The sequence below is a fragment of the Talpa europaea genome (assembly GCF_964194135.1).
Source record: "Talpa europaea genome assembly, chromosome: 3".
In the NCBI taxonomy this organism is placed as follows: domain Eukaryota; kingdom Metazoa; phylum Chordata; class Mammalia; order Eulipotyphla; family Talpidae; genus Talpa; species Talpa europaea.
Genome location: NC_140069.1, coordinates 81630014 through 81702102, shown reverse-complemented (window position 1 = coordinate 81702102; position 72089 = coordinate 81630014). Strand labels below are relative to the sequence as shown.

At 37.9% G+C, this 72089-nt stretch overlaps 1 protein-coding gene across 1 annotated transcript; it reads right to left on the bottom strand.

Annotated features, from left to right (window-relative positions):
- Window positions 1-20356: 20356 nt before the first annotated feature.
- On the bottom strand, window positions 20357-55685 carry COL1A2 (collagen type I alpha 2 chain; the record flags this gene model as incomplete). The annotated part of the gene is made up of 50 exons (XM_084230254.1): window positions 20357-20900; window positions 21609-21851; window positions 22526-22710; window positions 23113-23371; window positions 23697-23804; window positions 23930-23983; window positions 24458-24565; window positions 24937-24990; window positions 25163-25270; window positions 25356-25409; window positions 25781-25888; window positions 26538-26645; window positions 27354-27515; window positions 28765-28818; window positions 29533-29586; window positions 29950-30057; window positions 30154-30207; window positions 30310-30363; window positions 31057-31110; window positions 32024-32077; window positions 32772-32879; window positions 33923-34021; window positions 35475-35519; window positions 36460-36513; window positions 36769-36822; window positions 36969-37022; window positions 37501-37554; window positions 37937-38035; window positions 38492-38545; window positions 39457-39555; window positions 39647-39700; window positions 40064-40171; window positions 40282-40335; window positions 40763-40861; window positions 40966-41010; window positions 41122-41220; window positions 41736-41789; window positions 42139-42183; window positions 42284-42337; window positions 42617-42661; window positions 44184-44237; window positions 44733-44786; window positions 45200-45253; window positions 45567-45620; window positions 45712-45765; window positions 45854-45898; window positions 49021-49074; window positions 50630-50722; window positions 51742-51777; window positions 55599-55685. 50 exons carry the CDS (start codon window positions 55683-55685, stop codon window positions 20754-20756), a joined length of 4092 nt encoding a protein of 1363 aa, XP_084086380.1. The 3' UTR covers window positions 20357-20753.
- Window positions 55686-72089: the final 16404 nt, after the last annotated feature.

Below are 72089 nucleotides of genomic sequence, written 5' to 3'. Positions count from 1 at the left end.
AACTTACATAATGTTATCATGCAATATTACTTCAATAAAAAAGAGCCCTGAGAAGCAGTAGCATAATTGTGGGAAGAGAGGTTCTTTGGCAGGGAGATGCTGTATCCCCAAATTTCAGTGAGGCAGCTAACATAAACCAGCTGTTTCTTCACTGTGTTTCTGCTTATAGATTTAACCTAGCTGCCTCAAAGTGCATTCACTTCTGGGCTTGTGTGCACGAGTGACCTAAAGATACTAGAATACTTCCCTCTTCCAGTTCGTGAGAGAGTGAATAAATAAAGACTTGGCAGCCATCTCACAGAGGCTGCTGACACCTGCTCCGGACAAATCCCAGGGCAATGTGCTTTCTATCTTCATTGCATGTTCTGCACGAAGGACTAAACTTTGTTTATCCTCCATCCAGCTAAAGAGATTATATTTCATGGCCAGCTGGTTCCCTTTGAGGCAGAATTTGGCTCCTTAAATATAGTACTTGTCTAGATAAATGTTTAACGAATGACATAAAATCACTTTTTCTTGGTAGTTTTTTTTTCGCTTTTCATTAGTCTAATATGGATTATTTATATGCTTGTTGGCATTTTTTTTTTTTTTTTGTTTTGCTCTCCCTCCCTTGCAACAAGAATAATATAAAGAGGCCAGATATTTCATTTCTGTGGAAGAAATTCTTTCTATTTTATTATTTCATGGCAGTATCTTCTTGAGGCTGTGAATATGATCATAATAGATCTAATACATTTCCCTTTGGTGCTAGGTAATAATTTGCATACTCCACTCTCTCATTGTGGACTTTTGTGCTTAGAATTCAAAACTTAAGTCACACTGAAAAATCTTAAGCAATGTATCTGCTTCTAAAGATCCATAAATATCTCTCAAAGCTCTGCAGTGAATAATACCCTTAGTATCTATTACAGTGCCTTCCACACAATATGCATTCTGTCTTTCTTGTTATTTGCGTGAAAAAGATGTAAATACTTTTGAGTTATCGGTGTTAATATTCCCAAATAAAAATGGATCATAATACCAATTCCTTTCATAAATCTTCTGTTAAGGGTGACTTTGATGTTTACCATGCTCATTTTCATGGAGACCTAACCTGCCAACATGGACTGGGTTCTTGTGAATATAGTGGACTCAGATGTGACAAAGCTTCAGACTGTTTCATTATAGTCAGTTTGCCTGGTTTCACGTAAAAAAAGGGAGCCTGGAAGTGCCAGTCCCTGCAGATCAGAAAGCAGCCACCACGAGCTAAGTTAAATGAGACACCTCTGATTTTCTGGATATGACTGAGAAATTGATGGTACCACAGCTGTGTAGGGAGAATGTATAGCTGAGTGGAGTCAGACTGTCTAGGCTCAAGAATCAGGTCTGTACAATTACTAATATATTCTTTTGGATAAATTATTTAACATCTCTAAGTCTCAGTTTCCTTGCTTGCTAAATGGAGATAATAATAGTATCTAACTCAGAGGGTTGATATGAGGATTAAATGAGATCATGCTGCTAAAGGGAACACGGGACAAAATCTGGCACCAAATAAACACTCAATGAATGTTAGCTGTTAAGTCCTGTCTGCCATAACTACTCCTTGACTCGAAGCACTAAAGCTCTTGGAATCTGCAATCCTCATTTTGGCACTTGATCGTGCATTAATCCATTCATCACCATCTATTGAGGTGACTTTAACCCCCCTTAGATTGCTGAATATGGCTACTGTACTGTTTAAATAAGCAAGCAAGCAAGCAAACAATAATAACAAAAACAACAAAACTGAAGGAATGCTGTATTCTCATCATGGAGAAAAACCATCCCAATTGATAGAAGAAGCTCTGCTTTGTCCTCATTGCTAGAATATTGATTGGGTTGAATTGTGTGAATCTATACTGACCCTGAATGACAATGCTAACAAGAGGCAAGCAGAGGAGGGTAATTATGACCGGAGGGTCTAGAAACCTTTTGTTATTTGAAAAGGTTGAAAAGATGACGCGGTGCATGAGAATGTCTTTTTCTTTGGTGTTTGGTGGTGTTGGGGAGGTTTGCAGTTTTTAGATGTTGGTTTAGTCAGGCTTTATTGTGAGTCCCTGAGGATGGATCGTGATAGTTACCATTAAGAGTAACCATACTTCAAATGCCCTTACTCTTGCAATCTCTGTGACTTTGTTTCTAGGCCAGTTTTCTTGTCCTTGGAATTCCCACCCCCACCCCCTCCCCTTCCCCCTTGTGTTCGCCTTAGAGGCCTAAGTCTTTATGCAAATACGCTTCTTGAGGGAGTGCCTACGAGTTAACTGGAGGGCCTGGGCGCTGTGAAACCCAGAGTCAAACTCACATTATGACTGCTTTTTGGGCTCAGTAGTTTGTAGAGAAATGGGGTAAAACCAGGTGGAAACCTGGAGCTAAAAACTGTACACAGCCAGGGAGTCAGGATTCATGGAGAGAGAGAGAAAGAGAGAGAAAGAGAGAGAGAGAGAGATGGTTGAGACAAAGTAGATTCAAAGCTCTAGCTGTCTCAGTGAGGACAACTGGTTTCAAGACAAATTGCTGCTAACCCTATCCTCACTTTTAGACTCTGCATTCTGGGAATCTCTCACTCAATTTTTGCTATTCGGCTTATTTTAAATTACCAGCGCAAAAAATATGGTTTATGTATAAAATAAACAGTCGCCTTATTCTATATTTGGTTTGGAGACTGAGTAGATAAATATGTAGATCAGAACTGTCAGTGAAAACACCAAGAACTGCTCTCCTTCACTTTCCAATGTTTGGGATTATTGAATTTGCACTTGGAAAGCAATTACTTTGATTTGGTGTTCATTTTTCTTTTAAATCAGAGGCAAGCGCAATTTCAGACTGCATTTGCAACTACCTCCCCATGTGGACTGCCCTGCTCTTGGAAACCTTCTACTATCTCAACTGCCTCTAGCTATAATGGTGGCTCAGCTCTGGGTTTTGGATATTTTGCTAACAATTCAAATCTGCTGTTTTCCCATCACAATTATATTCTCCATTACTTTTTTTTTTTTTAAACTATAGTTGTAATTCATGTAATTGTGGGACATTTGTTTGATGTAGGTTCTTAGTCCCGTCTGGAACTATTTAAAACACTGTTTTCTGGGAGCACATGAGGAATAATATTTTAACACATAACATTTATTTTCACCGAGTTTATATTAAGCCAAGGTAATTTTGTTTCATGTTGTGTAATGTTCTCACTTGTGATTATTCCTGCAGGTTTCCCTTTTTCTTTTTATAATCACAACAACTGAGGGGCAACAACAGCTGCTGGAGTTACGGCTGTCAGACATTTTAGATAGTTTTCCCCTTGGCGTCAAACAGTTCTGTAGAAAATACCTGGCTGAGTATATGTGGAGATTGCCACCCGCTGGTGAACTAAAGAATTTCCATTTTAATGAGTCATTCAAAGAGTGTGTCCCCCCACCCCACCCAGTATAGATTTATATGTCTAGTCTCTAAAAATATATTTCAAACTCTGTTAAAAGAATAGAGAATTTCATTATTATGAAACAATTTAAAGTTCTCCTGGAAGTATAAAAATGTCATATGCAGCCACTTAGAGACCTTTATTTATATCTCTTGTAACCTTTATAAATAAGGGAGAAAGTGAAAAAAAAAAATCTTGGAATTAAATAGACCAAAGTGTTATCCGTGGTTGCTGTTGAGTACTAAAATGAAGAGAAATTAAAATAATTTTTGTTGTTTTTTTACACTATTTTTTTCTTCTTCAGAAGGCTTGTGTGCTTTAAAAGATAAATCTGAAGAGGAAAAATAATTATATGTGTGTACATAAATCGAAATGTAAGTCTTCAATAACGGCACTTTATGGAGTGTTAAAAAAAAAAGCACCACCCTAAATCAATGCCACATTTAACTAAACAGATATAAAAGGAACAAAAGCCCGGAGATTGAACTGCAGCTTTCATCACTCCACCAGCACAAATTTTAAATTCAAATGCATACATAAGAATTTATTATGTGATAAAGATGCCATTTCAAATTCACGTGTAAGGATGCTTGGTTACCTCACTCATTTTACCATATCAAATCCAGATGTGAAAAATTAAAAATACAGATACAGATTAAAATATATAAATATTTAGGTTAAGTAACAATTCAAAGGAAAAATTACAAATGAAAATATTGACAACTTCTGTGTATGATTATCATTATAAGAACAAATGATAAACTGAGAAAATATTTAGAGGATATAGAACTGAAAAAATAGTAAGACATTTTTTAAGACATCTATGAGCAAGTGAAAAAGAAGCTTAACATTAGTACTCATCAAAGGATTGAATTTTTTTCAAAATGAAAAATTTAGCTATAAAATTGGCCAAGATTTAAAAAAATTATTACAAAATGTGTTAAAAATATATGCTAGAGCTATTCTGTTAGTTACAATTATGTCTTAAAATGACATATAATAGCATAGAAAAATGCTCATCTCTAATTTAGATTACATAGGGTTTAAATAATGCAGTTTTATTTACACATAACATTTTATTTAACACATAGCATTTATTTTCTCCAGATGAATATCATTCCAAAGTTTCAATAGTGATAATCTTTGTTATTAGAGTTATTGTTGAAAATTTCCCCTTCATTCATTTCTGTATTTAAAGTATTTTTTAAAAAAATAACAATAATTGCAAATACATAAAGCACACATTAAAACTTCTTTAAAATTAGGGTACAAAAACAGATGTAGTTTGATTACTATTTTAATAAAAATAAAAGCATATGTATGTAGTAATCTGTATTTGCTGTTTAAAGATGTAGATAAAAAATTATTTTAGAGATTTAACTAGTTATTATTTGCTAAGTTATTTCAGTGCTATATTTCTATAGTTGTAAATGGTTATTTTCTTCAATGATTGTTTTGTAATTAGTTTACTACTGATGAATACAAATGTGTGTAATATATATAAAATCATCTTTAGTAAGATATTTAATAATGTGGAAAAATGTTCATCAAAACCTTAAAAAGAGGAAAAATACATGCAGTGTATGCGGTTTGTTCACAATGTAATAGAAATAGAAATAAATATCTATTTTATTCCTACATGTATATGACTAGATTGTTAAAAACAGTTATGATTATTAATTGTGATTAATAATTAATTGTGATTATTAATTGTGATCATCTATAGCTCTGTTGATTAGTTGATAGTTATCATCATTATTCATTTTTTAACTTTTCAACTAGCAAAAATAAAGTCCATATATATAAAATATGTGCATTGAATTATATACTTTAAATATGTTTAGTTTATTATATATTGATGACACCTCACTAAAGCTGTTTAAAGATATGGTATAAAGCTCTGTTATCCAGTAAAAAATAAAACAATTTATTTTTTCTTTCAAAAAAGAAAAATGAATATTAAAAATTTCAAAGTGTTCACTCTTTACCAGCTCTACATTCATGTCATCCTTTCTGTAGGGGTGTAAACTATCCAAGACATTTAGAAATATTTCTTCACAGCATTTGGTACAGTAATGAGTTAGCAGTTTGAATCATTTTACACAAATTTGGATCTACAGACTTTTCCAGGGTGGTAGAATGGGGAGAATAAGGTAGAATATTGCCACTTAGCAAGATATCTTCATCCTACAAGGAAATTAACATCATCTGCAAGGAGCTGACTACCTTGTGAAAACATTCAGCTGTTTCTCTTTATCCATCAAAAGAAGGTGATTTCTTATGATTAACAAACTTAAACAAGCAGGCAAACATTTTGACTTTTCACAAGGGAACCACTTACTCAGATATTAGATTCTCTCATTAACACATCTTGTACTTCAGCAGTAATTTTATTGATTATGTGAACTGTTAAATAGTCCATCTGCAATGCAAATGTTACTTTAAAATGAAAAACCTGACATCAATTTATTTTCTTTAAGCAACTTCAGAACTAAATTAAATAAAATCCTTGATTTGAAGCAGCCAGCCTTTTCTGATAAAGCTTTCAAATATCCGGCAGGTTAAAAATGTGTTGCTAGGTAGATGAAAGATGATACTAGCAAAGAATGACACTGTGTCAATCATTTTTTTAATAAAGGAAAATATTCAGTTCTCCTGTGTAGCTGCACACTGCCTGACAGCCAAGTAATACTAATATGTGTCCAGAGATCTGATGATGTATCCGCTAGTCTCTCTGAGCTGTATGGAGACTTCTTGCATAGACGCTCCTTTGTGACAGCTGGATGTGAGTCTGTTCTGCCTTACTTGCAAGGCTCACACTCCAAATCCAAGCAGTTAAATTTAAAATAGTAATGCATGGTGCAGGTCTAAGGAATGAATGAAAATACTCCCCTCCCCCAGGCATGTCAAGCTGATTATAATGAAAAGTGCTTAATTATTTATTGCTAGTTGCTTTATAAATTACTCACTCTGGTTTTGCTGAAGGGTATAAATCGTGAGACAGGAGAGATGAGCTAGAGAGGTGAAATTGCCAGGGGACACCGTGGTTAAGGGTTTCATATACCACACAGATGCCTTTTGACTTTATCCTGTAAGTGTGTTGGAAACAGAAATCTCTTAACAGGGGATTGAAAGGTCAAATTTGTGTTTTCTCTGTGTGATGGAAGATGGATTTGAGAGCGATGGCAAAAAGAGGCAGGTAGTAAGTAGTTCAGGTCAAAATCCATGAAAACCTGAAGTGAAAAGTTGTAGTACAGATAAAAAGGGGAGAGGAAGCACAAAAATATTTAAAGGGTAATGTATGTAGGAAAACTGGTTAGAAGAACTGGGAAGTTGAGTGAATAAGGGGGCCAGAGGGAAAGGAAAGGAAAGACTTGAGTATAACTGGTTAGTGTAACTGAGTGGCTAGTAACACATTTAACTGATATTGAAATCACAGGTGCTGATGTTGAATAGAAGGGGAAACATAAGTGGCAGGATACAAATTTTCCTGATGGACATAGGCAGTCTCTCAGAAATTTTACAGGAGCAAAATGTATGGACATACAATAAACAATGAATAAAATCATAGACAAAGCCCTCCAACTAAATCACAAAGGGTCAGTAAAACCTAAGAGCCTTTATATGAAATTGATGTCAGGGACAATTAGATGAGATGAGATGAGACAATTAGATTGTATTAATTGTATTTGTTATGTTGCAGTGGTGATGACTTTACTCGCTACAATAATGAACTCTGTTATAATGGGCATTTGCCTTGCATCTCACCTCTTCATTCATTAGAATGAGGTTTTATTTTTTCCCTTTTGCAAAGTAAATACACAATAAGATCAAATAAATTTTGATGATTGCCAACAGATGGTGAAGGGCTCAACCTCAGACCATCTGATCTTTCGCTTTTCAGTTCTTTCCGGCTGTTCTTTCTACTTAATTATCTTCCCCTCACTTCCTAATCCCTTCCATGTAATTCTACACCAAGATTGGGTCTAGCACTGTCTATTAATTTTCCACAGCCTACACTGTTTTCTGATAAGATGTTCTTTCTTTGTAGCTGTGTTGCTAATGGATCTAAACAGTCTGATTTTAGCAGAACCTTTCAATCCTACTTGAACCATGTCTTTGCTCAATTTATTAATTCAGTTTAATGCTGAGAATTTAAAACTTACTCTTACAGTTTAATCTCATTTCACATCTGACACAATGGATCAACCACCAGTAATTTTACATAATCAAAGAACTATTCTAACTGACCTGTCTTTTAAATCCTTCTCATATGAGACATTAATTTTTTTCTATTGCTAAAACAGACTTACTAGAGTGATATATGTGTTTCAGTGAGAAATTTCCTTTATTACATGAATGCATCTATGCATCTTTTATGAATGAATGAAGCAGAGTAAGTATTGCTGTAATAGGTCTTTTAATGATATTTTGGTGAAGCACATAAAGGGTTTTAATTCATGGGAGCTCAGGAGGCACTTCTTAAGGTAATTTATTATAGATTCTATGTATATTTATATAATCCTTTTCTTTTGAAAAGTATCTTTTAATGTCCAGTTCAATATAAGGAAGCTGTTTCTATGTCCTCTTCAATAGACCCTAATAGCACTGCTTTACCGAGGTGTACTAATAGATTTCTGCTGATTAAATTTTCCTTCATATAGGAGTAATCATATATTTCTGTCATATTTACCAGTAGTTTTAATAAGTGCCTGTCCTTTTGACATAGAAATGGGAGACCTAAGGCTATATATTGTTAAGCATTTATAAATCAATACACATCTGTTTTGTGGGTGCCATTTAAATATAATCACTGTTTTTAAACTAATAGTGAAAGTAATACATGCTCACTTAAATTTTTAAAAAATAATCCAGAAAAGTAAAAACCCTAACAATACCCATCATCTCATTAGATGATAGCTAATATAATTTTCCATATATCCTTTCTGAATTTTTAGGCATATCTGTATAAAATGAAAATTTAAAAATAAACTTGTACTTACACATGATATATAAAGATAATCACTAATATGTATTTTTTTTTTGCTCTGTGAATTTTGCTCTCCATACAACTATTTAAATAAGATTTTTAAATACCCCCTTCTTTTTGTTCGTGAGTGTGCCGTACATCCTGGATAGAGGAGACAGGGCATAGTAATTGATATGTTCTCATTAGTCTCAGTTTCTTATCTTTCACAGTAAGTGCACCTACATATACCATGATTCTAATCATAAAAATATGTTTTTCCCACAACATGGTCTAAAGCTGTGCTCATTCCTTTGTTGCTCAATCACACAAGCAATTATCTATTCTAATACTTAAAAGAAAAATTGTTGAAGCTATAGTATTAAGGTGTCCAACCTGGAAATTATTAAGAGTAATGTTAACTATATGAGATTTTTTTTTTCATCATGAGATGATTTTGAGCCCTATATCCTATGGGAGATCAAATTTCATTGTAATCTATCGTTTATTTTCGTACCTTTTCTCATATTATGAAGTATCATTCAAGAAACATTTTAAATAACTGATTGCAATCTATCCTCTGAATGTGCCAAATCTATTTTAACCAATTCTCTATTATTAGACATTTGGTTAATTTCCAATGTTTTGCTATAAACATTGCTGTGACAACTGTTGTGTCCAAGATATGATGAGAGGGTTAGCCATTACTTCTGCATATTTACTTTCTGCTGTTATAGTGTCTTTCCTTCAGGTGTTTTTCATATTTTCATAGTGATAAGCTAAAGGAAGGAGGTTAACATGACTTCACCATAACCATTGGGTGATTGTCTTCAGTGGAAGAGGAAGCAATAAAACGTGAATTTTTAATACAACCTTTTGGCATTTTCTGTAGATGTCTTGCCATGAAACCTCCTGTTCAGAGGACTGGACTGGCACTGAGTCATGTAGGGCAGTTCAAAGAGTGTATTTGCTGTAGCTTTTTTGAGCCCTGCAGTGCCCGGGATTTTTTTCTGTTGACTTCATGCTGCAAATAGCCATGGCATTTCTCAAAGTTAGAAGACTTCTGTGATTCATGTGCTCGTCCTTCAGACTGGCATAGCTCTCCCACCAGGCTTGGGTTGCTTTGGACAGCTGCATGGGACGATATCTATGTGTTGTTCTGACAAGCAGTGCAAGGAAAACCAGGATCTCACAGTTTTATGGGAAACTCTTCATATGGTCTCTGTTCACAAAATTTTAGAAAAATCAAGAATTCTTAGACTCCTAGGGGTGAAAAAACAACCAAAGTATAAACATCTTTAAAGCTTTTGCTACATCCTGATAAATTGCTTTCCAGAAATTTCGTACCAATTATAAAAAATGACAACTATATAAAAGTGATCTTTTGGCTAAAACATTATTATTTCTATAGCATAACTATAGACAAAATTTTACTGTCTATTTCTTTCATTACTGGAGGAGTTGAGTGTTTTGTATGTGTAATGATCTTTTGTCTTTTTTTTATCTTCTTTGTTCCTCCCTCCCCTCACCACCCCAGTCCAAATATTTTTGGTGCAAACTTTTCTTTTAGAAAAAATTGACTTAAATACTTCGTAATATAGCCTTATCTGAAGACCAAATACTCAAACCACATGAAATAAGAAATATTTCTTAGGAGAAAAACATGGTAGGAGGGGGGTATATAGGAGATACGGGCAGCAGACATTCAAATAGAGCTGTTACTTAATGACTTTTCACACCCTCATCCCCTTTAAAAATTGCCCTGCAAAAAAACTGGAAAAAATAAATAAATAAATAAAAATTGCCCTGCATAACTTCCAAGCTTAGGTGGCCACGTGTTACACCACGTGACTTTAATGATGGCGTTGATGGGCTGTCTACTCAAAGGTCATCAGTTAATAGGCTGCCAAGGGACTTATGAAGGGTACCGACTGAAATCTCTCCCTAAGGAATTAGGATAGTGGGTAAAAAAAGAAAGAGATTGTCAATTAATAGCAGATCTGAAAGGACAAACATACAGAATATGGATGTACCAGATTGGTGGTGGAGCTGTAGGGGCAAGTGTCACAGTTCCTGCCCCTGAAATCTCTAAAGTCACCTTAAATAAAGAGCCACATTGTAGCTCTGGTTTTAGCGAGGTTGTTTATCGTTCCCACTCATATTTTTCTATGCCTCTGTCACTGAGAAGATCTCTATTATTTGCCAGTAAGGGAATCTGAAGAAACAGAATGATTGTGAGGGGATGATACAGGTTTAAAATATCTTAGTTACATACCAAACTCTATATCTCTGCAGTCATTTTTTTTAAATTAATTCTTCAGCTCAACAGCTTGTTCAACATAAAGTTATTGAGCGTATAGTCTATATTAGGCAGTGGATTAGGTGTTGAAAAAGATACAGAGATGACGCAGACAATCCCTGTCGTCTAGAAACACACAGTTCAGTCACACTTTTCTACATAGTGTGGTCTTTCATTACGGCAGATTGTCAGATCAATGGTGACCAACTAGTTGCTAGGCAACTTAAAAGACAGGAACACAGAAGTGATGCAGCTTCATTCTGATATGAATTCTTCTTGAAAATGTTTGTCAAGAACTGTGAAGGGCCAGAAATTTTCTCTGCAAAGTGAAGATGTTAGCCTGCCACAGTTTAATAGATGCTGGCAGAAGACATGTGACTTCTGGGTCAGAGACAAAGGACTTTATTACTTAGAGCGAGCAACAGAAAGCTTGATGTTTGCTTCAAATCCCCTTTCCCCAAGTCCCTGTGGGGGGTGAGTGGGCGGAGAATGGGGGGGCACGATGCAGAGCAACCATAGTGAATGTGTCACAATTAAGGAACATCAAGTATGGGAATCCTCATTTTCCACAATGAATTGTAAACAAATCTGCCTGTCACTTGCCCTGTGGGGAAAAATTATCTTTATGATACTGGACTGTCACCCACCTTCCATTCTGGAGGGGGACACTCTCTTCCCTGGCTGTTCACTCTCCCTCTATAAACATTCTTGAAAAAAATAGTCCAGAACAAAGGCCATCTGTGCCTTTGCTTGCAAGACATTTTGCAGAAATGTCAAAGAGCCACGGAGAATTGTCTACCAGCAATGCCTTTTCTCTGGGTAGTTTTTTAAGCCAGTCAAATTTTGGTTTCTTATTTCTACTCTGTCTAAGTGTTACTAACTTTAAAACTGTTTTGTATTCCTGTTTTTCGTTTTGTTTTTGTTGTTGCCATATCCTGTTTACTAAATGTATTAGTTGAAATCTGTTTTTGTTTCATGTAACGGAAACCATCTTTCTCTAGGTTAAGTAAAATAGAAAGCTAGTGGAAGGATGCTGCACTATCTCAGAGCTCAAGGAACAACCAGAAACCTAGGGCCTCATCAGCCGAAGTTCACAGCCATCTCTGGAGTGCTATCACCGGTACGCCTTGACTTCCGTGGTTCCCTCTCTGTCATTCTCTGTTCCAAGTCTTACATTCTCAGAGGACAGGAGTCAGTGGACTGGCTTGGCCAAGACTCTGCCCTTGTCTTTTCAGTTATGCTCAAGAGGGCAGAGCCACAAAAGCACAGACCTACTAAATCTTGACTGTTCTCAAGGAAGGAGAGAGAGTTTCTTGGGAGCACTGGAAGCCTTCCCAGTTGCTTTCTAGTAGATCTGCATTTGTTTTGATTGATAGTCCATTGCTCATAGGGGGAAGGCAATTATTGTTTTGAGTATTATTTCATTTTTTTAATTAAATAGTTTCGCTTTGTGTATAATTTTTGGCCATCCTTTGCCATTTCTCAGCTTTCTGGAGTCATTTTGTGAACTGATTTTAAGCCAATTTGGCCATTCAAGAGCTTTGAGTAAGTAGATATCGCCTCTGGTGGTTTGAGGTAGGTTGAACTAAATGTCTTTTCTTGTCAGTCTTGCTTCACGTAGTGAGTATGTGACATGCAGAGCAAGCCTTAGGTCAAATTTTGTTAACATGAAATATTTATTAGCTAGTCATCGATCTTTAAGAACATTATTTCAACAATGAAAAATTAATTTTATCAATTTTTATGTTAGTTAATACAGCCTCTGGTGTAGTTTTTAATATGCTACTAGAATACCATAGCAGATACCTCTCAAGCGGCAGATTGCCCTAATTAGGGATTCCCAAAGTTACCTAATCAGTCCTGGAGAGTGAACTAATATTACTTTACTGCCAACGTGAACATATATGTGAGATCTCTTTGGGAAGTATTTTTAAAGTAAATTACCAGACAGACAATATAATAGGTCAGAATTTAGGCATTTAGTCATGCACTCATGCTAATTTCCATACTCCTTTGTAATTAACATTCCTCCTGACTGGATTAATTGGGTTTGCAATAAGTAATCACATTTATAATACGGCTGTTCTCAAATTAATTGCTCACGTGTTCAATGAGCCATTACATGTTCCCATTTAAAGCAGCTTAAAGAGCCCATGATTTCAGAGCTGTGGTCCTAAACATTTTGGGGGAGAGGCTCTTCTCCTCCAAGAATATGATAGCAATAAACAAGTGGTTCCCAAACTCTGATGAGAGCACCTGAGAATAACCTCAGTGTATTCAGTGAAAATGTAGTTATCTTGGCTTCATCCCCAATAATTCTGGTTAGGTAACTATTAAATGGGATCTGAAAAAAATTTGAGAAGTAATGTACATTGTCTTTCCAGAAAAAGTCATGTATGTATGTATGTACATATTTCTAAACTTACCAGTGATTTTAAAGGTGGGTTTCAGAACCTTGTAGATTTAGTCTAGCACAATTTTTTCAAGACTAGCAGCATATTATAATCACCAAGGGAGTTTTAAAAAACTCTGCAGCCAATTAAATCATAAGATGAGTGGGATAGGATGCCTTTACCATCTGTATGTTTTTTTTTTCCCCAATACAGAATGGAGACTAGCGATGTCCCCCAAATATCAATCTGTTACTGAGTTGGACTCACTTGACAAATACCTAGCAAAAGTGATAATAAAAAGAAGCCCAGGTACCCTATAAATCTTACAAAATACACAGTTTAATTTGTGTATTGGTGAGAAGGCACATCATTTTTGGCATTGATTTGTTTTTCTCTCTTCAAAAGTTCAAAGGATTTAGTGGACTTTGTACTGTGTTTGATAGATAGCCCTCCCAAGCTTGAGAGAAGAAAAGCAAGACTGCTTTATAATTTAAGGCGGCAAGGTGAGTACTTATTGTGATGTTTTAGTTGAAAAAAGGCTAAAAAAGATGTGGAGCTTCCAATTGACCATAAGTTCACTAATTTTAAGAGCATGCCCAGTAATATCTAAAAATAAATATTCATTATGAATAACCCAGATAAATGCTTAAATGGGCAATTTTCTAGATGTTATCTGAGGAAGGTCCTTTTTTATTTTTTTGATTAGGAATAGATCTTATCATGATGAGCAAAGTAGTAGATGGAAACTTTAATTTAGTTACATTGATAAGGTTTTAAAAATTATTTTAGATTTCAGTACTACAAATGAAAGGAGACGTATAATCAGATAGAAAAACCATGTTGAAAATAACTATAATCAAAGCTTCTTCTATATTTCTTTGAAGTGGATCCACTTATAATATTATTCATATAGACATTCAGAGCATTGGCAATAATAGGTGATTTAATGATGTTTAAAGCCCTTGAGTAAATTCACATAGGCCATGAAATTTCCCTGAGGACACGAATTTAATAATTATAATCATTTCTTGTGCTGATAACTCTTGAGTTAGGATTTCCACTGCCAGAGACAAAGTTTCAGAAAATCGTGAAAATTAAGTGGCAGAAATTTGGCTAATTCACATGTACGAGTTATAGTCTATTTGTGTAGAAGAACTGGCTTCCAAGTAAGCAAACGACCTTTTCTAAGCTCAGAAAGCTTCCTCTCCAGAATTGAATGTACTTAATGGCATAAGGCACAGACCAGTTGAAATCAAATTTGTCTTTTCTGTCAGAATTGCTACCTTTTTCTACTTTTAAGGTGGAATTGTTGGTTTTCTTTTGTAAAAATTTAAAAAGATTTTCAAACTATTAATAAAAGCTGGGCTTATTTATTTTTTTTAACGGACTACAGAGAAAGACTTAGCAAAATTGTAAGAGCTTGGAAGTTTACTTGTGTTAGGAGAATCTCTTTGTGATGGGAGAATTTGAAGTATAATTGAATTATAGCTGTTCTATCATTTTACACCAGTGTTGTCAAAGAAACAGGACTTGTGGAAATGTGGTTACTTTTGCCAGTGATGGAGGTGAAGACTGTTAGGGAAGAGCCAACTCTGGGGATAATGACAACAATGACTACTCTTCACCAACCTTACAAGTTGCTGTGCAGGCCTGTTTGTGATCTTAACAAGCCTGTGGGTGGCGTCATCATTTCCCTTAGGGTATAGGTGAGGAAATGGTGGAGACAGGGTTCAAATTTAAATAGCTCTGCTTCCTAAGCCCCTATTCATCTTGTCACCTCCTCTTTTCATGGTCTCATATAATTCCCCAAACCCCGTGCTTAAACCCTGAATAGTTATTCATTGCATTCGGGGTGACATTTGTAGCACTGGACAGCTCTACACAAAAGGCCGTAAGTTTCATTTGAACTTCTGTTTGCCTCCTTGTGACTTCCATTTACTAGCTCCGTGGGAGAGATATTAAGGACAGGTTACAGAGGGTAAGGGAAAAAAAGGGAGCATTGAGGACTGAAGGTAGACTGCTGTGGAAGCTGGAGAGAAAGCTGTGTTTCTGGGGCAGACAGGAAATAAGCACAGGAAGCTGTTCTATTATCTTCTCTGAAATTTGAGTTTTCATTCTCTGTGCATGTGGCAGTGTTAAAAGACTGGGGTGTTCTATTATCCAGTCAGCAGGGGGAGCAGTGAACTTGAAGTGACACCCCGTAGGGAGAGAAAGGCCATCCACTCAGCACAGTGGTTTAAGAGTAGATGTTCTTATCCTGCCTATCATTAATAGATTCCATTAAAAATTTTTTTTCTGTTTTTTTTTTTCCCTCATGTGGTTTATGGTTAATTAAGTAATTGGACACCAAGAGCAGTACTCCACTAGGAAAAATAGTCACTTTAGTGGTAAAGAGCATTTTGTTTATGAATTTTTAAAAATATGAAGTAAATTGTAATTTTAAGGATAGTTTTCTAGAATCCATTATGATTGTTAATTCTTGACCAAATTACACTTATACCTGGGCTCAGAATAATAGCTCTGCTTGGGAGAAGCCAGATGAGGAGTAGACAATTGGTTCTATGAGGTGATTCAAGGGTCTCTGAGGGACATGCTCCAATTACTGTCTTACAACCTTTTATGGTGCTAGAATTGCAACCCCTTTTAGGTTGACATCAATTTTTACACACATACACACACACACACACACTCACACGTATATGGCAAACATGCTTATTTGATCTAAAAGAATTAACTCATCCATCTCCAATGCTGAGTTTATTTCTTCTTATTTGAAAAGGTCTTGTGGACAGGTGCATTTTGATGTTGCAAAGCACAAGGCTGGGTCATAAAGCATCTGCCAAACCTTGTTGAAGCTCAGGACAAAAGGTTGATGGCAAGGAAATAGAGGAATGAAAGACAAATCTCTTATTTTGACTTCTTGTCATTGTTGGTTGGTTCTTTTAGGTCTTAGGATAAGAAAAGCAGCATGCTCTGAGGAAGAGGCCCAAGATGAGATATGAAAGTCATAGTTCAGGAAAGCCCAGGAGTAATGAAGTGAGTTATATATATATATTTTTGTGCAGTGTTTCATAACATCTCTTTTTGGTCATGGATCCCTTAGAGTATCTAAAAAATGTTGTTTAGCTTTCTCTAAGAAAAATGCACATACACACAAAATGGAACATGTTATGTCAGAAGTTCATTGATGTTTTACCAACCCCCAGAGCCCATCAGAATCTTTGATTAGAGCAATAGTTTCTAAAATGGGTGTGTTGGTGGGGAGGCAGGGGAGGGTGGCTGTTTCCCAGTGCATAATGATCTACTGGAATATGGAATTTTCCATTTGTATTTATTTTCTGTCTTTTGAAGTTCTTTTCCCCTGTGGGTAGGTTTTATATTGCATTTATTATTGGTACCTTAGCATACATTTAGCATTTATATATAAGTGTGTGTATACAGTCAGTTGTAGGAACTCACATTTTTACTGATAGGGAAGCATGGCTCAAAGATTGGTAGACTACCCATTTAGAGAGTGGTGTTAATTAAACTTAAATTCTAGACTCTTTCCTTCCAAAATTGGAAGGCCAGTGATGGAAGATTTTGAACCTCATCATGATTAGTGACCTTTGCCCACACTTCACGAATCACTTTCACATCTGCTCCACTTGGTCCTCTCCAGAGGATCTGGCTCTGGTTCTAGGAGATAGCGCAGCAATGCTAAGGAAAACTCTGAGAGCAGGTATGTTAACCAAATCTCAGACAACTAAGAGACTTTCCCAAGAGTCCTTGGCTAGTCAGTAGTGGAGCTGCTGCTCATAACCTTGGCTGCTGACCACAAATTATGTGCTTGTTTTACTGAACCACGGGGAGAAGTCAATCATTATGGGCTATTTGTGGCCCCCTAGCTGCAGTTACTGGTGCTCCCCCAGGATACTGAGCTGTTGTTGAATCCCTGCCTGATTCAGCCACAGAGATAGAAAACATATTTTATCTACTTGATCAGAAGGCCAGGACGCTGGGCTAACAATTCAGCATTAGCTTTCTCTTGTTGGTACTGAGATACCAACATATTTCAAATGAGATAGAGGGCTCTGGAAGGGTTTAGGTACATCTGTGTACAAAAAAAAAGATTTACGGTGGGTTATTAAGTGGGAGTTTTGAGGCTGGTTTTGTGGGAAGTGCCAACCTCTCCTCCCAAATTTCCCCTGGTGCCACTGTCAAAGACAAAGTACTCATCTAGATGGATTGTTGTTCTGACCCAAAAGGACATCTCCAACTTTTCTTATATATAATCCAATTTCTGAACTTCCTTTTCAGTGATATTAAGTGGAATAGCATAAAAAAGTCTTTTGGCATTAAAGATAATAAATGTGTTCAGCATTGCTCAGGTGTCTGTGCTCTTTGCCAGTGCATTAGCTGTATTGATTTTAGAATTTTAAATGACCCTCTTTACCAGACTTGATTAATATCTCCTCTCCTCATCTTGGCTACCTGCTCCTTCTCTCTTTCATGTACCCAAGTGAGAGGCGCTGACCTTCACACGACCAAGAGTCAGGAAATGTGAAAAGGAGGGTCCTTTGGGCCTGGGAATTAGCCTCTAAAGAGGGGGTTGCATGTGCCAGGGTCAGCACCTTGCCCAAGCCCTGGGAACTCAGCGGACCTCCGGGCTTGGTAAGTACCAGACTGTCCTAATACGTGGCTTCCAGAGAAGACTTTTGGAACGAGATCTCTGACAAGAGCTGGCCAGCTCAATCTAAACGTCACTGCTACTGCACGAGACTGAGGTTAATTTCCTGAGATTCCCTCTCATTAATTAATAGTGTCTTCTGCTATCCTCAGAGGACGCTTTGTTTAAAACTGTGTTCACACATTATTTTATTCCTTCTCCACAACTGAACTGCAAGATCCCAGAGGACGCTGCTGCCTGGTACTGCTTTGGACACCTTTCCCCAGAGTCCCCCGGAGTGACCGAGACGTGGGGTGATTACTCTTAAGCTAGGCTTTTCCTTCTCTTTCAGAAAACAGGTGGGCGGGAGGTTCAGCTACTCCTTAACCAGTATTGTTTTCACTTGTTGCCTGCTTATTTCTTTTCATAAAATTTAAAGAGTAAAGTTATTGTTAAGAATAAAAATAATGCAAACATTGCAGCAAATTTGGAAAATCGAAGCATAAAAGTCATTCCTATTCAGCACTTTTTAATATGTATGTTTAATTTCTAATGACAGTGTACTCAAAAGTTATTAAGCTTGTAACATTCCATTTTAACATATTCCTTTTGTTTAATCAACCTCATAAATGTTATTGGAATAGCAAAATTTATATTACTATTTTGCAATTACTCTTTGTTAGCTACATCGTTAATTTCTCATTGTTATTTATTGGTGATGCCAAAATTTACTTTCTCATTGTTATGTATAAAATATACCATTATTTATTTAACTATTTACTTATGGTCTCAGACTGATAACTAAGTGATTATTAAGTGTCTGGTGGCTTAGGAAAGCTGCCAACTTGGATTCAGTTTGACAAAGGTCATTATTATTACCATCTAGCAGAGTGTTTGGCTCATAGTTGATAGTCAATAAATATCACTGGTATTCCTTTTCTTCTCTTTCTCTCTTCTTTATATCAGTCTTTTGGCTGTTTCTTATACTTCAAGTCTGGGGGCATAGGATATATTTAATCCAGAGATTTCTAACTGGTTTTCACATAAGTTTGCCCTGGCCATTTCAATCATTAATTTGTAGGGAGGGCTAATATTCTGATCACAGGGGCTTAGTCTTTTTTTTTTATATCATTTGGCCATGTGTAGTGATTTATTTTTTTCCAGTTATAGAAAGTCAAAAGATTGTGGAAATTACCTTATCCAATGGCCTCCCAATTAGTGCACATCATAATTTTCAGAGAGCTTCAAAATACTGACTTATCACTAAATCTTAATTTGGTGAATGAGGACTGCGTTTTAATAAGCATCTCAGTGTCCTGATTCAGGAGGTGGGAGAACCATAATTAAAAGTTACCATTTGGTTAGTAGACCTTGCTAACTTTTAGAGTTAATGTTAGGTTTTCATCATGTTCAGTCTTTTGCGTTTTAAAGCTAATTGAATCTTGAGATGACTTATAACAGGAGGCAAATATTACAATCACAATTATGTTCTGCAACAGGAAATAAGCTCTAAATGAATCTTAACATTTTACTTGACACATTACTATGTTTAAGTGTATTAAAGATGTCATTGAAAGGTGCAGGGGAGGAAAATGAACTTGATTTGGCAGGTAGGTGTTCACGGTACTATTATCCACAACTGTCTATGCTGATTGACAGCACACACATTACCTCTTAACAGGCATTGTGCTCAGTTGCATCAGATTTAAGTGTATGGCATTTTTGCTGAATATTTGAAACTGTTTTAGTTAATAGTATTAATTGTGCATAGACCAACTTTCAGCCAGTTTCAAAATGCACAGTGGATAATAAACCAAAAGCGTCTCTGCTTAGAGTAAACTTGGGTCAACAGTTCCACGTGGCGTAAGTATTATGTATTTTGAGTAGGACAAATGCCTGATAGCTGAGAGAAGACATTTTCTTCATATTATATATATGGAGCTGAAACTCAGAAAGGTGAAGTGCCAAGGTCAGTCAGTCATAAGGAGCAGACCCACTAAAAGAGCTCAGGTCTCTGGGTCCTTGTTCGCTGCTCTTTCTCTACTATCCCAAATTACTCCTTTTGCAGTGTCCACCTAACGAGAAACATGCAGTCTAATGACTGGTAGAGATGTTATATTACTTATTTGTATTGCAAAGAGCATTGAAGCAAGGAATTCTACTCAATGTTTTGTTTTGGAAAACCAAACATGCTTTATTTCATTTTTTTCACAATTTATTTAAACATCTCACATATACAAAATAGGTACAATTTAATTTTTCTGCTTGTCCAAGAAACAAGGCTTCTTTGAAACCATGGGAGAGGATGAAAATGAGACTGGCAAGGAACAAATGCTAAATTTAAAAAAGAGGACAATGTTGGGCAAATGATGACGTGCATACTTTCAGTTGGGTATAAGATTTAAAATCTTGATGTTAAGTCAAATGAAAACAATACACAATACAACTCAATACAGAGGAGTATGTCTTCTCAGCTTCCAGCACCATCAAATTCTTCAAGTATCTGAGAAATACTATTAATTAGCACCTTTGTATTTTGAAAAAAAAAAAAAAAACAAGTACCTCAGCTCCTCTCTGTCTAGGTCAGCACCTAATGGTATGGATCACACTCACAGGAAAGTGTTTTGAGGTAGTTTGGAAGTTTGGGTTTTAAACTTCCCTCTGTGGAAGATATTCAAAAGCCACAAGTGGTGCAAATGTTCATGGTTTTTATTTTATTTTTCAATTTTTATTTTGGTTTTCTTACAAAGGTTGACATTTTCCACAACAGGTGTACGAGTGTTGAAAAAAAGTCCAAATCTTTTGGGGAGGGGGAAAAGGAGAGGGAATTTAATTAAATCATATTGCACAATGCTCTGATCACTCCTTCTCCTCTTTTGCCCACAATTTAAGCAAGTAGATGTGCAGAAGAAATGGAAGGATTCAGCTTTCAGTTAAAAAAGAAGAAAAAGAAATGGCAAAGAGAGAACGCTTTTTCAGATTCCTTTTTTTTTAATTTAGGTTGAGTTCATTTATTTGAAACAGACTGGGCCAACTTCCAACCTGAATTCTTGGTCAGCACCACCGATGTCCAAAGGTGCAATATCAAGAATAGGGAGGCGAGATGGCTTATTTGTTTTGTATTCAATGACTGTCTTGCTCCAATCATTTGTCTTTTTCTGTTTAAAAAAGAAAAAAAAATATACATATAAAAGCAGCACTATTTCCGAATCTTACATCACCTGTACCTCTTATGTATTATAAGAAACTTTTGCTATGTGTCACTCTGAAGACATGTATCTGACATAAACACATTCATTTTTGAAACTGCAGCATTGGGGTGTCTCTGGGGGAAATGTTTCTTGCAAGTCTAATTTAGGGAAAAAAAACATTTCAATACATATTCCAAGTGATCAATTTTTACGTTATCATTTTCAGAAAGTGTGTGTGTGGGTGGGTGGGGGGGACAGGGAGTCTGCTGGGTATGCAGAATTGCTATTTGCGAATCTTAATTATTCCTTAATTTACAACATATTGTAGACAAAGCTAAAAGAAAAAGGAAAAGGAAGCAATGCTAATAAGTAAAATAAAATACATGTAACTATAAATTATATCCTGGGCCTTTTTAACTTCAGGTAATTTTAAGTTATGGGTATACATCTTCATTTAAGAAACTCATGTTAAAAGAAAAGCAACTAATATGTGGACATAGCATATGTCATATATATATATATATTCTTATATATAAGAATAATCTGGATCTACCATCTGAATTTTATAAGTCAGTTAGGTCTTTCATCCATCTGTTCATTTATTGGTCTAAGCTAGAAATTTTCCTACCTCTACTCCCCCCCAAAATACTATTCCCATATTTTGCTATTACTTACAGAACAGCCATCCACAAGAACATTGTATGTGAACCTGCTGTTGCCCTCGGCAACAAGTTCCACATCGTTGGAGCCTTGCAGAATGACAGCCTTTTTCAGGTTGCCAGTCTCTTCATCCATGTATGCAATGCTGTTCTTGCAGTGGTAGGTAATGTTCTGAGAGGCATGGTTGGCCAGCAGCCGCATGAAGGCCAGCTGGGTAGCCATTTCCTTGGTGGTTACTCCTTCAACATTGTATTCAAACTGCAGAGAATAAGATGGGGATTCCAGTTAAGTGGAGACGGACTCGGACGCTAAGAGTCAAATTAAATGACAAAAAAGTGTACTGTAAGGAGACATAATGAAGTCAGATCAAGGCCTTGGGAAAAAAGGCACTTTTAAGGGGAAACTCAATTCACTTGTCTTTAAAGCATTAGTTACCTAGAAGGAACATAAAACTACTACACCGAGGGAAGGTAATTTCACAAAGGTATCTATTTCAGGGAAGCCTTTATGTGTCTGTTTCTTCTTTAGAATAAGAGAACAAGGAGCTAGAGATTCCAACCTCTTTCATTTTCTGTAATTCCTACTAATTGGCACTCAAAAAAGTTGATGAAAAGGTTTGATTATAAATTCAGAAAAACTCATTGTTCTGAAAATACATATGTATTTTGTTTAGGACTCTATAGTGGCTAGTTCGCGTTCATAGTAAATGACATTAGTCAGTGTCGCTAGTGAGTATCAGCTGAGTAAAATTTGCAGAACAACTTTGAATTGTGTAGCTCTGCCAGTACGAGCAATCCAAGATAGGTGAGAAAAGATCAAGTTTTTAAAATAAGCCTATTTTTGGTAAAGGACTAAAATGCAGGTAATTAAAAAGCAAACTAATCCTAATAATATTATTTAGCAGGAAAAGGAATGTTCGTAGGATCCCTCACCTGGGTACCACCATTGATAGTTTCTCCAAGCCAGACATGTTTCTTGACCTTGGAATTTATGTACCCATTCTTGACTGGGATGTTTTCAGGTTGAGCTCGGATGCAAGTTTCACCAGTAGAGAAATCACAGTGTACTTTGATAGCATCCATAGTGCATCCTTGGTTAGGGTCAATCCAGTAGTAACCTTTTAAGAAAACAAGACCCAGAGCATAAACTCTCTCATTGAATGGGGCACAGGTGCCAGTAATGACTAGTCAAAGATTTTAATTCCCATAAGCTGCATTTTTGATTTTACTGTTAAATTGTCCATGGCACATGAAACAGGAAGAAGGTGGCTGTTTTCAAGATTAGACAGGTCCTCCATGAAAAATTAGATCAGGCACATATTAGCATGAAAAGGCAAAAATACATATGGAGGGCTTGAGAATGGGTGCTGGTTGGGAGAAGAAAATGATGTTTCATTAATTGGTATGATTTCACATAATGCAATTTTTACCCAAAACCCTTTTTATTCTAAATGTCAGTGGGAACACTGAAAAGTCCAACTTGTGAGAGAGGTCAGTCTGGCTTAGACATCTTGACCTACCACTGCTCCACTCTGGGTGGCTAAGTCTCAAGTCACGGCATGTGCGAGCTGGGTTCTTCCTGGAGCCTTCTGGAGTAAGAAGGGTCTCGATCTGGTTGTTGAGAGATTTCAGAGTAGCATCAACTTCATAATCCTTGGGTCTGAGAGAAGATGGTGAGCGAGGCTGGTCAGCTCTGTAGAAGTCGCCATCATAACCAAAGTCATAACCACCACCACTTATGCCAGGAGGACCAGGAGGGCCAGGGGGACCGGGAGGGCCCTGCAAAGGTGAAAGGGAGAGAGAGGAGAGTTTGTATTGGATTACAGTCCAAGACGACAATGACAGCAGATTTTCAGTAGAGCATGACACAAAAGCATGTTCCAATAAGTAAAAAAGAATCAAGTTCATGTAAATAACTTGCTCCCAGGTGTACATGCAGGGAAGGGTTTAAAAAGTTCATTCTATCCAGATAATATTTACATATTTTAGAAAGCATATGGAAGTGGGGGAGTACTTTAATGTGTCATAATTGTCTTAGTTTAGTCTGAAGGATATAGCTTTTAGGTCAAGGATACCTTTTATTATTTTCCAAAATCATACTTACAGCAGGACCTTGGTTACCCTGAGAGCCACGAATGCCAGCAGGTCCAACTGTACCAGGATGTCCACTGCGACCATCTTTGCCCACAGGGCCAGAAGGACCTGCAGGACCCTAAGAAAGAAGGACACTGAGTCTGTACGAGCCAACAAAACCTTGCAAGGGGGAGGAAAAGCCTTGGGGTTCATTGCTTGCAGTTGGCTCAATTTCAGAGGTAAATGTCTCTTATATTGACCTACCCTAGGACCAGCAGGACCCACGGCACCAGGAGCACCTTGATCGCCATGGTGACCCTTTAAACAGAGAACAGGAAAAATCACACTTTTAGATCATGCATTAATCAATGGATGTTTTTTTAATTGGATGGAAAACTTTAGTTTCAATGGATTCTGAATTGAGAACATTGAAAATGTAAAATGGGGCTCTTTTCTCCCATTATGTCTATTATATTCAATTATTTTTTTTTTACAAGCCATTTCAGCAGTGTAATATTAGTCATTCCTCTAATGATATTTATTTTAAGTGGGGTTGAAGGACATTGTTGCCAGGAGATTTTAATACATGTATATTTCTATCTCCCTTAACCCTCACCTCATTGTGTTGGGATGAGATAGCATTATCTCTGGAGAGATGGAGTTAACCGGAGGATGGGAAATGAATATGATATAGGACATTTTAGAATAATAGCAGTAAAAAATTGAAGGTGAACATTCTGAATTGAAGGTCTTTAGATCTGCACACATGCTGGATGTTGCCATTTTACTTACAGCAAGACCAGGAAGACCTTGTAATCCATTGTGTCCTTTTAAGCCAGGAAGACCTCTGGGCCCCTTATCACCAGGCATTCCCTTATCACCTCGAATACCTTGTGGTCCCTATAAAGGAGAGAGAAAAACAGGACATTTACCTTCTTTAAAATATGGCACTCATTTCTTCATCAATACTGTTTAAACTGCATATGGAGGTAATTCAAGGCATGCAAACATCTAAAAGCTATGTGGGTGTCACAGCCATTTCTCTCTTTAATCTGCTTTAGTTGAGGTGTCCGTCAAGTGACCAGTGCTTTTGATTATTTAATACAAACAAACAGAAGGGAATTAAAAGCTACTTGTACCAATGCTCAATGCAGACTAAAATTTTTTAAATACCATAAAGCTTAGTGTATAAAGCATTTATTTTCATAATGGGCAGTCTGGACCGATCCTCTCTAAATGTCAATTTTTAAAAACCTTCGCCATGTACATACACTAGGACCTCTTGGACCAAAGGCACCAACGGGACCAACAGCACCAGCAGGACCCTGTGAATTGGAAAAGAAAAATGCAATTCATTAGCCAAGCCCAAGATCTTCCTCCCATGATCCTATTGTCCCGAAGCATGAAGTGAAGGCATCAGAAGTGAAGCCGATGAGGATGACAGCATTGAAGGACAAGCATTTGCATCGAAGGACAGGCATTTGTTTAGAAACTTACAGGTTCACCACGGTTCCCATGTTTGCCAGTGGGACCCACGTTGCCATGAGGACCAGGTGCACCCACAGCGCCAGCAGGACCGATGTTGCCGGGATAACCACGCTCTCCCTACCAAAGGCAAAATCAAGCTTAGCTTCACTTTGGCCTCTACTTGAATCATATTTAAGATAGAGAGATAAAGACGAGTACTGACCTTGTGTCCAGGCTGACCATCACGACCGGGGGGACCATCACTCCCGGGGTTGCCCTGTGAAGACACCATGCCAGTGAAGGTACTTAGTGAGGCTGTGTTGCATGCCATTTCTTAATGGTGAACCCCTCTACACTGTTAAAATAGAGGACCAAGAACCTGCTGACCTATATCTTTTTAAGAGTTGTTTTCAATGTTTTGGTCCAACTTTGAAGTGTGCTAGTTAAAGACTTAATTCCCAGCCCAAGCAACTTTCCACATTTTTAATACTAGGAGCTCTTGGTGCATGTAATATTATAGAACTACCAGAAGCTCTCTATGCATGTAGATATCACGTTCAGAAGCTTGGAACTTTAGCTCAGGACATAAAGTCACACACAATGTAACACCCCTCAGTATTATTCCATAAAATACGAGTTAGAACTCACATCACGACCAGCTTCACCAGGAGCACCATTGACTCCAGGACTACCCACAGCACCAGAGGGACCTCGAGCCCCAGGAGGACCAGAAATGCCCAAGGGACCAGGTTCACCCTAAAGAGGCAGAGAAGACAAACCACGTCTTATTAAACTGGATGCTAATCTCACTCTCCTCCAAACACCCTCGGTCAAAAGCTTCCAGTTTGAGAAGATAAATGGAATGTGAATTAGTGACGAAAAGGAAAGAAGTATCATCCTCTTCCTTACTCAGGTGGTCAACTTTATGTTATTTGGGAATGATGCTCTTAACAAGGTCAGCCTAGTTTCACCTGATATCTTAAATGAAATGAATTCATAAAGTTGAAAGAGTTTATGGAGATGAGAAGATTCCTAGCTGCTGTCACATATAAGGTTTAATGGAATGATTCAGAACTTCCAGAGTTTCATTCTTCCTACAGGATAAATGATGCCAGCATTTCATATTGCAGGGGAGTAAATGCAATTAGAGCTTATATCCTTCTTAAGCATGTAAAAAGAACAAAAATCATTCTGCATAATGCTAAGCTGTATCTTTATAGCATGTGTCTAAGTAAGGTGGTATTAAAGCTTCTTAGATAAGTGACATGTGATCTGTGTAAAGAAATGCCATGAATAAAAAAATCTTAAGTGGAGTTATTCAGTGATCAATCTGTCACATTTGAAGTGGCAGCTTTTAAAATCTTTTATTATGTTAATGAGAATCAGAATGGTGTCAAACACTCACCATAGATCCAGAAATACCTGGTAGACCACGTTCACCTCTGGAGCCTGGGAGACCCAGAATACCAGGAGCACCAAGAAGACCTTGAGGACCTGGGGTGCCAGGAGGCCCCTGAAAAAGAGGTAAAATACTGAGGGTTACTGGTAAGACCCTAACAGATAACACAGGTAGGCTTGAGGACTATGAGAATGAGCTATCCTCAATTTAGAAAAAGACTAGGGACCTCCTATAGTAGGAAGTCTCCTTGGACATCTTTTTCCTGGTGATGACAAGGAATTTATGTCTTAGCGTGTATATTTCCATGTACCTAGTTCCTCCTTGAAACCAATGGAATAATATTTAAAACCATGTGGCTGAGTTCAATGGAACCATCTGCGGTAAGGGAATAGTTTTTATAGGATTTTTGCAAGGAAGCAATTTTGACCCTGGCTTCTAACTGAACCAAGTCTGATAAGGAACATTCAGAGTAGCATACTGGACAATTCAGGTTAAAAAACTGATAGTTAACGGAGATTGATTAACTTACAGTACAATGACCACGGCACTGGGATTCTATTCTAATCCCAGTACCAGCAATGTGCCCTTATCACCTTAAAGGGCCATTTTGATAAAATAGTGGAGTTCTTTTATTTATTGTTATCCTCATCCAGTAAAAATATGACACCTCGACAGCTGCTGAACAAATTTCCTGGCTCAACAGTGCTCTGCTTGAGAATCTGTAATATTCATCAACAGATATATGCCACTGGAAGAATTCTGTAAGGGCTTCATTTTACTTCAACACAAGGTATGAAGAAGGAGGAGTCTGAAATCACTTACAGCACTACCAGGCTCTCCAGAGGGACCCTTCTCTCCAGTAAAGCCAGGAGGACCAGATGCACCTGTTTCTCCAGTTCGGCCAACTGGACCTTGGTCACCACGAGGACCTCGAAGCCCTTCCTTACCAGCAGCACCAGGGGGACCAGGAGGGCCAGTGATACCCTGAGGGCAAATGTACAAGTCATTTATTTTCTGTTAATCATCATGGACCTGGAAGAGATGTTAATCATCACAGACCTTGAGCAGAGGCTCAAGAATTTTATTATTATTATTTTATTTTTTTATGTTTATTAATTTTTATATAAGAACTGGGGTACAGGCCAGAGGCACAGTAGGGTGAGAGGATTCACCAGAGACAAAGCAGGGAGCGGAACAGGCAGACGGACTGAAATACACTGCCGAGGGGAGCAGTGGGCGAGACAGGAGAGGTCTGCCGCACCATGTGGGTATCTCCCTGGCCAGGAGGGAATGAAACAGCGCTGCGCTCAACCCGCTGCGCCACCGGGGAGGCTTTAGATGCAAACAATGTGAAGCAATAAAATAGTATCCTGGCCATATTAGGAAATGTTTAGACTTTTAAACATTCTTGCAGAGAGAAGGAACTCCCGTAATTCTCTTCCTGAGACTGTGATAAAGTAAACAACTGAGAGAGAGGCAATGGCAAATGCCTGTGAGGAAAAGCAATGTTGTGCCACCCATAACTTGGCATATTGCAATTGAAACGATGGAGCATTTTCAGAGTTAGTTATAAATGAATGGGACTTTGAGTTTTGGATGACTATGCTCATTTCTTTCTGAAAAAGTCAATACTGGCATTTTGTTCATAATTGAGGAATCACGTATGCACTCAACTAGGTTTAATTAAATGCCTACAGGGAATGAAGAATTTTCTGTTATGAACCTGTAAAGGATTCCAAGAAATCAACATCTTTGCTATTTTATTTTTTCCCTGAAACCTTAACCGGAAGACTTAATCCTTGGTAATTAATTAAATTCTCTTGAGTCCTGACAGGAGAGTCTGAATCAGAATTAAATTAGAGGCTAAACCACCTTTAAATTCAGGAACAATTATACCTTAACAACAGAGGCAGAATGTTGGCCATAAAGGGTAATTAGATATAGAAATATCTGATATGTGACTAAAACTGTTCTGTTTTTATTTTTAACAGAGACCGTGCCCCTCAAAGGGAACTTGTGTTCCCATGAATAAAAGCCTCTTAAACTGATATTGTACAATGTAATTTGTGATGGTTTGGCTTTAATGGGTCAGAAAAACTGATTTCAGACCAGGAAAGTAATAGCAAAATATTATTAGCATGTTTTCATAGAGAGTTTCTTACCAGTTTCCTACCAGAGGCCAAGTCTTTTAGCTAGAGTAAGTGAAGACCTATGTTTGAAATGATTTACTTACAGAGGGTCCAGGAGGACCAGTCCGTCCAGCAGCACCAGGGAAACCAGTAACACCCTAAGAACGCAAGCACATGGAAATTTCAGTTGGTGCCAATTCTAGGCATCAGATGGAAATTTCTTCTTTGGTAGCCCCTCAATACATGTAGCCAAGGATGGGCCAAGAGTTAGGTAGGTGCAGCCTTAAATGGTATTATTTAAGCAGGGTCTTGAACACCTTCCATTTCCACACGCCTTTCTGATCAGTGTGCTGCCAGTTGCAACACCCAATATGTTGCATTAAGGCTCCGGTGGGTCTTTTGAAATGCCAACATATTATCTAATGGTTGTAAGAGCAAGATGCTAAAATCCTGTGCCATTATTGCTCATTGATGTGCAATCATTACTTAAAAACCTGGCTGGGTGATAAGGAATGGATGCTGACTAAGTGATTTTATTTACAGAGGAAGGTACAACAAAAGACCTAGAGCATTAACTTTACAATGAAAGAAGGAAGGAGTCACTGAAGTTCATTCCTGGGGAGCTCTGGATCTCTGGGGATATAAACCACACTGAGTTCCAGCTGAGATTAACATTAATAACATTTGTGAGAATGTTAAGTTAATATCCCATGAACCTGATCTTAATTTCAGAATTTCTCTGAATAGAGTTAACTTTATTCTCACTGGTTTCTTTATTATAGTCCAAACACCAAAAATGAGCATACTTTCAAGTTGTCCCTAAATAGGTTCTTAAGAAAGAAAAGTGATCAGTAAATACTGTAAAAACTTACAGGGGGGCCGCCATCACCACGACCTCCAACAGGACCAGGGGGACCAATTGGACCCTAAATAGAAACAAACAAAAAAGATGGGGTCAAATCATAAAACAATTCTTATAAATGTCACTCTTTCCTTCAAAGGAATCATTCCCATGGCTAGTAGAGAAAATATAGAAATAAAAAAAAAATGATTATCTGTGTCATTTCAACTAAATGTTCTTGCTTCATTATTATGACCCTTATGGGGTTATTGAAGAAGACTTTTATAAATTGTAAAGCAGGATGCAAATGTTAATTTTTATTTTTAAAGTCATCTTCTAGCTAGTATAGGCCCTGGTGTATACTAGGCACTTGATCAATGTGCGTTGAGTTAAAAGATTTCATGGGTAACTACACAAATTGTATTAGCCACCAGTGACTTCAACTTACAGATGGGCCAGCAGCTCCAACAGGACCCGTGGGACCAACAACACCATTTTCACCCTTTGGGCCTTTGCTTCCTCTCTCTCCTTTAGCACCAGGTTGGCCAGCAGCACCCTGTTGGAAAGGAACAGGTATTGCTCAAGTGTTCCATTTAATTCTACTCACCCACTTGAGATGTTTTCAGATTAACCTTCATTGCATGATACTCACAGCAGGACCAGCAAATCCATTGGGACCAGCAGGACCAACCTCACCACGTTCACCCTAAGTGGGAGAAGGGATTTAAAGATGTCTAAGCCATCTTAGCTTCATTGATGTCTAAAATTTGTGAGTATGAGTGTCCAAAATGACCAGTTTTCTACTTACAGGGCTACCACGAGGACCAGCAGGACCAGAGGGACCAGCGGGACCAGCTTCACCCTATAATAAGACAAAGGTGAGTTTGTTAATGTGTTTCACATAGATGCTCAAAGAGGTTAGGAGAGGGAAGGGTGCGAGACGTGGACTCTTTTAGAGTTTTCAGTTGCATCAGAAGAGATGACTAAGGTACATATCACCTAATAAGATAAAGTGGGTTTTTACTCTGCTTGATGTTGTATTCATTTTGGGGGTTGAAGTGATATTGGTCGTACACTTGCAAAACACTATAAATCAGTACCCACAATACCAGGAAGAGAACATTTTAATTTTTAGATGGACACAGGGCTGATCTATTTGTTGCTATCTGTGCAATACAATAAATAAGATCTATTTTAAGTGGACTGTTTGATGTGAGTTGGGCACACTATGTATTTTATTGATTTTTTATAATTGAGGCTTTGAGAAGGCTCAGTGCATTAGGATTTTGTTAATGGGCAACAGGGACTTTAAAACAAACGATAGGGATTAAAGTATAGATCAGATAGCTGGCACATCTATAGTAAGGGAAGGAGAACTTTAAATATACAGCATTTGTTTCCTGCTGCCAGTCACAACAGATGGGTTTTTAAATAAGTGGGTTTTATACCAAGTCATAAAAATGAATTGCCGGGGCTCTTTGGGGCTACAGCAGACAGGAAATTTTAGATACTGTTACAGGCTCAGAGTTGCTACTCAGTGAAAATGCATGCTTACCCGGTCACCAGTGGCTCCAGCAGGACCAGGGGCGCCAACGGCACCAGGAGCACCCTAGTACCAAGAAGAAAACGAGTCTTACTAGTAATACCACCAAATCATCAAAATGACCCTTGCCATTCCCCCTTACTGTACTTGTACTGGTGCTGCACACCTTGCCTACACACTCTGGGTGGACATTAAGAAAGCCTCTGGTGTATTTCAGTTCTAACTAGAGGATATCTCAGTCATGAAGGTGATAGAAACGTGTAGGTCTAGGGCAGGTGAGGAATTGGGGAGATCTGGACTCTCAGCTCTTGTAACATTTCCTGGGTAGCAGCATTGTTTGGAACCGAAAGCATTGAACGACTCAGAGGAAACACTACTATGAATGTGCTACAGGGAGTTACGTGTTCTGAGGAAGAGGTGGGAAGAAAGAACTGAGGTAGTTTCTGGAAGAGCCACAATGCCCAACCCTCTAGACAAGGCTACCTTACACCTTTATGGGCTCGTTGTTAGCATCCTTATGGCATTAACAGTTCATCTTTGGGGCTGCTCTTTGAGTCATAAATTCTTAGGGCATACATCTGATTAAGAAGGACTTTAGTAGGGATTCTGGCTTCTTAAAATGTAAGTGGAATTATTGTTTTATTTTTTTCCCCTAAGTCCTACAATAATTTAAACAGTCATTTAAAGTTCTATTCAAATTAGAGCTTTTGATCTGTAGGACATACTTGGTATAGGTAACACTAGGTGGAATAGAGAATTCAGGCTATGATTTTCAAAGGGATAAATCTTATTGAGTTTTCTCTTTGGAACCTGTAATATGGTATTATTAGTCACAGACCCAGGAAGGAATGGAATATTTTTTTTACTTTACTAAACTTGAATCCTTCTTTTGTTAGCTCTATTTTGGAAAACTTCTCAACACCAATTGAGTGAAAAATAAAAATAAATTAACACTCTGAGTAAACAAAATTCTACTCACACGAGCACCATCTCTGCCTGGGTTACCAATTTCACCTCTGAGTCCAGTTTCACCCTGAAAGTACAAAGCAAAAGCAACTTTTTGTTCTTCAAGCCCCAATTTTAATTTTTATCAATTATTTTTTTTCTTTTTTCAATCCCCACTCTTTAAATCAAAATGAATATCATGTGTTTTTACAGAACATGGTGTAAATCTTTTAGTCATTTGAGATCTTTAGTAATGTCTTAGTTCCCTACCTTTCTAAGGATGTTGAATGAGGGGAAAAAATAATTCTTTCCAGATTATTGTTAAATATTCTTTCCTAATTTCCATACACCCTCCTGAAGCATAATCAAGCAAGGTACAAATTCATGTGGACAGAATTATAAGGCAACATCACAATGGGCTTCAGTGCCTGATCACTCTTACGGCATAACTAATGCAGCAGCACGGTTGACAGCTGTTCAATATAGTTTCTTCCCATTAATTAGGGCAGGATGAAGCATTATTGTTAGTGGCATTAAAATGAGCCTCATGTATTACTCAACACCATCTGTTTGCGTGAAATTCCATGGTAGCAAGGATTCTTGCCAGATTAGTGACTTTAGAAATGTGTAGGTGCTACGTGGCAGAGGGAAGTGGATACAGATAGAGATCAAAATGCCACCAGGGCACCTGCTTAGAATTGTAAAAACTGAATGTCCTTGTGTAGCCTTCTTTGCTAGAGGTCATCAACAACATGTATTAAGGTCCAACACTCAGAGGGTACCTTGTCTCCCTTGCCTCCAGGTATGCCAGCAGCACCTCTCTCTCCTGGGAGGCCACCAGGACCAGGTGCACCAGGAGCGCCTGGAGCACCGACCGCACCAGCTTCCCCCTGGAATCAAGCACATGTGAAATCAATTATTTCAGGGGCAAAAGAAGAAAATGAAGACTCAAATTCTTGAAGGATTCCAATTTAAACATTTAATAGATAGCATTCCTGCCTGCTTGGGGACACAAAAGAGGTCTATTGAAAGGAAGGACAATGTAGCCAAGGAAGATGCTATTAAAGACACGGTGACTAAAGAGAAGAGAGTAGTAGGAGTGGGTGGCCATGATTTTTCTATAACCTGCTCTCAATCCTCTTCAGGAAGGCAAGCATGGAAAAGAAGAAGATAGGACAATGGCAGCCAGAATGTAAAAATATTTATCCGCAAACATTTTCAAGGATGTCTCTTAGGCCAGACAGAAAATATTGAAGGAGACTTCAATTGGGGAGATGTTTACATTTATTCTCTTATAAGAGTGGGGACAATAGGTTCTATTTTTATGAAAAACCCTACAATCCCACATGCGTAAAACTTGTTGACTAGTTTCTCAGATAAAACCTTTTGAAAGTACTACCTCATACAGGCACATTTCTTTCTGATTTCCTCTCTCCTTCTTACCTTGTTTTTATGTTTTTCCAATATCCTTCCACATATCAAAAATAGCATTTTACAACTAATCTTTACAGATTTTTTCCCTTTAACATAAGACTCAGAAGTAATATGAGTTGCCTTCTCTTTATTGTGGTTGAAGTAATGTTTTTTCTAAAACATGTAATTCCATCTATTTTAAAATCTAAACTACAAACTACTTTGAAACAAATTTGCAGAGTTAAATTTTGTCTAGCTAAATTTTGTTATAAATTCTCTGATTACTGGATAGCTCTTTGAAATTTTATTCTATGAAGTAGGATCAGTTGAGAAATTAAACTTTTTTTTTGAGAAGAGTGTCTAAATATATACGATGCTTTTAGTTTAAACAGAGCTGGAGATCAGCAAGAATTGGAAACAAATACAAAATCTGAAAAACACTTTTTTTTTACTATTATAATGGATCTACTTATTCTACTATAAAGGAGCCAGACCAGCAATATGTGACAGGAACTTTTACCTTGTTTCCTTCAGGCCCTGGGGGTCCAGAAGGACCTCGACTTCCTAGAGGACCAGAAGGACCAGCAGCACCACTTTCTCCAGGTGGACCACGCTCGCCCTGTAAAAAGGCAATTAGAAGTGTTGCATTGTTCATTGCCTTCAGAGACTACGTTTTACACACCAGAGCTCACTCTTTAACTTCTCAGTCCTTGTTCTGCCATTTATTAGTAAACTATAATTTCCCCTTTAATTTCTCTACAGTGAAATGAAGGGATGATGAATTTCTAGTCTCATTTAGATCTAATGTTGTGGTTACAACTCCAGAATTTGTTGCTTGTATGGTATGGTATTCAAACATTGGAATTAATTTACTTTTCTTTTCTGTCACAAATCCACAGGCAAAAAAAGAGATGCCAGTTATGCATAGTACTCAAAGGGAAAGATTGTGCCATTTTAGGTGAAAAGCAATGCTAGGTGTAAATAAGAGTCAATGTTTTTAGATTCTCTGCGTCCTTTTTACAATTACATGTAGTAATGACATAACAGTTGTTATGTACGTATGCATTTATGTATGTGTCTATCTATCATCTATATATTTTTCTACTTATTTCCCAATTTGCATGTAAATATCACTGTGACATAGCATTCTTTGGCCCAGAATACTTTACATGTAAATTTACATTACAATTATTTCAAAAGTCCTTGTTATAACATGATTCAAGAGGACTGTGATTCTGTGACACTATATTTGTTTAGATATCCTAGGTAAATGGTAACTGAACACATAATGAGATATTTTAGGGGCAAAGTAATCATACCCATTATTATTTTTTAATTAAATTAATTAACTCATTTTCTTACATCACTGTTAATTTTGGGGCAGTACTTGATTTCTCCCCTCAGGTATATTCCCCACAGATCTTCCACCACCGTAATACCCATGAATCATCACAACAGTACTTTGTGCTCTTCCCTGCCATGTTTTGACCCTTTGCCCTCCCTCCCCTGCTGTATGCCTCAGGTCTATGGTCAGCTTGCAAGTTCTGTCTTTTTCTTGAACGTTTGTTTGATTTCTCTATATTCCACATATAGGTATAAATATGGGTTGGTTTCACATACCCATTATTTTAATGACCATGGAAAAACTAAATCTCTCTTATTATTTATTGTGATTTTCTTTTTTCTTTTTAAGAGCAGACTCATGATTTCAGCTTTAGACTTTGAACATCAACACACATGCAGAAATTGACTTTAAATCTTAGTAACATATTATTTTTCTTTGGCTTGAGTCAATCCACTATCATAAATATATCATACTTGTCAATATAAATCACTGGGTATAATACATGCATTAGTTCATTTAGTTTCTTATAACTGTGGGATTTTTGAATAGGAAATATGACAAATTTAAAAAGCCTACTACCGATTTAGAAATTAAATGTGCTTTACAGACTGCGTTTGACTACTGAGGAGTGTCAGAAACTTGTTGCAGGATCATCCATAGTTTTAAGAAGGCATTATTAGTTTTAAAATCACATCCCAGAAATTTATGAAAATAAAGTAGCACTTACTCTTGGGCCAGCAGGACCAGGGAGACCAAATTCACCAGGGAGACCCTATGCCAAACATGAGAGTAAGTAAAGCATGAAATGTATGTCTATCTAAATCAACTTATGATCGTGATGTTGAAACATAGCATGAAATAAAGCTGATGCGTTTTTAAGTATGTGGGCTGTTAGGAACAAAAGAAATTCCAGTTGTGAATGGAATGATACCAAAAAAGTAAAAATTCCATTGATATCAAAGATTTATCTAATCCAGAATATGGTATCAGAAAATCTGTTTCCCTTTTGTTGATTTTTAAAAAGTGACAAAATCGACTCTCTCCTTTGAAAATATGATAAATAATGATGAACAATATCAGACATTACCTATTTTTAGCTACATAACAGACTGCTTTTTTAATAGAAATGATCATATTCTGCACATTACCTAGTTAATTGTATACCCAAGTGCATCTCCTTTATTACTGACCAGCTGTCTCCTTAATGTGCCCCACTGTTGACAAAGGAGACCAGGCCACAGAATGTAACTGAATTGAGGCACATTCATCACAATTACAGAGAAAATGATTCAGAACTCATGCCCTGATTGTGGACAGCAGTGTCATGTCTGAATGCCAAGAAAAACATTAAAAGCAATTTTTCAGGGTCTACTTTGATGGAAAATCAGTGCATTTACTTTTTCACTATGGGGAAGGAGATAATTTGTATTATAACATTTCCAGAGTAATATAAAAAGTAAGGCTATTAAATGGAATTTTCATTGACATATTTTACTTCCATAATGTGATGTTTTATTCAATTCGCAAAGTAATTTGAACAAATGTGAGTTAACGTGGCTTATTTTCTTCATTGGTACCAACATATACAGAACACTATCATTATCATGTGAAATATGAAATTTCCTTTTGTATATTATAATTGCACTGCAGCAAGGTATTAAAGGGAGAAAGTCCCAAGTTCAGGTAAATTGACTATCATCTGTTTTACTTACCCTTTCTCCTGGTTTGCCAACTTCACCAACTGCACCCGCGGGCCCAGGCAGACCCTACAAGGAAGAAATACAACTCTCAATCTTATTACTCTAATCAAAGGGGATGTTAATAACTAGCTTGGGGAGCTACTTAATATCAATATGGTCACCAACTACTGTGTGTTATTAAAGCATTACACAAAAGTTGCCTTGAAAATATGTACCTTTCTTTACTTCAGTTCTAAAATCACATTCTGTGTGGTGGGAGAGAGTGGTAGGGTGAATTACAACAGAGTAGTCTGAGCATTCTGGATCTTTTTATTGACTTACCTGGAAGCCTGGAGGGCCAGCAGGACCCTGTTCACCTTTTCCACCTTGGACACCCTGGAAGTGATAGGGAAGAACATAAACAGGGATGTCTAACACATGGCTGCCAAGCTACATATTTGGACAGTAAAACAGAGCTGGTCACCTTGTAAGAGCAGATTCATTTTAGGATACCATGGAGTGACAGAGGTGAAAGTACTCACTTGTTGTCCAGGAGGTCCCTGAGCACCGTTGTTTCCATCAGGACCTGGAGCACCCTAAAATATTTAACAGGAAGACCCATGACTCAGGGAGTTTAAGATACTGTAATGCTTCAGGGGTTGCTTCCTTAAAATCAGCTTGTCATGTTAGCTTGAATAAGGCTCTTTTTGGGTGACAAGGTCCGAATACCTCCTACTAGCTCTTGATGGGGCTTACAGGCAGCACATGGAGGGAGGGCAATTTATGAAGGCCAGAGAACATTGCTGGCATATTTGTTGTCACTTAATTGCAAAACAAATGAAATAACTAAGTGTACCCAAAGATATTTTTGATTTAGTGTACATTCTGATTTGTTATAGCTCACAATCTTACAAGTGTGTGGGGAGGGAAGGTATTTAGCGATGGTAAAGGGCTCTTGGGGATGTCATTTGGGAAGAGAGTGCTGGGATATTAGATGACCTCAAAGGCTGTATGTGGCCTACATGAATACTATGTACTGTATGTGGCTATATCGGCACAAAAGTCAACACTTACCCGAGGACCAGCAAGACCAGCATGACCTTTTTCACCGCTTTTACCAGGCTCACCCTATAATAAATAGTAAAAAATACTTTACACATTAGATGCTAAATTAACCATAGCAATTTCGAAGTGTTCATTTCGTGCTTGCTTTTAGTGGGGTAAGGGTGGGAATTCCTAGTCTTGGAATTCTGTTCACACTGGTGTGATCCATCCCATGCAACTCCATACGCAACAAGGTACCCCTGAGTTGACACAGGAGCTGGATTTTCAGCAGGTATACAAAGATATTCTGGGGGTCAACTTTAAATGTGGCAAGTGATGTGCGGTTTTCCTGTGTTGAAAGGGACTCTCTTGAGTTAGAGCAGACTGAGGCAGGAGAGAAATACTAGAGGCTTGGTGAAATATGGCCAAAAAGTGAGGAGGGATTGGAGGTTGTGGTGATTCTTACAGTGGGGCCTTTGGGTCCAGGAAATCCGATGTTACCAGCCTCTCCTCTTGCTCCAGCTGGGCCAATTGGTCCAGGCCTGCCGTCGATACCAGGGAGGCCCTGAAAGCAGACTTGATTTAAATTTTATGCACAAACAGGGTCTCACAATCTCAAGCCTGTTATCCTGCCATGGGATGAAACAATCATTTTCCAAATGCATAGAGCTTCCTGAAGAAAGGGTCAATAAGTAATGAATCCATTTTCCTTGTAGAAATAGGATGTTGGTAACATACGTCCAAGTCCCTCTTATATGCACACAATTTTCCTTCCCCCCTTCTCTTTCATACCCTATTGCCCTCTTCAATTTTCCCTGCCGTGTCTTTTTTTTCCCATTTCTTCTTTGAGTCATGTATTCATTTGGTTCTGTAATTACAATCTATTACTTTGAGTTCCCAGATGATATATGTGGCTGATATTTATTTTCATTGTGTTCATGTGCAAATAAGCCACAGAATAGACTTGATAAGGGTGCAATAAGCTTCCTTGAAAATAAAGTAAAGAATGAGCAATACTTACCACAGGACCTTCTTTACCAGTTGGGCCAACATTTCCAGGGGAACCAGGAAAACCCTATAAAACAAATGAGGATGTTTTCATATTGGCATTTTAAAGCACATACTTGAACCTCCAATTAATTGAATTCTCACACAAGCATTTTCTCCCACTTCTTTATCGCTTAGGGTAAATCACTAGGGGTATTAGCCACTAGCTGAAAGGTATGAAAAGTACTTTGAAATCTTTCTTTTTTCTTTCTTGTGCCTTTACTTTTATTGAATATTAATGCAAGGGGTCCATTTACAGATAGCTCAAGAAACAGTTAAGCAATGTACAATATAGGCAAAATGTGTCATGTTATTTACCTCATAACAGAAAAACAAATACTTTTTGTAAGCAATTTTCAAAGTGGATTTTTCTTTGATTGCTATACTTGGTGTCTCTATTACTTGTTTATGGTACAATTACAGTTGGTATTCATCCATTAGAGATGATGGAGGCAAAAAAATTACTCTATTGCTATGGATTAGAGTGTCTACAGATCTAAAGGTCACCCTCCACAGCTAGTGTGATGCTGAATACATTACAGCACTTTGTGATTGCTGGGAAAATGATTTCACTTATGAATCTAATAAACTGATAATGTATAGTCCTAATATGTTTCATGAACACCTTATATAAAACTCACAAATTAAGATTAAAGATTCATGCTGATAGAAGAACCCACCTAATTTGGATATATTGAAATAAATCTATTCTTCCAAAAACCTCACAGCTTTTGTATCAAGTAATAAACCTGATATTTATGAAATAACCAAATCTGCAAAAATATCCACTGAGCTTTGATAAAGGCAAATTAAAAAGGCAACCGTAGGCAAGTCTTACCAATTTACCTTTGATTTTTTTTTCACTGTTGTCTTCAAATACTAAGTAGCCTTTTTTTAAAAAAAGGAAATAGTGCCAGGTGTGCTCAGTTTGCAACTTACTCGGGGTCCCATGAGGCCAGGCTCTCCAGGGCGACCAGAATCTCCACTGGGACCTCGGACACCAGCGGGGCCACTTGCACCACGACTACCAGGGGGGCCCTATTAAATAGAAAGGAACAGGGGTGTTTGCTGGAGTGAACGACACATAACACCATGTTCGTTCCCAGGAACTGCATGACAGACAACTTACCATGACACCAGGTCGGCCATCAGCCCCAGGAAGACCACGAGAGCCAGGATTCCCCTGGGAGAAAAAACATGAAGCAGAAGAGCATTGGAGAAAATCTTTGAATCAAACGGGGCAATGTTTATTGAAACGTGACATGCATGCAAGAAACCTTGATCCCCTCGAGCGGGAGATGTGAACACAAATGAAGCCAAAAAAACTTCACCCAAACCCCAAAGGAATGTGTGGAGGAGGCATTATGCTGAAGTAGGTCAACACTGTTTCCAGACCCATTTTAAAACACGCCAAATTGAGAGTCACTGATTCAATAAACCAGATGGAAAGCAGATGCTTCCTTCATCTAGCAAATGCATTCCATAATTCTGACCAATTCCCAAAGAAGGGCTAGTGTATCTGGGATCAGGAGTACTTGGAACCTACTCTCAATCCAGGAGGTCCTGTGGGGCCAGTGGATCCAGCTTCTCCATTTTGGCCTCTCTTTCCTTCTTCACCACTAGGGCCAGGAGGACCTTGTGCCCCAGCAGAGCCCTGTTTAATGAAAAAGGGGGAGTAGAAGACAGCATTGTTTATATCATATCCAGCTAGAGGACCTGGATTGAAAAAAATAACTGCATAAAATTATGATATAGAGCACTTACTGGCTCACCCTTGTTACCAGTCTCTCCTTTAGAACCAGCTGGACCAGGCTCACCCTAGATCCAAAACAAAACAGTGATCAAATGACAAATACTTGTTACAACTTTCTGACAGACATACATGTTAGAATATTTATGGATCAAGGTAAAGAGAAGTTCAAGATCTCTAAGTAATGTTTGTATTTAAACAACTTCCAGAAAGTGGTCTTGGTTGAGAGGGCAAGACTGATATAGAAATGTGCCTCACTGACCTTTGGGTAATGTTTTAGGGTGATCTGTGCATGTGTGTGTTGGGGGGAGGGGGGAGTAGTTCATGTAGGAAGTGCACCTACATGAACATACTGAAGAAATACAAACTAGAAATGCCAAGGGGAAAAAATAAGAATGACAAAACTATAAGAAGCCTAGATGGTGATGACATGATGGTACAGCTGGCATTTTGGATGATAATTTTTGGATGAGAGCCACAGTCATGCCCACTTACGACAAGTCCTCTGGCACCACTAGCACCAGCAGAGCCAACAGGGCCAGGAATACCACGGGGTCCAGGGAGACCAGGAGCCCCAGCAACACCGGGCAGGCCCTAGGAAGGAAAAACATAGGATGGTCCATGATGAGGGAAAGTCAACACCCACTAAAATGACCTGAAAACCACAGAGGTGCACTTTAGCCTTTGCCATTACTCACCGCAGCACCCTTAGCACCAGTAAGGCCGTTGGCTCCAGGGTTACCCTATGTTGAGAAGGCAGAAGGAAATCAGTTAATATAAGTATTTCTGTTCTTCTTTCATTCTTTTATTTTTCCCTTCCACTCACGAGGGGAATAATGATGACAGCCACTTACAGGAGGTCCAACGGGGCCGGAAACACCTGGGAGGCCCACTTCACCACGGGCACCGGCGGGACCAGCAGGACCAGGGTTGCCAACAGCTCCAAGTTCACCCTACAGGGGAGAATGACACTAAGGCACCCACCAGCAAAGAGTGAGACAGCATATTTCCGTCTTTAGGACATCACGTTTTATAAAATTTCTTCAGAACAGCAATAACTTCCCTTATCTGTTTGGGTACCAGAAGATTAGGATTTGAGTTTCTATGTTCCTGGTCTGGTTTTGCCATTTTGGCCACCACTGCTACATTCCTTCCTCTGACTCTCTGCTGTAGTGACTCTGATTCTCAGCGAGTCAGTCCAAACTTATTTGAGAGTCTATCCAGAGGGACCCCATGAAATCAATTTCCATGTTACCATCTATATCTATGCTCATAATGCTTAAGTACAGAGAGACAACCTATTTCAAGCTGGGAGCAAGAAAACTGACTATTCTATATTCATTTTGAAGGAGAGACTAATTAAGCTACCAGTTCTGTAATTATCGCTCAATCTGCAAACACAATCTCGCTATTTTTTATATCACAAGGTAATTTATTAAGGTAATGAGAATGGTACGAGTGTTTTTACCTTGGGGCCAGGGGCACCTGGGAAGCCTGGAGGACCAGCAGACCCAAGGGGACCCTAAAATCAAAATACAAGATGGTAAGACATTTTTTCCTGGGAAATTAACAACAAAGGAAGATTGAAGTGACTAAACATGGCTTGAATTTATTTAATACTTGCAAAGAGAAAACTGACAGCTCGTCTGTTGTCATTAGCATCTTATCAAGTGGAAGACATTCAAGGTGTCCAAGATGGGGTAGATTTTACTTTATACATCAATCAAAAACCTGGGACAGTAGTACTTATAAACAGAATCTTCAAAAGGTCTATGGGATATTTGAAGGTGTTATTTCTAAAGGAAATTAATAAAGAAGAGAGTTCCTATCCCATATTCTACCCCTCACAATTCTTCAGAATAAAAACTTACAGCAGGCCCCACAGGCCCCACGCTTCCATCACTTCCACGGGCACCCTATGAAGAAAATAAACAGAAAAAGTCAAGAAGAAAGTGAAATGGTAGTGACAAGAAGATCTCTTTTAAGCTAAAAATGAACAAAAATGGAAGCACTCACAGCTGGACCAGGGGCACCGACACGACCTCTCTCACCGGGAAGACCACGGGCCCCCTAGAAACAGAAATATTTTCAATGAAATTTAGACTGGTACTTAAAACAAATCATAGGCATCATTTGCTTTGCCCAATTTCTAGTATGTGCCTTAATTCACTAGAAATAGACTTAATTCTAACTCCAACTAAAAGATAATGGATTTCAACTAATAAACAGAAGACTTTTTGAAAAATATGAAAGAATACATTGCTGAGGGAGCTGGCAAAGAGCACTTAAAGAAGCTCCAGCTTGCAGAGTGCACACATTTAGGTTTACAATAAAGGAACCAATACTTACTGTTTGACCGGGAGTTCCATTTTCACCAGGGGCACCAGGTTCACCCTATATAGAAAAGGAAGTTTGAGTTTTGATCATTACATGTATTGATTATTTCTTCTGATTGGGTAATTTTTACCCTATTAAATGCAACCTAGTTATATATTTTGCAACAGTTGTGACACACCTACATTGTTACTCAAATAAGCCAAATATACACATTTTTAAAAAAATTCTAAAATATGGATTTTTATTTAGATAATACCACAGTTGTAGGGAGAGGTTATTTCTGAGCATTATTTACCCTGCCCCCAATTTCTCTCTTAGATTTTGGACATCATTTAGACTAAGTGGTATAAATATTAGGAATGATATCATAAAAAGAGATAGCAGAGGATAAATTTGCATTCACTATAGTCATCTTTACCTTCTTTCAAATTGTTTTGAAAATTCATTATTTTCATTTTTGTATGATATGAATGAAAATGTGAAGCTTCATAATAACTGTTATAGCTATCTTATTTATTTCCAATCTATATTCTTTTCTTAAATAAAAACCATGGGGTGGTATAATTTAACACAATGGCAAATGGAAAAGAAATTTCCTTTCGGATAATCTGATTTAGATATAGAAGATGGTTTGCGAGACCATTTAAGGACTGTTCATTTCTAGGAGCCTATGTGAATACACTTTTTGGGAATCAGCTGGAGAGTAGAGTCAGAATTCTTGCCTATTCTGTTGCAACCCCTAGATGTGTGACTTTGGGCAAGTCACTCACTCTCTCTCGGGCTGTCTCCCTCATCTGCAAAATGAGGGAGTTTCCAAAGCTCCTTGCAAGCGCTAACATTTTATGATGCTGTGATTAGTAGTCTCAGCTATAATATTAGGCTCTTGGGAGAATGAGTTTGACCTTATCCATTTGTGTGGCAGCTGGAAGGTTAGAACAGATCCTCCATATTCATGTACATTTCTGGTCCCGCTAGTATTCCTTACTCATTAATTTGTAATTACGTTGGTATTCACTTTAATATCACATTATCTCCTTAATAGGAGAGAGAACATTTTATGGTTGAAAATGCTGTCAGAGAAGAGCCTAGCCAAGAGATAACACACTTCTGAGACTTTAATTACCTAATTAAAAATTTTTTGAGTGTGTATAGATAAATCACAGGAAAGAGGTTGAAAAGCGTATTGTGACATGAATGTACCTATCTAATTAGTGCATGGCAAAGGAGAATTTACAGTTTCAAATAACATGGAGTGTTCTAATATCTGATTATGTGTTTATTTACTTTTATTTTGCCTGCAGAGGTCTAGTGACATTATAGGGGAAAAGGGAATGGTGGAAGAAATTATTGGCATTGTTTTATCTCATTTATTTAATAGATACTGAATTAAATAAATATTAATAATTGACCTTTTGTCAGAAAATCCTCATAGTCTCCACCAATGAGGGATTTAAAGTGTAGAAGAGGAAATAAGATACTTTTAGAATATGGGCAGCCTTCAGTAAAAATATACTTTTTGATGGTGATGGGGATTTACAATGAGTACTTTTAAAAACAGCACTTCTGATCTAGGATTTACCTTCACACCAGGAGCACCAGGCTGTCCCTTCAATCCATCCAGACCGTTGTGTCCCTGAAAGGCAAATCCTTATGATTAAAATGTGGTGCTTGGTCAAAATTCTTCTGTCTTCCAGTTACTACCTCCTGGTCAATCTTGTGACTGACTTAGTGGCATGGAGTGCAGGGCTTCAGTGCCAGGCAAACTGGCTCCATAGCCCTATGGAAGCGATAAGCCTCCCCACACTTAGAGGGGAGGGTATAATACTTTCTCACATCCTTGCTGTCTTCAATAATTTGACAATTTTCAGATGATTGCAGATCCCACTTAAGTTATCTGCATTTTGCGTGATTTTCTCTGTGGGAATCCTTGTTTCTTGGAAGCTAAGAACAGACTGAAAAAACTACACTTCACTTTACTTTCCAGAGATCTTACTCAGCCCTCTCTCTCCACTCTGCCAAACTCGAGGAATTTTAAAGTAACTCCGTGCCACCCAGGAGTCTGAAGCTAGTTGCGGTTTTTCCTAAAAATAATCAACCTTTTTCTCATTTGGAAAAAGAATGTGCTCACCCTAATGCCCTTGAAGCCAGGAAGTCCAGGGGTTCCAGGGAAACCACGAGCACCCTTAAAAGCAAATAGAGAAGATGAATTAATTATGTGTTTGTTCTAAATAAAAAGCCAATGATTTCTTCCCTCCAAAGTATTCTTCTCATCAAAATTGATGCTTGAAATCACAGTCTAGTACATTTTTAAATGCAGAACAGCAAATTAACTTGTTCTAATTTGAGGAACTAATACTATGGTACTTTGTGGAAACACGATTTTGTTGTTTATAGCATGCTTGCTGTCATGAATACTGCATTACTTGTATTAATAACAACTGTATGCATTCTAATTGGATACTTTCATTTGTCAATTAGTACTATAAGTATGCAGACATCTATGTTACCATGTTGACTGATTCTAGTTGTAGCAACTCATCTTATGTAAGAGAGGTCTCTGACCTCTGGGCTATATTCTTCTATGAAAAGTCTTACCTGTGGTCCAACAACTCCTCTCTCACCAGGACGTCCAGGTTTTCCAGGGTGACCCTAAAATATGAATGCATCATAAAATAAAACCTTTTCTTGTAAACTATCAGATAAGAGTGATGACATTTTGGTTTTCACAATAGGGGAAAAGGCATCACAAAAAATATGCACCCAAATATACAGTTAATTAACACCTACATTTTATTAAATGCAATAAAATTCATTAATATTTCATTCAAATAATATTTTCCATTGGGGAAAAGTAAGTCAGGCACATTAGTTTCCTGGCAGAATACTTAATATGAATCCAGAAACCTTATTTAGGCAGGAGTAATTGCACAGCACTCGGATATACTTAAGAGAAAATACTTACATCCTCACCAGCCTTGCCAGGAGGGCCAGCTGGACCACGAGAACCGGCAGGGCCCTAAGAAAATGGGAGATCCATCATGTTGTTAGGTTTATATTCATAAACTTCTTGAAAAATAAATTTATCAAAATGGGGGAAATAAACTCACAGTTTGGCCAGGTTCACCAGGCTCACCAGCAGGTCCTTGGAAACCTTGAGGACCCTGAAAGAAAACAATACGTCATATTCCAAGCCTTTATGTAATTCTCAATCTTTTTACATAAGAGAGATTGTAAGCTTCTAGTACTTACAGGGGCTCCAGATGCACCAGGAGGGCCTCTGGGTCCCATCAAACCCTATAAAGAGGACAGATATAGTTAGCACTGGTAAATTCTCATGGCCTTGGTTTGGCTCAAATAGGACAGGCTTGTAAGTACTATAGATATTTTTGTGACAGACAGACAGAATTTTCCTGATTTTTACTTCAAAGACTTTGTTCCTCCCAAGGAATCATTTTTTTAAATTATTTTATTATTTTATATATTTTTTACATCATTTTTCATTTTTGCACAATGTATGCATTTTCATCTTGGTTATATTCCCCATACAATTCCCACCCCCCCTAATTTTGACCCTAATCCCTCCTCCGCTCCCCACCCTCTCCCATAGTGTGTCTCTGGTTTATAGTTGCTTGTTGATTTTGATTTTTACTTTATTATAATTAGTCTTTTTCCTGGTCCCTTATTTAGGTTTTCTAAATTCCTGCTACGAGTGATTTAAGGACCCAACTTTCTTCCACTATTTTTTTTTTTTCCTTTGCTTTCATCTTCTCTCCTAATCAAATTAGCAGAACTCAATGAGAAATGTATGGGTAACTTCAGGTTTCTTCAAGTTGTGTACAACTGTGCACATTGAGATTGTTATAATGCAACGAGCCAAATCAATCTTTGCACTGTTCAGAATATGCAACTATCTTCCATGCAGCTGATGAAGCATTTCCATTTGGATTCCTTGATCATATGTCATCACCCCATGTCATACGTAGCTAAGAAATTGATATTTTTATTGCCACCAGGGGCATAAATGAAAAAGAATCAAAAGTCCTTCTTAATGAGTAGAGGGAGCTTTGCTATCATCTTATGGCTCCTGGAAGGGCTGTTGGTGACTGATGAAAATGTCAAGCAAAAGTGAATATAATGAGGGGTGAGAGAAAAATAAAATATTGAAACAGTCTACTGGTAGAGTCCATTATATGGCATTATTATTGAGAATGTGGCTCAAACGACAGAAGATTGTTCTTCATTCTGCAGCACATGAGTATAGTAAAACAGGGTTACTAGTTTGTGAGTTAAATGTACACTCTTGATTCCCTTTTCATAATCAATGCCTGTGCACATTGTTTTCTAGGGGCCCGTTCCTCTAATGTTGAAAATATGGCAGAGATAAGACTTGAGTAATTTGTTCATGACACATCAACCATGAAGACGCTGCAGTTAAGCCTGTCCCATTGTATTAATGCTTAAAGTGAAATAATATGGATTTTATTAAAGAGCACATCATCTTAATTATAAGAATTATTTATTGGTTTTAGAAATTGCTTTGACATTAAAAGAAACTGTCACTTTTCAATCAAGATAATTTTTTTTAGGTATACATTAAAAATAATTTTCTTTGACACCATGAATTCTTAATTATATTTATTTCTTTTTCCATGTATTTGCAACAATTTCATTTACATAAAAGGTAGTTTATTTTGTGGATGCTGTGAGGCAGATGATGATTATTCATTAATTCAGAGAAGAACCCTGTGGGGTTTTATAGTTATTGATTTTCTAACATGGAAAATTATTTTAATACTTTATGGCCGCCTATTTACGAAACACATGTCCGTTGGTCTCTGTGAATGTGTGTGAATATGCAAGCTTAAGTTCTCTTTCATTGATATTTAGAAGTAAAACATTCTGTTTTATGCATCCTAGAGAGATATTCCAAAGTCAGGGGAATGTGAAATCCATATTAATTTTCCTGGCTTATGTAAGCTTTTTTTATTAGAGCTTTGCTCTCGCTGTCCTATTCTTCTTGAGATATAGGTACTGCTTTAAAACTAACTAATGTCCTGCATTAGCTGAAACGGCTAATTTCAAATAGCCAATATAAACAAAGCCGAAAGAAAATCTCTACTTCTTCATTTCAGATATGAATGTTTTAAATTACTAGAAAAACTCAGGAAATTGGAAATCATCGATTAAAGGCACATTACTTCTCAAGTGAAAGTTTTAATTTACAGAAAATATTATCTCGCCCTTATAGTGAATTAGCTTATTTGCAGACCATTAGCTCCATCAGAACATCTTCTTTAGAAGATAGAGCACTAAATGCATCGTCCAGGTAAATTTTATATTTTAAAGACCACGTTAACTTTGGGTAGATAAATACCTTTGTTTGGAAACAATTAATTAAAATATTTTAATTATCGCTGTGTGGGTATTAAATTCTGCAGTGTTTAATCAACTTAATGTTCTTACTTCCAAAAATTTTCCCTCTTTTACATTCATATGAGTATATATTTTGCATGTTTATGTCAATATTTTTTCCCCTAACACATCTCACCAGGCTTGATAGAAGGTTCATTTGTTAAAGATAGTCTATCATCATCATAATCACATAAAAAACATTTTCTAAATGTTACTCAAATTACAAACATGTTGCTGAATATTTGGGCTGAGTGATATCAATGCTAAATTTTATTCATTCTCTTCTAAAATTATTTATAATTAATAGACTAAAATGAAAATATTTACCAAAATGGATAAAGAGAAACATCTCTTATACTGTTAACCCCTGAGGAAGGGTCAGAATGTGCCACAATCACTGCTATATTCCCAGTACATAATACAGCTTGAGGCTCAATGAAGGCATCATATACTTATTTGTTGACTAAATTAATGTTTCATTCAAAAACTGGATACATGAGCCATGACATCCATTATCAGATATATTGCCTGGTAGGGAGACCCAGTTTTATCATAACCACACATAAACACTTAGAAAAGAGCTTAAATTTTTTAGTTGTAAAGTAAATAGGCTGGATGAGAAGTTGTTGATCCTTTCCAGCAAGTTTATAGAACTTTATTCTATATCTCTCAGGGTTGCTTAAAATTCTAAGCAATATTAAAGGATGTAACAATTAGAGTGGTTACCCTCCTTCATTAAACTGATTTACCTAAGTATAACTACTGTGTTGAGAGTTTATTTCTTGGACATACATATCTGCCCTGTCTGAAGGAGGCAGGTTTGCAGAGAAAATGGAACCACCAAATGCAGGCTTCAATTTTAATAAATTTGAATATGAAAAGAGCTGCTGCTTTTGTCTGATATAAGCATTGTTACCTTCCATAGTCAAATGGCAATGTGAAATTTAACATTAGATACATTCTCTATTCTTACATTTGACTGAGATAAAAAGATACAAGCATACCATTGGTCCAGGGCCAAGTCCAACTCCTTTTCCATCATACTGAGCAGCAAAGTTCTAGGGGGGGAAACATATGTTTTATGTTTATTTATAATAATTACCAGCCATTTAGTTCATTTGCTCATTCTACTTGCTTATTTATTTTTTTTTTAATTTAAAGTTATTTTTTAAAGATTTATTTGTTTATGCGTACAAGAACTGGGGTACAGGCCAGAGATGTGGGGGTGTGTGTGAGAGGATTCACCAGAGACAGAGTGGGGGAACAGAACAGCAGAATGACGGAAATACACTGCTGTGGGGAGCAGCGGGTGAGACAGGAGAGATCTGCTGCACCATGTGGGAGCTCCTGGCCTGGGATTGAACTCGTGCTGCAGTGGCTGCGGGTTGCTTCATAGTGCTGTGTCTTAACCCCTTGTGCCACCAGGGAGGCCCCATTCTACTTAAAATAAAAGGGAGCACTATTTTAAAAATAGCTATTAGTTTAGGAATCTATATTGAACTAAACTCCTAAAAAGTAAGGACAAATAAAAGTTTAAAATTTAGTTCACAACCAGTTTGAAGTGGGGAGTTCCCCTCCTTTATGGTTCTAAACCTCTCCTGCCCCATCTCCACCCCTACCTCTATGCCGAGGAAGGACATCGTTCTAGACTTTAAAAGTCACTGTGGACTCCTGATAAATTAAGCAGAGACCAAGAGGATAACATTGCATTTCCACCTTTTGCCCCTCTTCTCCAGAACCAAACAAAATGACTCAGAGACCTTTCTCTTGCTGGAGTTTCAAGGAGGATATAAAGAGTTTTCAAGTTTAGAGCAAAATTAAATTAAAATGCCCCTTGGAACATTAAACTTTTTAAAAATAGTTCACAGTAATAACTCTACTGTTAAAGATCTTTCTTATAGTGGTAGATCTATTAAAGAAGGTGCTTTTCAATGCACTCAGTAGATAAGCAATCATAATAAGATCTTTGGGGGAAAAAGGTCTTATTTTACTGGCATACAGTTGGATATTAGAATTAGGCTTCTGATTCATAGTGCTAACCAATTAAGCAAATATGTTTTCCTTCCTGCAGTGAGGCCATTTGGCACTCATACCATTGTTAAAGACATAAAGCTAAAAGAAGATATTAATGAAAAAGGGAAATGTACTTTTCTCAAATTAGTTTCAAGCAAATTAAACCTAAAACTGCTTTGTATGTTGGTTCAGCAGACTTCAAGCCAAGGAGAATAAAAAGAGTAGGATGTTTGCAAAATTGCTTAAGATCAGGGATTTCACTTATAATTCAGTCTAATCAAACTCTTTAATAATGCAACACCTCTTATTTGTGCTCTATTGATAAAAGATATTAAATCCCCAAATTAAATAATGGTCATGAGGGCTGCAGCTACCTTTACTGAACACAAAGGCCAGTTCTGTAATTGACAAGGACTCACAACGAAAATGGGAAAAGCAGAATTTTGAATGAAGAAACCAAAAAAATGAAATAAAATATACCAATTTTCAAATAGCGGACTCTTCTTAACTACTAATGATAAATTCCACAATAAGTCTTCTTCCAATTGAGGTATAAGAAACTAAATTTAGCTAAAAGTTACAATACTTGAGACACCTTACCCCACCGAGACCTGGGGGGCCAGGGGGACCTGGTGGACCAGGAGGGCCTGGGATTCCATCATCACCATCTTTGCCTGGTGGGCCTGGGGGACCCTGTTATGCAAAAAGTCAACAGTCAGTGTTAGTCAGAACCAGAGACATCTCTACGTGGAAAGGGAGACTTAGGAAAACGTGGTCAAACCAGTTAAACCTTTCAGTGTGACACAAGTGGTATTGAAATTGAACTTGGCATATTTGTCGCTGGTTGACATTTACTTATGATATAGGTCTACTTGAGAATGAGCTTTAGTAACAGGTTATGAAGACACAGGACAAGGTAGTTTTCCTAGAAGACTATCTCAGTCATTGAATGTTAATTCCTAATGGAACTCCACTATTCAAACAAAGATCAAAATTTTAGCTAAAATTTATGATTCTATAAATTTCATATCATTAGCAATGAACAGGGATATATACATACATATATATAGAGAGAGAGATATTTCCTATCATTAGCTATTTATGCTGCCAAAATAATTTGCTAATAGATTGCTCGAGTAAAATACATTAAGTCTACAGTACCTGGTAGATGTAAGATACAGGTATTTATACATTGATGAAAGTACCATATGATGCAAAATCATGCAGTTAGAAAATACTCAAATAAGAATAGCAGAGAGATCTAAGACTACCATGAATAAATGTAAGTCTAACTAGCACATTTTTTAATTTAGAAAGAAACATGTTGACTGTTATTTCACTGTTATTCCCAGGTTACCTAAGAGATCTTACTTGAAAAGCAAACAAAACTTGTTGAAAAGAGGAATACGTAGTGTTACATAGATCCATTTTCATTATGCGTATACTAGACAGGTCAACTAAACACAAAGAAAGATAGGCTATGCAAAGAATATGGTTATCTGTAATAGTTCTGCTTTTTTAAAGAATAAAGAATAAGAATATTGATTATATATAATAATGCTCATTTGTCTCTTTAGGGCATTATCTGTTTAAAAGGTGGTGCAATTATCTGGATGCATATTCTTATAAATTGTCAGTGTCTCGTAGTTTCTAATATGTAGCTATTCAAATATGAGCCAAAGAAGCCTCTCAATAGTTCAAAAATTACATACCCTTTCTCCGCGTGGTCCTCTATCTCCGGTTGGACCCTACAAGGAAGATGCAAACAGCATAATAGCAAATGTCTAAGCAATTTCCAGCAAATGAGCAAAGCATTCTTGATAATAATTGTTGATAAGACTGATATGACCACAATGTAAAGATAGTAGCTGTAAATGGCACAATGCAAGAGATAAAAGTGTATTTTAAAATTATAATTACATGTGTTTTTTTTTTTTAATTGGGAAATTGGAGGCTCTATCTCCAGTCATTATATCAATATTAGTACTATTTTCAGAAAGATGATTTCTGCAGACAAAATTACCATTTTGTTACATCATTAACAGCATATTTATATAGTCAGAGTCCTTTAAAATAAACTTTCATTTACTACACATAATTAACATAATATTCGTTCCATCTTGAGAATAAAAACAACTTTTTTTCTTTAGTATGTAAATCATCATCTTGTATAATGTAAGTATAATGAGAGATAATTTCTGGAAGATAATAAAGCCTTGAAATCTTAAACATCAAAGCCACTTATTATGGCTTAACCAATACATATTCATGTGAGCAAAATGTTGAAAATTATTTTCCTTCTATAATCTACTATAAATTTAAGTTATCTCTAATCTATAATCTTTAAGTTATCTCTATAAGTTATCTCTAATCATGTCAGATACTATAGAAAAGTACTCAACTCTTACCTTCCTTGCAGTTACCTAGAAAAGAATAAGCAAAAGATTATTATGATGAAATTGTATATACATACATATATATGTATGTATGCACATATAAATGTATTATTTTAAATGGTTCCCAATTCAGTGTGATACACATTAGTATACAATAGAATGCATTACATTGCACTTTACTATATACTAATATTTCAAAATACAATTAGAATTTTACCAATGTATTAAATAGGTATAATCAAAATATATACTTATCTGTAATTATGGCTCAGATTCAATTCATTATCTAAGAATTTGCTCATAATACCCTTGCAAGTGATTCCAAGAGAGACATGATTGTCTAGAACTGCGCAGTTGGCTTTGTGGGTACATAGTAGCTGATACTAAAACCAAATTTTATTTACTCTATTTCTTATGGGTATTCCTTCTAATGAGGGCAGTCTTTAGTTAGTAGTCCTGCCCCATTTCGGAAATTGGGGGTGGATACTTTCTAAGGCAGCCAGAAAGGTTTTGACTATCATAACTCTTGGTTTTCTTGGGAATTCAGGCTGGACAATACCAAAGTGGTCTCTTTTCTCTTCCCCAGAGAAGATATTACTGTGGCCAAGGAAATAAAAATGTAAAAAAAATTTCTGAAAATAATTTTACTCACCTCTTGTAAAGCTGTAGAAGGACAGGAAAAGTGGGAAATAATTATTAGTATAATTTTCTTAATAGCAGTGATTAACAAATAAATTTTTTAATAGAATTGACTTACCTATTTAGCAAATCAATTGTATTTTTATTAAGAATATTCTGACTTGGAAATTACACAGGTCAAAAGTATGGCAGGGATCAGCAGGGTGATTTGCTTGCAAGATTAATATGTAAATATATTTTGAAATTAAATTGTTAATTATTTACTATTTCATAAATATTGTGAAATATTAATGTGTCTGAAGGATACTTCTAATGCCTAGTAATTAAGCTGATAAATTGCACAGGTGGATGCTGAATGTGAGCAAGACCAGTAGATTGATGAGGAAGTAATGTATGGTTGAGGTCATTTTTGATACTTAGAAGTCTACAAAGGGAAAAATTAGAAATGTATGTTACCTAAAATAGATCTTATTTTTTATAAAGCATTAAAGTTACCTAGTACTTCACTGAGTTTGTATTATTCTTAATGTCTGTTTTCTAAAGGACACATTTCAAAAGAACATAATTTGCAAATTAATCACCATGAAATGGATTCATTTGGACATTTGAAATTTTGCTTTAAATTGTTCACATAAATTAGGTAAGGTCATTTTACCGATATATATCACTTTTGTCCCTGAGAAGGAATTGCTCTTTATCAATGGAAAAATTGTGGATTAAAGATCTTGAAAAATAATGGGAAAAATATACTAAAGAAATATCCTTCCTCCCTTTGCCATAATTGCTGTCAGTTCTTAAAGGATGAATTCCTCTCCTACGGTATAAAAATTACAGGTTAACACAGGTTATAAGTGTGGCCAAGCTGGCAACAAGGTGAATCACCGCCTCCCCCCCTCCCCCAAATTGCTTTAATTAGGTGGCCAAGAAGTGTGTCATTTGGAGTGAGAACATCTGTTGCAACAGTCACAATTCAGGAGTGTGGACCACATCCAGGACTCACATTTAGGGGCAATTTATGAGAATTACTTTTAAATTAGGAAAATGATATGTTTACTTCATTGTGTCCATCAGTAGGAAGAATAATTATGCCTGGACTTGATTAGCTGAAGTCCTTATGATTTTGGAAATTTGCCTTTTAATTACTCAGACTGAGCCATTTTGAAGAATGGGTATTTGGTAACTTTTATTGCAGACCATGTTTGGCTGTTGATTGGAAAGTGAGTCGCCTTTTATTCTTTCAAACATCCATGCTTTCTTTAGGAGCCAATTCTTGCCTTCCATCCTCCTATCTCATTAAAAAAAAATGAACTTGGCTATGCAAATCTGTTAAAAAAATTAGCATTAGACATCCACAATGTATATACTGAAAGTGGATGAATGAAGAAAAACACACACAGAAAAGCACCTGTCATGATGCAATGGACACATGGCATGTGGGTGGAGCGAATAGTTTGGAGTATGGGTGTGGCCAAACACCTCTCATACCCACCAAGTCAGTATCTTTGTCTGGTAATTAGACAACCTTCTTAAAGACAAAAACAGGACGAGTCTCTTCATTTTATCTTGACATGAAAGTATGGCCTCAAAAACTACAACTGAAAAGTGGCCTTAAGAGTCCCTCCATCCCCAATTTAGAAAAGGCCCACTTTTACTGGCTCAAGCTTACAGGATAAATTAGAGGCAAAGTCATGAGGAAGACCCTAGTCGCTTAAGTCCCATCTCACTGTCGATATTTCCCCGCTTGCTGTGTTTAGAATGTCTGATGGTCACTGGGAATATTGTGAGGCGGTAACTCTAAGCCCCCACAAAAGGCAGAGCAGCTTATTGTTAAATGATACCATTTCCATGAATAGATAATGAACTGAGAAGCCACTTTTATTTTTCAGAATGTATCCATTTCAAGCAGTCTCCATTTTCCTTCCCAAGATACAGTGACTACTTATGGCGAATGGCTTTAATCAGACATGCAGCTCGCTCTATATGAACTTGTAGGTCATCTTTTAGCCTTAAGGCCTGGTCCTCTGTGCTTCCATTGTCCCCCCTGCAGAGGGCGCCTTATAGTCATCAGCATTATCCAGACAAGTCCAACTACGCCCCGAAGAGAACATCCCGCAGGGGTGAGTTTTGCATGACTATCTTAAGGGGTTTTCTAAAGTAGGCCTCACGTTTTACAAGGTAGGCTCCCGCGCAGTTATGAGGCCTGTGACGTGTATACCTTTCACCTCCTCCATCACGACAGTTGTTTATAACTTATCTTGGGGAAAAGACTGAGGTTCCCTTTGATCTCACCCCAGCTTACAGATCGATTGAACAGTCTCACTCGGAGTCAAGAGAAACGTTTCCTAACTCTTGGCGAGAGCTGAGCCTTTTATGTTTTCATTTCCAAAGTAATTTTCATGTTTCTTATCAACACCAGCCTTTTTCCACAGGCCAGGGAGCATTCCCTCCACACTGCACTTAGAACTTAGGTTTAGTTTTTCCTCTTTCAGACCAGGGTGCCCAACCTCTAGCCTCTCTCCCCGTCTGCCCCGAACAAGCTGAAGGCACTTACATTGGCATGTTGCTAGGCACGAAGTTACTGCAAGCAGCAACAAAGTCCGCGTATCCACAAAGCTGAGCATGTCTACCACTTAGACATGCAGACTCCTTGTGTCGCAGAGCCCCTGGGGTACCGGCGGCGGTATCACCTGGCGGGCGCAGGCATGCAGTCGCGGCCAGCACCTCCAACTTAGCCGAAACCTCCTGCTGCCTTGGTGCTAAAATAATAAAGCCCGGATCTGCCCTATTTATACGGCCAAAGTTTCCCTGGCCCGAGGGTGCCTCCAAAAGCGCCTCCACCAATGGGAGGGCTGGGACGGGGGGCCCGGGCGGCCACAGCTGGGAGGAGACTGCGGGGGCGCAGAGGAGGGAGCAGAGGGGGGAGGGACGTGGCCACGAAGCTGGCTTCTTAAATTGGTTCCATTCTTTTTGAGGACGTGGACACTTTTGAGGCTTTCGAGGGGGAAACTCTGACTCGCTGTCTGCATACCTCCGCCCTCCCCATCACCCCGCCCTCCCTGCCCGCTCCAAGTTTGGAAACACTTTTGGACACGTCGGAGCGCTCTGCAGATACAGACAGGGGCCGTGTGCAGCTGGAGAGGGGACGGGAGCGCCCGGGCAGCTGGAGAGGGGACGGGAGCTCGGAGATCAAAGCGGGAGCTGTCCAGCCCTGCCTCACCTGGTGCCCCGCGGGCCACCCGCAGGTGGACAGGGCTGGGGGCGGGAGGGCGCGAAGAGGGCAGGGGAACGGGGAGCGGGGAGTGCAGACCAGACAACGTGGCGCAACCCTCCACCCATCCCCACTCCTTTCAGCACGCCCCTTCCAGCCCCCGTCCAGCTTTTTTCCAGCGATGGGACGTGTGAGCCTACTTTTTTTTCTGCAGTAACTAACTCCCCTTTGCTCTTCTGGTTGAGAGGAGGGTTCTTTCTTAGAGGATTGGGTCAGAGTCTGAGAACTGCTACTGTTGGGTGGGTGGGGTGGGCACAGGCCAAGGGCCCTGTGGCACCCAGGACCAAGGAAACTAAGCTCTGCGCACACCAGAGACGAGATCAAGCCTTAGAAGTCCTTCTACGTCCTGGCTGCCCTAGGCAGAGGCTGAAAACCAAGACTGGGGCACTGGGTAGCCCTGCAAAATAGCTACAATTGATTTACGGGGGACACCTCTCTTACACCTTCTCTCCTTCCTGAGAGGGCAGTGGAGAATCTGCTCCCTCCCTTCCACACTGCCACACTGCTCTTTTTCCCAATCCCCGTCCCTAGAGCCCTTGTTTGGATTCACCAGCTCCATCCTGAGTCTGGACTTAGAAAACCCTCCAAAGAGTCCCTTAATCCCACTTCATCTCACTGCTTATTCAATGACCCCACTCTTACATCTGTGCCCAACCACCTTTCTGTGTTGGTCCTAGCTTTTCTCCACACTCTTTTCTTCTAGAGGGGCTTCTAATTCAAGTTTGGAATACAGACTTCTCTGCTAACAACCCAAGCAGGCCCCCCATCCATGTGATGTTAACTCACCCCAACATCCACTTCCTTTCCCCCATTCCACTCTTTGCTTCCCACTGGGAGAAGAGGAGCTGGGAGCTATCCCTGAGGCACTGTGGGTGAGAAGAGGTCCTGACATCTGTGGAATACTGTGTGCGGTCAACTACTGAGCATGGTCCTTATCCCAAACCCTCTTGAGATGTCATCCACATCCAGAGGAAAGGCCACCATCTCCGGCTATACCTCTGTTGGCCAGCACCCCCATGTAGTAGCCGTGCACTAGTTATGGTGCCACCCTCTTCCAAAGTCATCATGCACAGGGCATCTTTTGTCAATTTTGGCTCCCAAAAAAACCAGAAACAAATGGGCTCTAGTTCCTCACTAATCTTTTTTCCTTCCTTATCCCCATCTCTTTGCTCTTTTTTTCTTCCGTACATTAGGGAAGATTTTCTGCCTAAGTTAGCTCCACAGCAAGTGCTATAAACCAAAAGAATTGAATATTCTTAAACTGCTTGCTTCCTCTAAACTTAAAAGCAAACAAAAGCATCAACAAATAGGAGGAAAAAACCAAAACTATAATCAATTCTTCTTTCATTCTAATCAAGGACATAGACTTGGGAGGTAACTTTGGGAGTCTTTTTGAGATAACTTGGAGTGAAGGAATTTGAAAGGGTGTCTGGTCATGTCTAGGAGGGTGTTTCCAAGGAGGAATTTAAAGTTATATTTGATCCTTCATAAAATGTAGAACATTTTCTGGATGTGCAATTATAATTTCCCTTTCAGCATAAAAAATCTTCAGCTAGTTTTTGAGAATTAGCGAAATGTTAAGTTCAAACACATATTTATAAACTTACAGGAAAAACATCTCTGCAGAGTGAACTGATAACTTGAAAAGCATTCCTGGAAACTGATGCAAATACCAAATGCTGCCGCTCTGCTCACTCCCGCCCTGCTGATGTGGCAGAGTTTGAAGCAGGCAGTCTCAGCATTTGGTGGGAGGCCCCAAACTAGAGGAAACAATGCACATGAAGAAAACTGAAGGGGATTTTTTTTTTCTTTTTAAAGTGGGAGGCAGATTCCAGTACCAGCATTTTTATACATTGTTTTGCTCCTCTGTCTTACTCATTGGGGGAAGAGAAATAATTGAATATTTCTGCTATAGGAGGGATTCTTTAATGCTTAATTTAGATCTCTGTTAAACAGTTTGTGCCTTCAATGAAGGAGATGCTTTTTGTGTGGGTGGGGTGGAGCTGGAAGAGAGCAGACCCAAAGTCTAAAGGGAGAGCCCTGGTGATGGCTGTGATGGTGTGTGAGTGTGTGTGTGTGTGTGTGTGTGTGTTGGGGGGGAAGGGGTAGCTTGCAGACTGAGTAGGAGGATAAAGGAGTAAGAGAGTAGAGTGGTGAGTGACACAGAGGTTGAGACCAGAGGAGAGAGGGAGAGCTCAAGGGAGGGAAGGAGGCAGAGGAAAAATAACTCCTACATTTTGCTGCTAGACTGATAATACTTGGGTTCCTATTCCTAAATCATTGTTGGAAAAAAAAATCTCTTTAGTTCCCTGCAACCTACAAGGCAGACCATACCTCAAAGTATGTCAAGAGAATGGTTGAGATTCTGACTAAAAAAGGAATGTAGAACAGCTTGATAAGACCATGTTGTCTTAGACTTCTACTCCTTTTTTCTTTGATTAAAGTAAACATCTGACTGACATCTCCTTTCAAACATTTATTGAGGATTCACTCTGTGGAAAGCACCAAAATACTACACCACCTCATTCTAGTTCTAATTCTAACTGAGTTGATTGTCAAACAACGGCTAAGAAGGTATTAACTGATAATTGAGTTGGTTGCTGAAACGGTTTGAGGACTGACTTCTCTCTGGGATATTTCTTTGGAAGGCTAGGAGATTCCTGCCTACATTGTATCAATTAGGTTATTCAGTTACTCCTGGTTATTTAAATGTGACCAGTTATATATTCACTCAAGAAATGTTTAGTATTGTGCCAGGCACTGTACTAGTTGATGGATACATAACTGTTCAAACAGAATAGCGCAGTTATTGCCTTCAGGAAATTAAAATCTAGTGGAGGACAGAGAAGATTGCGGGGAGTACTGTGATGGTGTGCACAAGCTGCTCATGTGTTTACAGGAGGATTTGCGAAGGACACCCAATCCAGATTTAGCTGAGTGGAATTAAGGAAGACTTCCTGGAGGGCCTCCTTTGGTGGCCCAGCAGTTGAGCGCTGGGCTGTGAGGCTGACGGGTGCCCACAGCCTCAGCAGCGCTGGTTTGTTCCCCGACATGAGGGTCCCACAAAAAAAAAGGAAGACTTCCTGGAGGTGCAACATATGCAAACCTTGAATATGAATGTGATTAAGAGGCTCAGCGGTTGAGTGCTGGGTTGTGAAGCTGCCCACAGCCTCTCAGCACCGGTTTGATCCCAGCCACTGGCGAGAGGGTCCCACATGGCACACAGACCTCTCCTGCTGCCCGCTGCTCCCCTCAGCAGTGTACTTCGTCAATCTTCCTGTTCTGCTTCCCACTCTGGCTCTGGTGAATTCTCTCACCCTCCTGAGCTTCTGACTGTACTCAGTGCTCGTATAAATCAATCAATCAATCAATCAATCAATCAATCAATCAATCAATCTTTAAAAAAAAAAAAGACATGAGGGAGAGATCCAGGCACAGATTTTAGAAAATCTGGCACTTGTGAGGAATGGAAGCATTTCACCATGGTAGGCTGATGGAAAGGAGGAGACTAGAGAAAGGAGTTATAGATAAATTGGTGGGTTTAGCAGGAATCAGATCAAAAAGGACCTTTTAGGCTGTATTCTGGTGTTTGTCTTTTCTTAACTGTGCTATGGGGAAAGTTTAGATGATTTTAACTGGAGAAATCCTGTAATGAGAGAGAGAGCTCTTAAAATGATGACTTTGACTGCAGTATAGAGAAGTGATTAGAAGGGGAGCACTGCAGAGACAGAAACAAGGAAGGAGGCTGCACACTGACTCTGAAAGGAAATAATAGTGGCTTGAACTGGGGTGTGCAAGCACAGTTGGAGAGAAGTTGGTGGGACTGAAGTGGAATAAAATACTTTGGTTGTGGGGAGTGAGGAAGAGGGGGACTGGAGAGCATCACCAGGTTTCTGGCTGTAGCACCGGTTGCCTGGAGGAATCATCCATGTCCATTGAGCTGGGAACATCTGAGGAGGGAAAGGCTTTGACTGGAGGAGGAGAAGATAAAGAGGTCTAATCTGGATCTGCTCAGTTTTGGGGGATTGTGGGCTATCCAAGTGGATAGCTCTAGATAATTAGACATTTACTTCACAAGTCCAAAATTAATACTTGGTGTAGATTTATGGAAAAGGGAGGAGTCAACTGAGACTGATATCACAGGAATGAATGAAATCCCTTAGGTTGTATGTGTGAATGAAAACAGACAATAAGAAAGCCTAGGATAAAATGCTGATGAAGTCCATCAAGTAAGCAGTGGACAGAAGAGGAAAACCATCTAGGTGACTATGAAGGAGCAGCCACATGGGATGGAGGAAAACCACAATGCTACATACATCACATACATCACAAAAGGCAAAGGAGCAAGTTGTTTGGGGGTGGGGGAAGGAGAGCATAGATTTTTGGATGCTAAAAGATTCATGTTTTTTCTGAAAGGTCAAGTAAATGCTGAAGAGATCATACAAATTCGCAGTTTATAGATCACTGGTGACTTTGGTGAGGTTGGTTTTAAAGGAATAAACTCCATTTCATTGAGAAAAAGTGGAAGAGTCTGAGGTGAAGTAATAAGCACACCTAGTGGAATTTTAATTATAGGATTTTAATTATAGGAGAGAGCTGAGGTATAGTTTAAGGGTGGTGAGAGGAATAATAGGGAAGAGAAGTGTGCATGTATGAATAATAACATTTGAAGCAGATGTTTAATCTTAACACTAGGACCCATTTTAAAGCTTCCCATTGAAATGTTCTTCTCCTTCTTTACAGTTCCCATGTTATGCCCTTCTTACTAGCTTTCTAGTGTTGAAGCAGGGAGAACCTACATGCTTTCAGGTTTTTGTTTTTTTTTTTAACTTGGTAGTGAATGATTTTTTTTTAAGGAGTTTCTTTGAAATGTGTACACAGAATCAATTTATCTCAGTACAAATTCCAGTTTAATTTGGAGGATTAATCTGGGATTCAGTGTCCCATTTTTGAAGCTTAGAAATATGAAAATAAACAGCCACTTTTTTACTTATGCATGACTCTGAGTATTCTGACATACAGATCTTATGGACATAGTTATTTTGTGCTATCTTGTTATTGACTCTTCTAAACCCCACAATTCGTTGGGATATATTAGGTCACATAAATTTCAGCTTTCAATTAAGTCTACCTTTCTCTTTGAGAAGATGCTGATTACATTTCTTCAGCTACTTCCAAATCCATCATTAAATTGAAGGGCACCAGAATGCTGAGGTAGTCCAAAACTCCACTCTGGCTTGTAAGAACTTTGTTTGGCTTGGTTTCCAGACTCATATTTTCCAGTTCTTTTCAGTAGATAGAAGAAATTGGAATACTTTCATTTCTGTTGCCAGATACTTTCCAGGTGTTGGTAATTGATTCACATATTAATTTCAATCAAGATATATTCTCTTTGGTTCCTATATTATACATAGTAAAAGAATCATTAAAAATGATGTGCGGTACCATGTTCAGAATTTATATAATTTATATTTCATCATCTAAAAATAAGTGATGGATTAAATTAATGGTCTTCCTGACAAACTGGTAGAGTTCAAAATTTAATTTTTACCTTTGGAATTATCTACTTACATGGATAACCCTATCAGTTAGTTAATGTGACATCACGACTTCACACTCTGGGAATTTTACATAAACAAACATCTAACAATTATCTAAATATTGGGGGTATATTTTATTATTTCCAAATTTTACAGATTAAAAAGCTGAGGCTTAGAGAGGTGAAGAATCTCCTGTAAGCTTCCCAGTTACTCTAGAATAGATATGTACATTTTCAAAATGCCTGGTACTTCTAATATATATGTGTGTATATATATATATATATATCTCACTGATAATTTATTAATAATTAAAGGAGTTTACTCACTGGTTGATTTCACTTCAGTTGAGATCTTTAATAGCAGAGACAGTGCCTATTTTATTCACACCTCCAACCAGATCCCAGAATAGTACCTACTGAATAGGAGATGCCAACAACATTTCATCAATAAATGATTTAGAAAGTCTTCTGCAAATCAGTGATTCTCAAAGTGTGGTCCTTGAACAAGTAATATTAGTATCACCTTAGAACTTGTTAGAAATGCAAATTACATGCTCCTTCTCAGACCTACCGAATCAGAAACTCCATAGCAATAATCTGTGCTTTAACAGTTCCTTAGGTGATTTTGATCAGGTTACAGTTTGGAATCACTAGTACTGAGGAATGTGACCATTATGATTAAACTTGAATTTGATACATCGAAATCTAACATCATGGAGAACAGATTTGCGAATGGTGGAAAAGTATCAGAATTCAGTTAAAAGATGTTAACACCTCTCTATTCCCCTAACTCTGAAAAGCCCCCCTTTATATTTATTTCTGCTCTCTCTCTCTAATTATCTGTTGATTTAATGCCTTTTTTTTCTTGATTCTTCTTGGCTTAAGGGGTTGAGTAGCTAGGCATACTGAAAGGCAATTAATTATTCTGACAGAGTTTGTAACATCAACGGAAGATGAGATTTAATCCTTTTTGCTGATCCAAAGTTCTATTTAGGTTATTTGGGCAACATACTAGTTACAATGGGAAAATATGTGATGAAGAGTATCTTAGTTCTTCAACAAAACTGTTTGTGATTGGCCTAATGGCTAGTTCTTGGTGCTAATGAAGTCTGGACTGTAGCCTCACTTCCTCTGTGGACTAATTAACTCTTCCCTGTCATCAGTACCTCTGAATTCAACACTCTGTGGGCCTGGCTGTAATTCCCTGGGTAATTAGAAAGATCAGGTGAGGCAGAAAAGATTCATGGTTTACTGCAAATCCATTACTCATTCTAGAAAATGCCCCCAAAGGTCTACATGATGTTTTGAAGCATTTTATTTCTATATTGACATCACAGACATATGCTTCTATTCCCTGTAGTTCCCATGTCACATTTTGCTACTTGAATAAAAATGGCACTTCGGAGTCTTAAAAAATGGTCTTTTCTTCTGCAGCACCCAGGAGAGTAAGCAAGAGAATAGTTTCTCTATTCAGAACTTCAGGATGTGCAAGATGCTGGACTAAAACAGTCACAGAAGACATTGTTTCTGTCTGTGAATCCCTGCTGAGTTTTCTGATAGGGCTCTTACTTCACAACTGTGACCACTTATGCACACCTGCAGATCCATTGCTTTTCAGACTTTGGAAATTGGCCCTGTCCTTGTGTAAGATGAATTTAAGAAGCACAGTTCTAGCATTGTCTAATTGCCATGGATTGAATTTGACTCTGTGGCACTGTTCTTTTTCCTGGCCTTCACATTTCTGAACCTCCATCTAAATTTAACACTAATTCTTTCAACATAACTTTTTTTTCTCATCTTTTGCTTGAGTTCTTCTTTTGAGAATGTGCCTGTTTTCTTTATAATCAGTTTGACTAAGTTTATTCTGTCGTTCATTCACTCACTCATTCAACAAATCTACTGCTGTCTATGTAAGACACAATGTTGGAAATTGGACCTTCAACGTGATCTTGGCAACTCAAGCTTTACAATTCTTTCCTGACACACTTGAGACTGGGGTCCTGTCCCTAAACTCCATCAGCATATCTCTACGTTCATGTCGGTTGCTGTTATAGATCTGCCTGCCTGGATCATCAGTAGTGCTTCCCCTGGGCTCTATATTCCAGCACCTGTGGCAACACCTGCATCCCTCCTTGACGGACTTCGCCCATGGCAGTCTGGCTTGGCCCAGCACATGCTAGTTATCTCCCTTAGTTCCCTACTTCCGACTTCCAGCCATTGTCTGCAGCTGAGTCCATTTTTGCTGTGGCTATTCCTAATCTCCACTTCTCTTTCAGAACGTCTATCTGAGAGAAGGGTATGTTTTTTTTCCTGTTCCTATAGCCACATCTTTTTTGGGTCATATGCTCAACAAATGATCGAGTCATAGTTTTTTGCCATGTCCAGATATGGGGAGAGACAGAGGAATAAAATACAGATTCCAATCTCTGTAGATAGTCATTGGTACAACATTTCCTCAGTTGTGAAGGTTAGGAGATATCTCAGTTGAGCTACTTAAAATTTTAGGAGGCAAATAAAGTTATAGAGGGACTAAATGCAAACCCTATACATCCTTGTATTTTCTCTAAAGTAGAAACATTCAAGACAATTTGCATAGTAAAGAGAATATCGGTGACATTTTTCACATCTTAAATTAGTACTAATAGTTATGGTACAATTGCTCTCGCTTACCATTTTTTGCTTAATAGAACCTGCTCCAGGTCTTTCTCTCCTGCCATTGCAATGAAATGCCCATAAATTATCTTTGCCTTACTGAAGATAATAAGCATATGAAAGGAGTTTTCCCCTGTATCTGGTTATCCATCCAAATATGCAATGCCTTTCTGACTTCATGATTTGGAATTGTTGACTTCTGCATCCACATTCCCAGAGATAACTCCCCAAAGCACATGCCATCAGGCCCTTCTTACATAAAAATCACTTGCCTTCTTCTCTGCAGCTGCGGGAGTGCCATTTTAAGGTCCTGGTTTATGTCTCCTTCGATTCCCTTATTTCCTAAAGCCGCAAGGCAAAAACTTCTGTTATTGCCATGCCATCTGTTTTACTTTACTTTTTTTATTCCCAACACTAAATTTTTTTCCTAATTATCCCTAATAGAAGTGACTCATACTTCTTATATACTGGAACTAAAATTCTTGTGGTTGGGAAAATATACAAAACTAAATTTACATACAGTAAAATCCCTTGTTTGCTAAATTTGAAGTAGGGATAACATACTAATAGGGAGAGATTACCTAATTTTAGAAAATAAATACATTAGCTCATTAAGACAAAGATATTTTACATTTACACACAATGAATAATGTATTAACAAGATCTAAGTAAGTCTTTAAGGAGGATCAAAGGGAAAGAAGTAACTGATTCTGCTGGGGAACATTGGGTAGGGTTGCTGGGGAAGGGAACATTGAAACTGAATCTTGGAGGAATTCACCAGGCAGAATGGAGAGGAAAATCCTTCTTAGGGAGATAGTACATGTGCAGAGAAGGTGACATTTATCATAACTTGTAGTACAAATTTAATGTTATAATAATCTCCTGCTAGAACAGTGATTTTCACTCAGGATAATTTTGCCCCCAAGAGACCTTTTGCAATATCTGGGGGGCATTTCTGACTGTTACAGCTGGAGGGGGACAGTGTGCTATTTGCTTCCAGAGCACAGAGAACAGGGATGCTACAACACACAAGACAGATCCCATGCCATATAATTATCCACATCAATTGTCAATATTGCCACTGCTGTAAGTCCCCTGAGGGTTGAGATCTAGCCTGTCTTATTCACCACTGTATCAATAGTATTTAACATGGTTTGAAGCAGAGCTGGTATTTGTTTAACATTTGTTAAATGAATGAAGACATGATGGAGAAGAGGAAATGTTTGGGGAAGAGAAATATATATGTTCTGAGTTACAAGTAAGGGTATAATTATCAGTGGAAAAATAAAGTTACTGAAAGAAAAAGAGAAATTATGAAAGACAACTTTTGTCATATTAAGCAGTGTTCCTTTAAAATATAGTCCTTGGAGAACCACTGGAGAGCTTTAAGCAAGATAGTGACACCATCTGATTTATGTTTCAGTAATATAATTAAGCAACAATGGAAAGAGCCCAAAGATTGGGTATTACATAGAAAGGCATTGTTGTAGTACAGGTGAGGAATAATGAGTGCCTACTTTAAGACTGAAACAGTGTAGATAGAGAGAAATGGACAGATCTGAGAGAGATTTAGGATTCAGAACTGATGGGACTTGGCAATCAGTTAAATTTTGAAAATGGAGGAGAATTTTTTGCTTTGGTATACTAAGTAGATGTTGATGTTATTACTTGGAATGAAGATGGCTGGAAGAGAAATGGAGGGTGTGTGTGTGTTTGACTTTGTCTTACAATATTCATCAAAATTAACTTAAGCATTATACTCAACAAACTTTTGACCAATCAGTAACCCATGCAAGATAAATCATTTCAGTCATTAAGAAGCTGACCTTTTCATAGCAGAACTATTCACAATAACAAGAAGGTAGAAACACCCAAAATCTCCATCAATGGGTGAAGAAATAACCAAATTTGGAATATCCATACAATGGAATTTGATTCAGACGTAGAAAGAAATGAATATAATAGGAGCCATTTACAACAAACCCATAGCTGATATCTTACTTAATAGTGAAAAACTAAAAGCCTTTCCACTAAGATCTGGAACAAGACAAGGATGTCCACTCTCACCACCACTACTCAACACAGTACTGGAAGTTCTAGTTACAGCAATTAGACAAGAGAAAGATATAAAAGGAATTGATATTGGGAAAGTAGAAGTGAAGCTATCATTATTTGCAAATGACATAATATACATAGAGAATCCTCAAGAGTCCACGAAAAATTAATTGAAGGAATTAATCAGTTTAACAAAGTAAAGGAATAAAATCAACACACATAAATCAGTTTCCTTTTTATATATCAAAAAAAGAGATAGAAGAGTAAAATATTAAGATAGCAATCCCATTTACTATTGTACTAAAATAAATACTTAGGAATAAACCTAACAAAGGAGGTAAAGACCTATACAAAAAAAAAAAAAAACACCACCAACAACAACTATATAACACCCCATTTAAAGATTATAACACACCATTTAAAGATTAGAAGAAGATGCAAAGAAATAGAAAAATATACCTTGCTCATGGGTTGGAAGAATCACCATTGTGAAAATGGCCATCGAACCCAAAGCAATATACAGATTCAATGCAATCTCAATAAAAATATCAATGGCATTTCTCAATGGAGCAAATACTACTGAAATTCATATGGAATCACAAAAGATCCCAAATAGCAAAAGCAATTTAGACAAAGAAGAGAGAGAATGGAGATATCACATTTCTAGACTTCAAATTATACTATAAAGGCATAACAATTAAAACAGCATGGTACTGAAACAAAAACAGACCAATGGAATAGAATTAAGAACCCAGAAATAAACTCACACCTATATGGACAGTTAATTTATGACAAAGGAGCCAAAAACATACACTGAAACAAGAATAGCCTCTTAAACAAATGGTGTTGGGAAAACTGGACAGCTGCATGCAAAAGAATGAAACTAGAACATGATCTCATACCATACATAAAATTCAATTCAAAATGGATCAAAGACTTGAATGTAAAACCTGAAACCATAAAATACACAGACAAAACATTTCATGACTTAAATTCTAGTAATGCCTTTAGAGATTCATCCCTAACAGCAAGGAAAACAAAAGAGAACATAAACAGCTGGGACTACATCAAAACAAAAAGCTTCTGTAAAGTGAGTGCAACCATAACTAAAATGAAAAGACACCCGTGTTCACTTCAGCAGCAAATATACTAAAATGAAAAGCTACCCAACTGAATGGGAGAAAATATTTGCACACCATATATCTGACAAAGGACTGATATAAAATATCTACAAAAGACTCATAAAACTCTACAAAAACAAAACAAATAACCCAATTTAAAAAAATGGGCAAAAAAATGGGCCTCCCCGGTGGCGCAGTGGTTGAGCGCTGGATTGCGAATCTGCTTGCGGCCTATGCGGTGCCGGTTCGATCCCCGGCTGCTCCCTGGCCACCAGAGGAGGGTCCCACATGGCGCGCAGACCTCTCCTGCGGCCCGCTGCTCCCCTCAGCAGTGTACTTCGGTCCTTTTGCCTGTTCTGCCCCCTGCTCTGGCTCTGGTGAATTCGCTCACCCTCCCGCGCTTCTGACTGTACCCAGTGTATGTATAAACAAAACAAACAAACAAACAAGTAAATAAATAAAACATGCCTCTATAAAAAAAAAAATGGGCAAAAGAACTAAACAAATACTTCTCCAAAGAAGACATTCAAACGGCCAGCAGGCACATGAACAAATGTCCACAATCACTTATTATTAGTGATATGCAAATCAAGACCACAATGAGATACCATCTCACACCTGTGAGACATCCATAGGGAAAAGTCCAGAAACAACAAGTGCTGTTGCAAAAAGGAAATAATCAGTGCTGGTGGAATGCAAATTGGTCTAGCCCTTAAGGAAAACAGTATGGAGGAGTGTCAAAATATTAAAAAAGGATATGCCATTTGACCCAGTAATTCCACTAGTTGGCATCTACCCTCCAAATTCAAAAACACTAATTCGAAACTTGTACTCCCATGTTTATCAAAGTGCTGTTTTCTATCACTAAATTATGGAAACAATCAAAGTGTCCCAGAACAAATGAGTGGATCAAGATGATATGGGGCCTCCCTGGTGGTGCAAGGGGTTAAGCATCAGCATTATGAAGCAATCCTCAGCTACTGCAGCCCGAGTTTGATCCCTGGCCAGGGAAGTGACCCACATGTGCAGCAGACCTCTCCTGTCCCACCCACTGCTCCCCTCAGCAGTGTATTTCAATCAAAACACCTCTTCTGCTCCCCACTCTGTCTCTGGTGAATTGTCTCACCCTCCACCTCTGGCCTGTACCCCAGTTCTTGTATGCCTAAATAAATAAATCTTTAAAAAAGAAGATGTGGTAGGTATACATACACATGGAATATTACTCAATCAAAAAAGATTAACTAATGCCATTTGTGGCAGCATGGACCGAGCTTGTAGGGATAACGCTAAGTGAAATAAGTCAGAAGGAGAAAGGTAAATACTTTATGGTGTCACTAATAGGTGGAATATAAAGTAACTAAAGTAATAGAGAAAGACAAGCTTAAAAATTAACACTTAATAGCTCACTACAGAACTGAAGCACCAAAGGAGACAGTGGATGGGGCAGGGGTAAGAACAAAGAGGGAAGGAAGCACAATGGTCTATGGTGGTATAATATGAGTGAGTTGGTGGTGGGTATACTATGGTGGTAATATACCTGATGGGGGTACCCAAATATTTATTCAATTAAAAATAAATAAATAAAACAAATTAAACATTTGCTATCTATTTTTTTTCTCAGTTAGAATCCTCCCTTCGAACTGAAGAAACTGACTGAATAAAGACTGAGCAGCTCTGAAATTCCATGGCAGATGCAGGGAGCAGGAAGGGACTTAAGAAAACATTTGCTCTATTTTTACACTCCTGATTGCTATACTTAATGTGAGACATAATGGAGTTATTCCAGAGACATAAAGTGGTTCCATCAATGTCTTTTGACCAATCAATGACAAAGGTCTGAAATAGTATAGCTCACCAATTCTTGAAACTTTAATCTTTTGCTGCTATAGGCTGTATGTCCAAAATATTTGTAGAAAGTAAAGTCAGAAAATGACAGTGATAATCTAAAGAATTTTAATAGAAAAATAATTTTTCAAGAAAGAATGGTGGAAATTAATGACACAACTTAAAATAGCACAGAATTGTATGGTTTAGGTGAATTTCCCAAAGAACATCAAGGAGTCACCACTATGTCAATTGTTTTTAAAAATAATGGTTGCACTAAAAAATTGTACCACAGAAAACAAAAAGAATTGACAAGGTGGTCTTACAATTAACTGAAGATGTTTTCCTAACGTAAAATGACTGCATTCATACCCTTATTTCTACAACTCTTATTTGATTATAATACCTTTCAAATATGGCAATGAAGAATCAGAATCACTGAATACTTGGGATAGCTCCGTTCCTCATTATTGGAAGAAATATTACTTAACCTACTTCCTTCTGAAGTGAATCATTTATCCATTAATCTAGCAAACATGTATTGAATCATAGGCACTGAGGAGGGAAGGATGCTTAAGATGATAATTGCCTTCAAGTTGCTCATAATTTAGTGGAGATGTATGAGAGAAAAACAAAACAATGTGATACAGGTCTTTCTGTTGGAAAACAAGAAGTGAGATATCTAATTTTGCTTGAGATTATCAAGGTGATTCCTCAAGAAGAGATGCTAAAGCTTGATGAGTCAATGTTGTCAGGTTGTCATCACAGGAAATAAATAGGAATATGCAAAAGCATGGTAACACAGTGCAATTAAATTATTTATTCATTCATTTATTAAATAATTCTTTTATGCCTACCACATCTCAGGCACTGTGGGAGATATTCATAATCTAATGTGTGAATTAGATTATCCCTGCCCTCATGATCTTATAGTCTAGCAGAAAAGACAGGCATTAAACACCTCTGCAGGATAAACTGATGAGTCATCTGATAGGAAATATGCAGGGTGCTATGACAGAGGGTTTGGTCTAGCCATGGGGACAGGGAAGAACTCAGGAAATGACAGACTCAGAACTGGAATGGTGTCTTAGCTCAGGTCATTATAACAAAATACCCTGGATTGTGCAGCTTAAATAACATACATTTATTTCTCATAGTTCTGGAGGCTGGGCAGTCAAGGTGCTCACATATTTGACTCCTAATGAGTACCCTCTTCCTGTCTTGTAGATGGTGATCTTGTTTTGTGTATGTGTGTGTGTGTGTGAGAGAGAGAGAGAGAGAGAGAGAGCCGAGTGCAGCGAGCATGCACATGCATACTCTGTTTTGGTTTCCTTTTAAAAGAAAAATAATCCCATCACAGTGACTTCTCCTTCTTGGTCTCATCCAAATCTTACTAATTATCTCGCCTAAGTCCCATTTCCAAATACCATCACATTGGGGGGTAGGGCTTCAACATTTGACTTTAGGAGGGAATACAAATGCTCAGTCCATAATAGGTGAGTGCAAGTTAGGGAAGTGAAGAGAGAGGGTGAGGTAGGGGTTGAATTTATAGAGTTATGTTTCAGGTTAGCCAGAGGACAATCATGGAAGGCCTTGAAAGGCTTCTTAAGGAATTACCCTAACAGCAGTGAGAATCCACTGAAGAATTGTAAATCCTAACCCCAATTAATGCGGAATTGCATTCTAATTGTAACCCTGACCAGATTTTGTTGAGAAAGATAACCGTCTGTGGTTTGGAGAAAAAAATGGGAGAGGTGTGTGTAACATGACCCTTTAAGAGTCTCTTTCCAGATGAGAGACAAATGGTTAGAATCTGTCTCCTCTCTTCCAGGGAGAACGATAACATGGGGTACAAGACTGTGGTAGATTTGGGATATGAGAGGAAGAGGAATGAAACAAATATGACTTCCAGGTTTCTGCACTGTTGTAACATTTCTGAGATAGAGGATCCTGGTGGAAGAGGAAACTGGAGATTTAAAAAATGATAAATTCATTTTTCAGCATATTATGCTTGAAATTCTTGCATATCATTAATTTCCCATGACCGAAACATGGAGTCTCTTTATGGCAGACTCCAGGAAGAAATAAGTAGGCAACGTCCATATCAAGGTAGACAAAGGTGAATTGCAAGGAATGGAGAATCATTAAAGGATTCTCAGTAGGACTTGTCTGTGGTTTGATTTGTATTTGAACAATTATCTTGGCAGAGAGAAGGATCGATCATAGAGAGTTGATATTGGAGATAGGCAGTTTAAAAGCAATTGTATCATATAATATGGTGGTGGTGGGTTGGACATGAGAGGAAAAACTGTATTTCAAGGAGAGGTTCACAGACTTCAATAAGAATATCAAGACTGAGGAAAGAATTGAAAATGATTCCTAGATTTCCTCTGTAATACTGAATGGATAATGGTATCATTATCGGAGATAGGGAAATGAGGAAAGGCTGACATGTGAATTTGAACTGAGATTTGCACATAGTATGCTTGATTTGGTCCAGGACATCCATCTGCTGCTGACTAGCAGAAAACTGCGACTAGCTCTGTAACATCACCATTAATAATCT